This window comes from Scyliorhinus torazame, chromosome 17 (assembly GCF_047496885.1).
Source record: "Scyliorhinus torazame isolate Kashiwa2021f chromosome 17, sScyTor2.1, whole genome shotgun sequence".
Classification (NCBI taxonomy): domain Eukaryota; kingdom Metazoa; phylum Chordata; class Chondrichthyes; order Carcharhiniformes; family Scyliorhinidae; genus Scyliorhinus; species Scyliorhinus torazame.
In genome coordinates, this window is record NC_092723.1 from 170,176,657 (window position 1) to 170,248,745 (window position 72,089).

The window sequence follows — 72,089 nt, forward strand, 5'->3', positions numbered from 1 at the left end:
TAACCTTTTTAAAACATAGTGAACATCTTAGCAACCATTAATTCAAATACAACCCCCAAAGAATTACACTAAGTAATCCTTTAAGCTTTCCTTTTAACATCCATAAGACTTAAAATACTTTTTACCAGAAGCACATCAGGTTAAAGTCACTACTGTTATTGGTTTTAAATCACCAGGATCGATTTACAGTCTTTAGATTACAGAGAGAGATTCATACACCTCTTCTGGCTGTGACTGCAGCTCTGAAAATGAAACTAAAACACGCCCTGCAGCAAACAGCCCAAAACTACCAAAAAGCTGACAGACAGCCCAGCTCCACCCTCACTCTGACATCACTGATAAACACCCATTTCTTAAAGGTACTCTCACATGACACTATGATCCCAACATTCACATGTACTCCTGGGTTATTGTTAATCTGCCTGGAAATTTACAGAATATCCATTCAGTCATTTTTTTAAAAAACCAGATACGATAGATCAAACTAAAACCTTCAGTCAATTGTGTAGAGGTGCTGTTCTCTCTGCTATAAAAGGGTACAAACAATCTCTAACACTAATGTTGAACTGTTACACTTCCAATCTACACCTGACATGTACAAGGTACATCTGACAATTTAATTCAAATATTGTTATTGAAAAGCATATATAAGTAGGAGATGCTGGAACGAGAGGTATCACTGGCAAATTAACTAACATTTTCAAATAGTACGACCACTGCAAAGCTACTAAAGGATAAAGCAAAGTGCAGTATTCCTTAACATTTAATTATTGAATTATATTTTATGTTTTAAGCACAAGTAATCTGATTGCATTGGAACCATAACTGTACTAAGTCAGCTTCCAACAGATAAGTGGCAAAAATCCGAAAATAGGAAAACAGGCAGCACATAATTGTGCTAATTAATCATCTCAAACAATCTAGAAACGGCACAGTAAGTGATAGGTTGGACATTGCAGCAAATGGCACTTGTATGGCATCTTGAACCAAATGAAACATCACACGGTGCTCCACATCTGTGTTATCCAGTGGAACAGTGAACTGGACAAGGAGGCATTAAGCCGGATGACCAAATGGTTGGTACATGAGGTAGGTTTTAAGGAGAGTCCATAAGGCGGCAACGTGAGGTAAAGAGGGAAGGAATTCCAGAGTTTGGGTGGTTTTAGGCAGCTGAGGCCATGGCCACCAATGGAGGCCCAAATTAAAAGAGCGCAGATCTCTCGGCGGCTTGTTTGGTGAAAGGAAATTGGGCAAAACCAGCTTAAGACACGTCGCCCCACCAAAGGTGTCAATTTTTGAAATGGAGTTACCTTTAATTACACTATGAGTTGGTAATCAATGAGTTGCGGTTACATTTCAAACATTTCACTTTCTTTAGAGAGAGGTATATGCACTTACACTGCTTTGTGACTGGGAATCACATCCTTTTTGCCAAAATTCTAGCCATGCCACTTTCTGGGAGAGTAGCAGTCAAAGGGAGCGTAGGTGAAAAATGGAAACAATCATCTCCCCACCCCACCCATTAAAGAAAGTCAGCCGTGCCCAGGTGACCGCAGCCATCTTGTTGTCAACATCTGTCACCCCAACTGTCACCAACCGTCACTCGGCCGTGCGCGCATGCGCCCGGCTCAGCATCCTGCCTTCCGCTTGCCGCCCGCGCGCACGTGCTGGGCACGTGGCCAGGCCTGGGGAGGCCAATCTCGAACCACTCGCAACAATACCACTGAGGGTGAGCAACATTTGTAGCCAGACTCGGCGGATCCCCCGGGCCCGCAGCCTGCATCGGAATGGGAGCCAGCCTTAAAGCTCCTTATGTTGGCCCCACGCAGCTGATGCTATTGTCATTTGTGGGACCACTTATTATTAAAGTCTTGTTTTTATATGATGAAAGATTAAAGTGTGTGTGTCACAATCACCCCTGCCGTGTCGGCACCGCTCCGGCTGGGTTGGATACACATTGTTGGGAGTAAACAAGTCCACCGCTGCGGGTTTAAAGTGTCGGTGCCAAGTGCGTCGCCCTCCTCGTTTTGCACGTGTCTGTGTTGGTCTTTCCAATTTTAGCGGTGGAAAAGTGAAACGAATATTTTGGTCTCCATATACGAAATGGTGAATTTTGAATGCAGGATGTTCGGGCTGCACATTACAAAGTCAGCATGAACTGCGAGGCAAGTACTGTGATGTATGTTTGTGCTTGGGGGGGGGGGGGGGGGGAGAACTTTTGTTTCTTTGGCCAGCAGCTGTTGGTGAAGAATCTGCTACCACCTTCTTCGTACACATATTTTATTTCATTCTCACTCCCATCCCCCCCCCTTTTTTTTGGCCTTGCACCATCGTCCCACCTGCCTTCCACCCCCTATCACATACCTTCCTTCCCCTCTTGGTCTTTCTTCCCCTGTCTCACCCTCCCTCCTTCCTTCTGGCTTGCTTAGTAAAAAACTTCCAACTCGAAGTGCTTGCACCCAGTTCTGACGGAAGCGCCAGAAACGAACCGTTAACTCTGTCCCTCTCGCCACACTGCCAGAGCTGCTGAACTTGTTCACAGCCTTGACCGATAGTTGTAACATATCAATTCAGATTTGCGGCACCCGCAGTACTTTGCTGTTGGAGAACTGTTTGTCAGAAACGACATGCCCCGTTTTGAATGTTTGTCGACCGGTCTCAACCCTGAAAACTAACGACTGACAAAGGTTGCTTGATGCAAGTTGCAATCTCAAAAGGCAGGCCATAAATCCTCATGAACGCCAGCCAGGACATACACTGCTAGCTTGTCAGCCACCCACCAAATATTAGTACATTTGGAAGGGAAAAGACTGAAAAATAGACGCCAACATGTATGAGGCGCAACCCATACGAGAGTTTGGCCAGTTTATAGAAAAATGACATGCCTTTAGCCCACGTCACACATCTTACTCCCAAGTGCCTATAGAATACAACAGTGCTCAAAATGCAACCAGATATAAATCGAGAAGTCCTCTTGTGAGAAGATGAGAAGGGATAATGAAAACTTCAGGTAAAATATTAAGCAGATTATTTTTCCAAATCTGGAGATTTTTTTTTTTAAACTCTAAATGAATTTAAAGTTGTCAAACAACCTTGAAACCGACTCTGGCTCTTCGAAGTTCACATTGGAGAGGGAGGGGGGGAGAAAAGGATATGGGTTACAAACCACTTTGAGGCACCAACTCCGCGGTCGCGTTGTCTGCTTGAGGCAGAAGAAGACGGCGGGCGCTAGGGCCGGGTATGGGAGCTGCTCAGTGGCGGCTTCTGACGCTGTCTCCACTACTCCGAGCTCCTGAGCCGAGAAGCTGCTGCCGCTCGATGGTCCCACGCTTCCCATTGCGACATTCCCACCGCCGCCGTCAGCCTCGGCGTCCGTCGGGAATCTGCCGGCCACCGGGACCCGGACATCCTCGTTCCCCAGAGGGTGAGCCGGTTGCCTCCTCTCACCATCGGTCATGGTAGCTTGGAAATGGGAAATCTGATCAGGCGAGAGTCACCCGAGACATTGATGAGTAACAAAGTATTTATTCTCTGAGACATCACACGAACAAACGAATCGCTAATAACAGAGAGGAGGGGCGGGGGGAATAAAGATTCAGAAGTTTCTCTTGTCTTCCCAAGACTGGAAAGCCAGACTAATCTAGACTGGGCTTCCTTAAACAGGCAATGCCCGGGCTCTTTGTTGCTTTTCAAATTCCAAACCATTTGAATTGTGCCACTTGGCCAGAAGCACAGGCTAGCTCGGCAGATCCCACCTCTAAAGGGTTCTGCATTGTTTTGTAATGTGTTACCACAAGTGGTGGGCCCCACTAAAAAAAAAACACTTGGATTGCAAATTGTACCCGGGTGAAACATTCTGTTCTATCTGTCAATTCAGCAAAGCGATGCTGTTGAATTATAACGTGCGTTTGATGATTGTTTTCAACTTGCAAAGGGACCTTGACAAATATTTTTTCAAACGCGCATCGAATCACTTGACAGGCGTTGAACGCTTGCTTTATTTCTTACCTTAATATCGGTGAGTGATGTGTTCCCATAAGTATATCCTTTTGTCTTTCGATGGTATTAAATAAATGCTATTCCCCCGGTCACATTGGGTTCATCACACTGCCATCTCATATTGGATGTGCGTCTGAAGTGTGTGGATGTGTAGGTTAAACACCCAACAGCGGAAAAAAATAAAAGCAGCGAGGAAAGCGCCACTGATGAGACTCCCACGCGGCTGAGCCGCCCCAGATCCGGCTGCGATCTGGAGTTTGGGTCCAGTGTCAGAAGAGCAGCAGATTTGTGATGACTGTGCAGGAGCGGGCTTCTTGCGGTCCTTGCTGGCACCTCACCTCCCAACACCAGGAAAGTTCCTGCTCCAGCCACAGGAGCAAACAGGAGACACGTGATTCTGGGGGGGGGGGGGGGTGAAATCAGCAACGGATCCCAGATCAATGGGGAATCCATAGGTTTAGGAAGTCCATTGCAGAGTCACGCCTCCGCACGTTTGCTATGTTATCCGTAGAGAGGTATTCGTATTTTGTTTTGTCAATTGCACATTTTCCATCCGCCTTTTCCCTTTCCGAGGATGTTCCTTGACTGTGTGTGTCTAATGTTGCGGGCGCTCGTTGTTTTGAGGGTTGTCTCCAGGTGCGGGGTGATGGGTGCACTGGAGATTCAGCTGCTTTTTGTTGTCATGCACTTCGGGGGGGGGGGGGGGGGTGCAATGTCCTCGGTTCCCCAGCTGTTAATTTCGCACCCTGGAAGGTGGCTTGAAAAATAAATGGAATGTGTGTTCACGTGGCCTTTTTTTAAATCTCCTCAAATCGCCACTTTTCCAGACTCCCCCCCCCCCCCCCCCCCCCCAAACAAACTCCAACCGTGCCACAATAAATCATTGAGCAAGTGCGCGATGTTCTTGTCATCAGTTTTCACTGTCTATACGAGTTAGTGGGTCTGGAAAGTGGTGAGTTGCATTGCATCACAGTTAGACTCCAGTGGTGTTTTTGTGTGTGTTATTTGCAAATAGTGGTCTGGAGACCCGAATCGAGCGGGTTCCTGTGACAAATCAATTCGCATTTAATAACTCGTGCGATGTTCTTCCTCTCACATGTATGAGGAGGGAGTTTCAAACCAATGACTGGACGTTCTCACTATCTGGACACCTTACAAAGAAACGTTTTTCTTCCCTCTGTGTTGGTCAGTGTAAAACTTCGGCTGCATAACAGTGCGAAAATAAATGAGTGTCAGCGTGGTGGTCTCCTTTGTTGTGTAAATGATCGTGTCCGCTTCTGAAACCTTCCCAGCGACCGCGCCTCTCCACCTCTTATTGGCTTTACTGCTATTATTGAAGTGCAAGGGAGTGGCCGAAGAAGGGTCACTTTTTTTGTTAATCTGCAATTAGAAGTAACGGGAGCTGGTACCCAGTGAAGGTGCGGCATTTCTGACAGGCTAAGGTAGATCAGTGGAAAGACTTTTAAAAAACCAATGCGACGCTGCCCAATAAAATCATAAAATGGTTAAAGCACAGAAGGCCGGCCATTCGGCCCGTCGTCTCCGTGATGGCTCTGTAAAATCAGACAAGGATGCACCAATAACGTTGCAAGATTGTTACAGCAGAGCTGTGAGAGGATACAGAAAGTTCGAAATTTGCAAGTCGTGTAAACTGCGTGCCTTTTGCTTACTCACCTCCAGTAAACATCATGCACATTGTTAAATTGGGCCATGTTGCGAGATCACGGACGTGTGAGTATGTTTACATATTACAATAGGCTGCTCGCTGCCCCTGTTGTCCTGTGGTGACCACTGCATGAGTTTTATGTTTTTTGCCATTCGATCGGTATTGGATTCATTAGACTGAGTCAACCTCAGCAAGGCACCAGGACAGACTTTTAGCCCAAAACACGACGAATATTCATTGTGAAACGCGCAGGGGTATTTGTGTGGGTGCACCGTTGCGCGTTGCTGAGATAGCGTGGGCAGTTCATTGGAAGGAATGCTGCTGCAACCATTTGAATCGACATGAGCATGGCATAAATATGATTAACAGCATAAATAGCATTATCACATAAATGCTACTTTCGAGGTAAACGCTGAAATAAATCCCCAAATCAAAAAGAATAAATAAAAACAGGAATTGCTGGAAATACTCAGCAAGTCTGGCAGCAACTGTGGAGAGAGAAACTGAGTTAATGTGCCGGGTCGATGATCTTCCCTTTCTATTACTGTTTCCAGTCTCCTAATTAACAGTTGTATGGTCCAGGACTCCCCTATTTAAAATGCATTTGAAGACCGGTGCGTTGTAAATCTCCTGCGCCATTCATTTCCAGGACCCAAATGTAAAAGCACTCCCATGTTATGAATGTATAGAGTGAGGGTACAGTCCCTACAAAAGGCACAGGTGGCTACAGTCCCTGATAAAAGTGGGGTAAGCGGGAAAGGAAATAACATTTCCAATTGTTCTGTGAAGTCAGTAATCCGATCTGTGTTTTTTCCCCCAACAGAAAGTTCCCACTTAGGTTTTGCATATTAAATGTATTTTATATCTGATTCACATTCGCCACCATAACGACACCCATTCGGTACTTGTGCTCTGATGCTGCGGAGCAACGGCCACTTGTCTTACTGGAGCGTCTGTAACGCAGTAGAAGTGCCAAGGCGCTTCACAGGAGGGCTCTCAAACAAACATTGACACTGAGTCACATGAGGAGGTATCACGGCAGATGATCTAAAACTTGGTTACGGGGGAGGGAGCAAAGAGCGCCTTGAAGCTTTAAGAGAGGCGGAGAGATTTCAAGAGGGAGTTCCACAATTTGTTGTGCACAGTAAGAAGTCTTACAACACCAGGTTAAAGTCCAACAGGTTTATTTCAAACACTAGCTTTCGGAGCACTGCTCCTTCCTCAGGTGAATGAAAGCATGGAAGGATTTGAAAACGAGGATGAGAATCCTGAAAAATGAGGCACTGTTTGACTGGGAGACAATGTGGGTCAGAGAGCACAGAGATTATGGCTGAACGGGACATGGTGCAAGTTAGGATACAATCAGCAGAGCTTGTGGGATGACCTCAAGTTTACAAAGGGTAGAACATGATCGGTGAACTTGGAGTGCATTGGAATAGTCAGGTTGAGAGGCAACAAAGACAAGAATGAAGGATTCAGCAGCAGGTCTGCTGAGGTATGGTGGAACCTGGAGGTAGAAATAGACGGTCTTCCTGGTGTCATGGGTGTGTGGTCAGAAGCTGATCTCGAGGTCAATAGTGACACCAAACTTTCGAACAGTCGACTTCACCCTCAGGCAGGAAGAAGGACAAAGTTGGTAACGAGGGAACAGAGGTTGTGGTGGGAACCAAAGACCGCCTTCCTGATATGTAGTTGAGGAAATTTCCATAAGACCATAAGAAATTTGAACAGGAGTAGGCCATTCAGCCCTTGAGACTGTTGCATCATTTAATACAATCACGGCTGGCCTACCACTCACTAGTTCACTTTCCTGCCTTAGCCCTGTAACCTTTAATTTCCCCGCTGATTAAATCTCAGCCTTAAAAATATTCAAGGACTCAGCATCCACAGCTTCCTTGGGTAAAGAAGATTGAAGATTCATCAGTCTTTGAGAGAAGAAATTCTTCCTCAAATCCATCTTTTTTTTAAATTTTCCAATTAAGGGACAATTTAGCGACGCCAATCCACCTACCCTCCACATCTTTGGATTGTGGGGGTGAGACTCACGCAGACATGGGAAGGATGTGCAAACTCCACATGGACAGGGGCCGGGATCGAACCCAGATCCTTGGCGCTGTGAGGCGGCAGTACTAACCACTGTGTCACCACACCGCCCCTTCAAATCTATCTTAAATGAGCACCCCCATTCCTGCGAATGTGCCCTCTGGTCCTACACTCTCCGATGAGCGGAAATATCCTCCCAACATTTACCCTGTCTAACCCCCTAAGAATCTTCTTTTTTCAATCATATCATCTCTTATTCTTCTGAACTCCAAGGAGTACAGATGCAAACTGATCAATTTTTCCTCATTTGGCAGTCTCTCCGTAACCACTAATTCAGTATTGTATATTGGTCAAGCAGTCAGACCAATAAGTGACTGGCAGGGTCGAGAGAGATGGTGGTGAAGTAAGTGTGTTGTCGGTGTGCAGGTGGAAATTAATACTCTCTTCAGATGATGTTGCAGAGAGACAGCTTGTAGATTAGACATTGGAGGGGGTAAAGGGTAGATAATTGGGGAATGCCAGAGGTAAGAGTGCAGGATCAGGAAAAGAAGCCGTTGCAGGTGATTTTCTCACCATGACCTGGTGGGTCAGTGTTGAACCACGTGAGTGCAGTTCAACCAACTGGATTGCAGTGGAGAGACTGTTAGTGAAGAATGGTGTGATCAGTCATGTCAAAGGCTGCAGACAGGTCAGGGAGGGATAGTTTACCTTTGTTACATAGGATGTACTTTATGACCTTGATGAGAGCTGTTTCAATACTGTGACCGAGATGGAAATAGGATTGAGCTCTTTGAAAGATTACAAAAACGTTATTAATGTTGCACAAGATGATACATAAGGCTGTCTTTGAGAACCCTTTAGTACCCATTCTTGAAGCAGCTTTTGTTGCCAGCTTCCAGCTCTTTAAAAGGGGAAGAAATGGATGGTTAACACTGAATACTGCCTTTTCTGATAAAACCTATCACAGTCAACTGGCCAATTCATCTATATCTGCAAAATGTAACCTGGCCTATTGGTTTTCCAGGAAAAGGGTTAACCATGGTGAAGATTGTTGTTACTAATAAAGAGAACATCACTCAAGATAGAAAATAGAGATCAAATCTATTTAATTCCAAAGAGATGCCTGCATGGGGATTGTGATAAGAACAAATGCCAAATGATCATGACCAAAAGTTTATGCCTTTTTCAGGAAATAATATCCATTTTAGGGGCTCAGCGAATATGAATTTTCAGTGAGTCCATTTATATGTGAAATAAGTATCAACGGATACCGATCTACCTTCACACTGAGCATTAAGTGAATTTGCTAGCATGTGCCACAAACTGAAGATGCAAGAGCAGACTGTAGTGTTTGTGTACTGCAATACATTGTCATTTCACATCATTTTCACATGTTTCAATATAATTGACAGCAGTCTTGTGGTAGGTTTGTGGTTCTTTTCTAAAATCATGGTTTGTTGCCAGGACAGTTGTAGTAGTGTCTGCGTGGGTCTCCTCAGGGTGCTCCGGTTTTCTCCCACAAGTCCCAAAAGACGGGCTGTTCAGTGAATTGGACATTCTAAATTCTCCCTCAGCCCAAACAGGCGCTGGAGTGTGGTGACTAGGGGATTTTTACAATAACTTCATTGCAGTGTTAATGTCAGCCCACTTGTGACAATAATAAAGATTATTATTAGTAGTAGTAGACGAGGGAAAGAGGTAGTAACTAATTAAGTAGATAGAATTTTCCATAGCGGAACACATTTACCATCATCAGTTGTGTGTTAAAAATAATACGACTTTTGTTTATTGAAGGCGAAGCTCTCACTGGGTACTAAGGAGGCAAGCAGTGTTCAGGACTAAAGCCTGTGTCAACTTATTTTTCTCCAAATGAACTTTGACAAGATGAGGATATCACCTTCCACAATCTCTGCTTCCTTGCCACTGTCACTATGACCATCCCCATAAACTCTTACAAACTGAACTAAACTCTGAAAAGGTTTGGTATTCCATTAGTCCCAAAGCTCAGCATCAAATTCCATATCTGATTTGTCACCAAGACCTCTACTTTATCTCCATACAACACTCATCTCTTCCACTGCTGCTGAAACCTTCATCATCCTGTTATTAACTTTGGACTGAGCGCCCTTAGTACCTTTGTTTGCCTCCCATCATTCACCTTCGATAACTTCCAATTTGATCAAAAATCAAAGACCCATGCTCTGTCCCGCACCAAATCCTCCTCGCTCATCAATTCATATTTTCAGTGTCCTATGCTGATTCTCTCTCCACCCCTTACTCCCAACCCCACGTGTTGAATTTAAAATCTTTGTCCCCATCTTCAAATCCATTAAAAGGCATTGCCCCATTTTATCTCTGATGATTTTTTTGTGCCAGTTCTCTGTTGCACTATTGGTGTCAGAGCTTTCAGTGGACACTGAAATCTTTATCACACTGTTGACAGATTTAGACCAAATTCTTCCAATGCCCTCTTCTGTGACCTCAGATCCTTCATCTTCCATAAACTTAGCAGACCAATTCTGTGCTATTCACAAATTTCACCTCTTCTGTTTGTTTAATCATCTGAAAACCAACACTTCCAGAAGCTTTTCTTCAAGGAAAATCACTCACGGGATGTGGTTGCTGCTGGCTAGGCCAGCTTTTATTTCCCATCCCTCATTACCTTTGAGAAGGTGACGTTGAGCTGCCTTCTTGAACCGTTACAGTGCCTAAGGTGTAGTAGGTACATCCACAGTGCTGCTAGAGTTGGCTGGATGGGTGGTTCTTGATGTGGAGGCACCAACAGCACGGGTTCAATTCTCCTACCAGCTAAGGTTATTCATGAAGGCTCTGCCCGGCCTTCTCAATCTTGCCCCTCCCTGAGGTCTGGCTAAATCACTACCGGTCAGCTCTCTTTCAAAAGGTGAGAGTAATATGGTCCTCGGAGACTGTGGCGACTCTCATTCAGAATTCCAGGATTTTGACGCAGCGACTGCTTATCCAGGAGGCATGTAGGATTCAAGTCTGTCGATGTTAATTTTATCCAAGTGAACTTTGGGAGAACTGAGGTTTTTGGCCCACTCCTCTACTTCTCCCAACACGATGAATTTCGCTTATTTTATCAACTTTTAGTGTAAAACCCACACCCCCTCCCGCCGTCCTATTTTTATAAAGGCCCTTGGGACATGTTTGCGTTTAAGGGGCTACATGAAATCCAAATTGTTCCTGTTGCGAGCAGCAAGGAGAAAGGTTGGCGAAAAGTGAGTTTTCTTTCAAAGGTAAAAACAAACCATTGGAGACTCGATACATTGAATAGATGCACATTAAACAATTTAACATTCAAACAGGTGCCTATCATAAAAGATGCAACTGAATTGTCATTTAGTAACACAATTAGTTTTTTTTAAAGCATGATTGCAGTGAAAGGAGGGGGGCCTCAATATGCAATCCTTCCTTGTAGACAAGCACACTGAGCAACAGGCCAAGAAGTCTCCGATGACCAACCAACTTAAGGACGTAAGATAGCCACAGGGGAACCGGAAAACACAAATCACAGACAGCAGCGTAAGCCTTAACTGGTTTGCCCATGTCGTGGTGTGTTGGTGTCCGACTGCATTGTGACTGGGACATGGTTGCGAAGAATGATTTGCCAAAATGGGTGAAGCAACTTGACGCCACCAGCAAAAGAAAAATGCAGGAAATTTAGAAAAAAATAGAAACCTGAGCACCATCCTTGGGATGGAACATTTGGTGTTCAAGACTTAAAAGAAAAGTAACTGGAAAGAGAAGTGAACGGATAGTCAGAACGGAGTGGCGCTGTCACTCCTGCTGCAAGCGGCGTCCATCCATCACGCATAATAAAATTATAGTCAAATATTGTTTTGAATATGAATTGGAAACTCGATGTGTAACCAATAACAAATATTTGCAAATAGCTTGATGTGAACAACCTTTGCTCAGCGGCAACCCTCTCGCCTTTGAATCCATATGGTCTGGGTTTAGTTCCATACTAGGGAGTAGAGTACATAATCGTACTGACATATAATCATAGGCCTTTACAGCACAGAAATAAGCTCTTCGGCCCATCTTGTCTGCGCTGGCGCCATCAACGACCTCTCTATTCTAATCCCATTTTCCAAACCTTGGTCGGTAGCCTGGAAGCTGTGGCGTTTCAACTGCTCATCTAAATGCTTCTTAAATTTTGTGAGGATTCTCGCCTCAACCACTCTTTCAGGCAGTGAGTTCCAGATTCCCACCACCCTCTGGGTGAAAGAGTGTTTCCTCAAATCCCCTCTAGATCTCCTGCCCCCTACTTTAAATCTATGCCCCATGTTATTGACCTCTTTACTAAGGGGAAAAGGTTCTTCCTATCTACCTTATTTATGCCCCTCATAATTTTGTACACCTCATTCAGCACCCCCCCCCCCCCCCCCCAGTCTTCTCTGCTCCAAGGAAAACAACCCCAGCCAAACTAGGCTCCCTTCACAGCTGAAATGCTCCAGCCCAGACAGCATCCTGGTGAATCTCCTCTGCACCCTTTTAACTGTAATCACACCCTTCCTATAGTGTGACTCTCTCAAATCGATATAAACGATCCCATGGCATTGTTGGAAGAAGAATATGGGAGTTCTATTTGATGTCCCTCAACACATATTACAGAAGCATATAGGTCACTATCGCATTGCTTTGTGAGAGGGAGCTTGTGTACACACTGACTGCAGCCTTCCCTGCATTATAATACTGTCCACACTATTTAAAGATCCTTATTTGGACTTGAAAGGCACCGTTTCATTGGTTCTGCTAATGTTCTTAAACACTTCGAATCCCAGGTTTGCAGCAGACGAACTCGGGACTTCCGACTTGTTTTATGTAACTCTAACCAGTCTGGACACAGCAGTTTAAAGTTCCTGTTTTTATCATGTTTTTATATTCCACCGAGAAAATAATCAGGATCTTAATTCTGGTCTCCATCTGAACTTGGATTAACTTGACAATTAACCATCAATACATAAGGAATATATTCAGGAACTTTAAACTGCTGTGTCCTGACTGGTTAGAATTCCAGAATCAGTATTTGCCAACGCGCCACACCCTTCAAGCCACACTTGGATTACACTTGGTTTATTTTAACCGTTACGCATTAATATATAAACATATTTTTACTCAGCAGATACACTTCAGTTAATGTTTTGACGACTTTGATACAGCGACAAAATATTAGATCGGTAATCGTAACAGAGGCATTAAAGTAAAGACGGAATAGCGCCCTTTTTAGAAGTGATACATTTAGGATGATACAGAAACATGTCCCCATCGGCATATCACAGGATAGACAGGCAGAGAAGGCAGCCGTGTGGCGTGTATTTGAACTTTTGCGGAATTGCACCACTTTTGCAATTAACTTTGGTGGTTTTAATACCACAAAATTCAAAGTACTTACAAGACCGTTCGTGTAAATACACAAGAGTTATGGAATGATGCCTCGTGATATCTTATAGTATATACATTTGGCCGTGGGAACTATTCAGGAGACAAAGTGGAGATTTTCAGCATTGCTATCTTTCGGATGAAACTGTAGATAATTTAATGCTCAAAAGAAATCTTCACGCGTGCGTCCCTCTAACACGTTGTTTAATGTCAGCGGGGATTAGCAGGCTTTTAAACAGATGTGTTTTTTTCTAACAGGCTAAAACATAACATTTTTTGTAAACCGAAGTATGACACATCGCAGCTCCGGAATCACTATTATGGAAGTATTTCATACGAAGCGCCTTGACAGGGGAAATTCCTGGCGTGTTCGCAAACATCTTTATTGAGAAATGAAAGTTTAGAAGGCGTATTTTAGAAGCCGCAACTGAAATTGGATCTTTTTTTAATGCTGTCAACCTTTAGACTTGCAGAGATTTCTTGGGAGAATTAATTCACGATTCCTTGAAGGTATTTGCATTGTAATGTACTTGATGCCCTTTACTATTCAAAGCTTTATTTCCGTTCTTTCGAATCCCCGATATCAAATCATTATTATAATAAAACAATGACTCTGTAACTCGCCTCTTGGGAGCAGTTTGATTCCACGCTGAACCCATTTACAACTCACTTCCAGAGGGACAAACATCCGGCTATTTAAAACTGCCGATGGCATTTCTCTCCTGTTCTTCTGGATGGGTGAGAGCGGGAAACGCCAACAATACCTGGCCAGCTCCTTCACTCAATAAAACACGATCGCTCCCAAAAAAAACACCAGCGGCATCGGTCCAATTTATTAACCGACCTAAGTTGGGGTGGGGAATGGGAGCCAAAATCAACGGCCAAGTTGCTCACCGTGCTATTATTTGCTACTCCCTGTTCGGCAACAACTACTTTGTGGGATATGCAACGTGACGCTGGAGTGAGGGAAAGACACGCTTGCTCCACGATAGTTAAGATCCAATCAACACACGACACTCCTCAGAATGTGATACCCGATGTGACGGGATGACGCTGTAATATCATTGAAGATATCTTTTTGGGTTATGATGTTTGCCCAATCTAAAATCCTTCGGGAAACCCTAAGATTGCTTTAAAATTGATTTCGCAATTTCACCTTATGGGCTGAAATGATTTCGCAAGTTCGCGTGCATCTTTCGTGATACCCTAGATTGCATTTTTAAAAATGAAATGACGTGCTAAATTTAAGACACATTAAGTGATGGGGACTGGAAATATATCCCAAAAGGGGGTTGGGGAGAGAGGAGAGAGATGATCTTCTTTCAGACAGATGCAGGAAGATCGAGTCTGTGTATTTTAAAGACAGTATTTGCCCCTCTCTATTGTGTCATTCTAGGGGTTTCCGCGCTGAATCTAGCGTTGTAATGGAGAAAGGTTGTTCCAGAGCTCCCTTTTCCTTTACAGTCACAATACATTATTAAATACTCGGCTTGAGGGTGTACATTTATAGAGAATATACAAAATTGCTTAGAATATGAAGCACAGTTTGACCCAACTAGTCGGTGCTGGCTGGTGTCAAATCTGTAGACCAAGTACATCCACTTCATTTAAATCTTACAACATATCTTTCTATTCCCTTTTCACAGACTTCAAGGTTCCTCACGTCCTCTGTTGCTGTGGAGTTCTTCATATTTCAAGTTTTTCCTTAAACAGATCTGTGGAGAGAAAAGATATGAAAGGTCTCTTACTCCAGAGGTGTTGAAATTACTTCCTCTGGGTTCTTTGAGATTTTTCATACTTGTGCCTGAATTGTGCCCCTAGAATGTATGAAAGTCAGTTTTCAGAGAGGAAAAAATGCCCATATGTCTCCAGCCTCACCTGTGCTCTGAATCCCAGGGTATATTCCTGCTGATTTAGACTAGAAACGTACGGATCCAGAAAAGACCATTGCAGTCTATTTAGGTCCTGACAGTATTCAGCAACCACACATCTGTCAAATATTTCTCCAAGCGGGGGCGGCATGTGGCACAGTGGTTAGCATGGTGACTGTGGCGCTGAGGACCCGGGTTCAAGTCCCGGGCCTGGGTCACTGTCCGTGTGAAGTTTGCACATTCTCCCCATGTCTGTGTGGGTTTCATCCCCACAACCCAAAGATGTGTAGGGTAGGTGGATCGGCAACGCTAATTTGCCCCTTAATTGGAAAAAAAATAATTGGGTACTCTAAATTTATTTTAAAAATACATTTCTCCAGGCATTTATCCAAACCCTTCATTTGCTGATAAAATACTATCTCTCCTCCCTCCCTTGTCAGACCCTTTCACTAAATTACATCGACCGCTCATCAACCAAGCTCCCCAATCTAGACTGGCACTTTTGCATTTGATTAACCTGTCCCTTCTTTTGTGTTGTTTCTACCAGTTTGCTATCATTTGCAAACTTAGATGGGGTTTATCTGTGTCTTCACTTTCAAGTCATCTTGTAAGTGAAAGTCATCGTTCACTTTCAAGTGAAGATAACAACGGCTTCAACCTCTGAGGCATTGCACGAGTTACCCTCCCCCATGCTCATGCAGTTCCACATACAGCCACTCTGTGTTTCTCTGCTTCAACCAACTGTCAATCCATTTATTTAGCATTTCAGCCATGAAATGAAAATAAACATTTACTAAGTTTCTGCTGTTATCTCCTTAAAGAACACCAAGCGATTCATCAGTATGATCTCCCTTCCATGAAACCAATCTGGTATTATTTTTTAAATAGGTCTGTAGGTTTTCAATTGTTCATCATTTGTTCCATCAAACTGCCCTCCAATATTTTCATGATAATGGATGTCAGGATAATTGCTGTGTAATCATACCGTTGTTCATAATAAGAAAGCACCATGTTTTCTTTTCTCCAATCCTCAGACATAAGCATCATTTCTAATGATTACTTAATGATGCTCCCTTTAACTTGTTGAATTTGCTATTTACTTGGTACCGTAGGGGACAATACACCAGGTCCCATTGTTGTTTATTCTTCAACGTCTTACATTTGCCCACCACCTCATTCTTGGTTACATTAATTTTCTTAGAATCTTGGCATCCTGTCCTGGAAATTTAACCCCAACAACCAGAAGGATGTATGTGGTTTTCTTCATGAAGAAACAGAGTTAATTTAGAATATTTTCCATTTCCTGATCATTTAAATCCAATTTTAAGCTGGCATGCCAACTGAACAGACAGATACTGTGTGTGTGTGGTTGGGAGGGGGGAGGAGGAGAGAATGGGGGGTGTGGGGGGGTGACACAAGGCCTAACTATTAGGCCTCATCAGTTTCCCACTTAAATTCATCAGATGTTTCAGGCAGCAGGAGACCCACTGGCTAGGACTGAACAAATGGTCACTGCTACTCAGGTAAGCCATGAGGCAAGGGCTTCAGAAAGGTTTCACAATCAAAAAGGTTGGCACCCATGACAGACAAGGCCTGAACATTCCTTTTGGAACTTGGAGAAGCATATTTGCTTCTCCTGATCCCACCAAATAAGCAAAGAGGATGAAAATGTTAATGTCAGCCTACTTGTGACACTAATAAAGATTATTAATAAAGATTATTAAATCACAACTTCATTGCTGCTCAAGCCATGAGTCAAAATAGCACCAGGCCCTAATCACAAAATCACACCTGTATCTTCATATTTCAAGACGACCCTGCTTGTTTCAGGTACTGCCTGCTCAGAAAAATAGTTAAAGTAGGTGACAGAGAACAGAGAGGGGAGTTGGTGAGTAAGTCTATCTGATTTTAACATCCTGCCTGCTTAGTTTTAGTGTGAAGGATTAAAAGCAGTTAGGATTAAAATTCCTTGATTCAATATAATATTTCCAATTTGGACACCATTGTTTCCCATCGTTCATTACAAAAAATATATATAAAAAACCTTTACGTTAAACCTGATCTTGTTGTTTGTTTTGGCTCTATTAGTTTCACCACTTTCCTAATTTTAGTATCCTAATTTCTGTTCTCTGGCCTACATGTGGCTTTGTATCCAAGGAATGTTCTTTTCTTTTCTTGTTGTGCTTAACCCCTGGTTGCATTTCCCTTTTTGCCCATGCCAGCCTCCTTTTTACTCTACTGCACCTCTTTTTAAGTGATATATGTGGTTATTTTGAATTGTCCCCTTCATGCCGTCCCATGCTAAAAGCTTCTCCAATCTATCACCTTCAGATTGCGCCTTATTCCTTTAAAACTGCTTCTTAAAAATTGAGTTTGTGTGGTCATGCTTTTCTTTTTTTTAAAATATGGTTATATTAGCGTTTTTCCATTTTTACAAACAATACAACACACCCTCAAAACTGGTACAGTGCAACATGATCAATGTCAGGAGGAAACCATCTCAGTCGGTTCAGTAAACCTGGCGCTTGCACAAATACAGAAGGTAGGGAGGACAAATAATAGGGTGGGTGGGAAAAGGATAAAGCCATGAAAACATGGCAAGTGGTATCTGGTATATTGGAGCCAGAACTACATAACCTACAGAAAACCTTGTTGGAGTAAGTCTGACGCTACGGAGCCTGAGTATTTGAGATAGGGGCCCCACACTTTTTGGAATGCATCAAATTTGGGTCAGAGTATACAAGTTAGAAATCCATTAGGATGCAATCCACAATAATTTTATGACAATTCTGAACAGAAGGAGGCTTATCGCTAATCCAGGAACAAAGGACATTCTTCCGCGCCACAAGTGTTAGGATAATGTACAGCTTTTTCTCATTGCGTCAATTATCTTTTTGTCAGACCCAAGAACAAAGGATCAAACTCTAAGGCCGTATCAAATATCTTCTCAAGCTCTTTAATTTTGCCCAAACAGTAGGATTTAATTTTGACACAGGACCAGAGACGAGTTTCCATGTTTGGCACCGTGAAGCTACAGCAGGGTCTGTACTGTGTTTTAATCTTGATGTAACATTCAGATGGTGCAATAGTGTAAGTTGGAACTCCTTCGTTCCATTACAGTCCGAGGTTCTATTGCCATTTTCCTAGATAATGCCCCAGGTCTCCTGGTCAATATTCACTGCAAAATCTTTTTCCCAAGGCCGCAGAGTCTCTAGCATATTTGTACAGGATCTACAACATATTGTGTCATAACAGTTGCTAATTAATTGCTTTGGTTCCATAAAATCTCGAAGTTGTAGATATCTGAAAAAGGAGTATCTAGAAGGGACATCATATTGTTGACACAATTGCTCAAAAGATAACAAGGAAGCACCCCTAAGCATGTCCCCTAGTCTAATAATAGTCCCCTATCTTTCCAAATATCAAAACCATGATTTATAAGGCCTGTTGGACAATTGAGTTAGCCTGAATGGGAGAGAGAGTGGAAGTCAAATTAAATCTACCTTCCAACTCACAAATCATCCTGCACACTCTCAGAATGTTGATGATTATTAGATTTTCACACTTGTTCAGCACAATCCTAAAATCACTAAGAAACAACAAAACTTGTAAGGCGTATTCAGATTGGTCAGCTTCAATATCAAGCTGAATGGAGATGTAGTTCCATCTAACCCATTCTTGTATAAATCTGAGATGTGAGGCTCATTGATACATCTTAATATTCAGCACCCCAGACCTCCCTTTGAACTAGGAAGCTGCAATCTGGCCAATTTTAAGTGAGGTCTCTTTTTACTCCAACCATTAACAGAAAGCAACATTTATAGCATCTGTAAAGGAAAAAACAACTTAGACAACACATTCAACTTTTAATCAGTGCTATCCTACCCAGCCACGATATCAAAAGGAGGACCAATGATGCAGGTTCCAATTCATAGATGCGGATAAGGGAGGGAAGTTTGCCTTTTTAATTGCCAAAATGAAGGGGTAATAGAAATACCCAAATAAGTAAATCCTGAGGGAGACCATCTAAAGGGGAAGGGAGCAAGGAGGGGAGGCCTTCCCCTGTGCCTCACATTTCGCAAAGTTGATTTTGTAGCCCAAAAAGGAGCCAAACCTACCCATACTGACAGTAAAAGCAGGAACAGAGACGTCCGGCTTAGACACGAATAGCAACACATCATCCGCCTATAACATTGCTTCCCACCACGAAACAACCCACACACCAAAAAATTCTGTCTAATGGCTTCCACTAGGGGTTAAATAGTTATTGCAAACAACAAAGGGAAAACCCTGCCTAGTCCCTTGCTGAAGACTAAATTATCAGATCTATAGCAGTTAGTAAGAACTACCACCAGTGGATTTTTATAAAGCACTTGTATCCACTTAACAAACTCCCATCCCACCCCAAACGTCTGCAACATGTAGAATAAATAATTCCACTCCAACCAATCAAAATATTTCTCTGCATCTAATGAGATCACTAGGCTGTCGATCACCTGCTTTTGGAAGACCTGAATAATATTTAATAATCTCCTTACAGTGTTCCATGAATTTTGGCCCTTTATGAACCCAGTCTGATCACCCCAGATAATCAGGGGAGGACTTTTTCTAGGTGCAATGGCAGTATTTTAGAGAACAATTTCAAGTCCATATTCAAGAGTGAAATTGGCCTATAGGATGCACATTCCTCAGGGTTCTTGCCTGCCTTAGCAATTAAGGAGATATTCGCTTCTTAAAGCAACTGAGGCAGCAGACCTGATTCGAATAAATGATTATACATACCAATCAGAGGATCTATTAGCAAGTCTTTCAATTCCTTACAAATTCACTCCCAAAATCATCAGGCCCCGGAGCCTTACCAGGCAAATCCCTCAAGGCAAATACAACTTCCTCCTTAGAAATGGAAGCATTTATGGTCGACCTTTAGCCCTCAGAAATTGTTGGCAGGTTAAAGGAAGAGGAAAAAATGCTCCAAATGTGCTACTAGTGCATTCCCTGATTGACCTGCTTTATGAAAAGGAAATCATCATAGAAGATTTTAAACAGGGCAGCACGGTAGAGCAGTGGTTATATTGCTGCCTCACAGCGCCAAGGTCCCAGGTTCGATCCCGGCTCTGGGTCACTGTCTGTGTGGAGTTTGCACATTCTCCCCGTGTTTGCGTGGGTTTAGCCCCCACAACCCAAAGATGTGCTGGGTAAGTGGTTAGCCACGCTAAACTGCCCCTTAATTGGAAAAAATGAAATGCGTAATCTAAACTTTTTTTTAAAATAGAAGATTTTAAATGCCCCAGTAATATCCTCAGTCTTAATCTTCCCATTACCCTTGAAATCTACCACAGAGGAAATAGTCCAAGTGTCCATCTTTTTCTTGGTAAGGAAAGCCAAATACCTACTCGATTTGTCACCAAACTCATATAGCTTTTGTTTGGCAAACCCTATATCACCTCTCAGCATGTCGAGTCAGCCGGTGATATTCATATATCTTTCAGCATTAAATGGCTAGGATTCCTACCATACTCCCTCTGTTTTGGCCAAAGTTTGTCCATCAAAGGATTAAAATGGCAGTTGAAGTCCTCACCTATGAAGGAATTTGTTGAAGCTAATTCATAAATGAAGCAAAATCCATAAAGACTTTAATAAGAAAATCAGGAGAGTAGTTCGGAGAGCTGTAGACATTTATTATCGAAATACTTCCCCACGCAGCATCCCCTTAACAATTACATACCTTCCCCCCTTGTCCTTCACACAGTTCTTCAATCTAAAAGACACATCTTTATTTACTAAAATCGCAACCCTGGCTACTAATCAAGAATGAAGCAAAAATAACCTGCCCCACCCGCTTCAATTTCTGGTGCTCCTTGTCATCTAAATTAGTTTCCTGCAACAAAGCCATGTCAACTTTCTCCTTTTTAAGGAAAGATGGAATCTTTTTTCTTTTAATGGGATAATGTATCCCCCGTACACTCCAGGAGCAGAGTACACAGTAGCTACTGCCATTGCTTATTTAGCCAAAGAGAGTATAGCATTTGACAAAGAAAATAACTTACCAGCCAAGGATTTTCCCGCCCCTCAGGCATGCAACAAAACTTACATCCCTCATCTCCAACCACACCGGAAGCACCAGTGACACATGATAAATTATTTTTCTAAGACATGAGACTTAACTGCACTTTTACAGGAACAATTAACGATTTATTAATCCCCAAATAATTTTTTTTTAAACCCAATACCAATAAGATCCAAGGGGGTTATCCTCACCAAATGTGAGGCCCTTTTGGGCTATATCTACAAACCTTCCATAATTACACCAAGTTTGGACTTCCGGTGGGTCACGTAGGTGGGAGTTTGCGTTTTGGGAACTCCATTCGGGACCCAATTTAAAAAACAAATGTTCCTGTTTTTCGGATGTTACTCACCAGAGAATTGCAGAGATCAGCAGAATAGGCTCCCCCTGCTCCGATCCCATGCTCAAGCACAAAGGAAGAGAGTCCAGGAAGGCTGAAATTGACCTGATCTCGATGGACTCGGGAGCCTCGTGGAATGCCTCGGCATTACACCAAGGAGTCTTTCTCCTTAAGAGAGGCATCACGGTAGCATAGTGGTTAGCACAATTCCTTTACAGCTCCAGGGTCCCAGGTTCGATTCCCGGCTTGGGCTACTGGCTGTGCGGAGTGTGCACGTTCTCCCCGTGTGGGCGTGGGTTTCCTCCGGGTGCTCCGGTTTTCTCCTTCAGTCCAAAGATGTGCTAAATTGCCCTTAGTGTCCAAAATTGCCCTCAGTGTTGGGTCGGGTTACTGGGTTATGGGGATAGGTTAGAGGTGTGGGCTTGAGTAGGCTGCTCTTTCCAAGAGCCGGTGCAGACCCGATGGGCCGAATGGCCTCCTTCTGCACTGTAAATTCTATGATCAACTATGGTTCTATGAGACAAAATATTCCACAAAAAGGATGAGCATAGAATGCCCTCTCTGGATTCTAACATTTTCTATTGAGACTTAATCCACACACCCATCTCCCAGCAGTGGTAGTACACATATTCATCATGATCAGAGCAAAGGAGATCACAAAATATAAACCTCCATTGTAAGCTTACGGATGAAAAGAAAGGAAGAAGGATATTCTTCACACAGCCCTAGTGTCATACAACCAGCACAGCATATTCCTTAACTTGAAGGAGCACGCTGAGGAGTAATTTTCATTGAAAACAGATGGAAGTCCTGGCCATTCTTAAGGATAAAAACTCACTGTAATGCTCAATTGTTAAATCATCCCTGACAGAGTGAAAAATACCAACACAGAATCAAGAAGAAATTATAATGACAAGGGATGGAGTCCAGATTGTACAGTGGATAGTCTGTTACTCCAAATTATTGCTTTCAATGGAGTTCACAAAAGCCAAGGCTTTAGCTGGATTGTTGAAAATCTTCATAGAGTTGTGGGATGTCACCCTCAGTGTAGCAGGATGCAGTAGAGCATATTCCACTCAAATGGCCTTCAGGCATCTTCTACCTTCATCAAACCCCATGCGTCTTCGATGTATCATCGCTGAGAAATCTTGAAAAAAAGAGACCGTTGCTCCACAATACAGCAAGACCCCATTCAGGTCTTGGATTTGGGATTGAGGGATTTGGATAGGTGAATGGGCTAGAGTCTGGCAGATGGAATACAATGTTGACAAATGTGAGGTTATCCATTTTGGTAGGAATAACAGCAAAAGGGATTATTATTTAAATGATAAAATATTAAAACGTGCTGCTGTGCAGCGAGACCTGGGTGTGCTAGTGCATGAGTTGCAAAAAGTTGGTTTACAGGTGCAACAGGTGATTAAGAAGACAAATGGAATTTTGTCCTTCATTGCTAGAGGGATGGAATTTAAGACTAGGGCGGTTATGCTGCAATTGTATAAGGTGTTAGTGAGGCCACACCTGGAGCATTGTGTTCAGTTTTGGCCTTCTTACCTGAGAAAGGACGTACTGGCGTGGAGGGTGTGCAGAGGAGATTCACTAGATTAATCCCAGAGCTGAAGGGGTTGAATTACGAGGAGAGGTTGAGTAGACTGGGACTGTACTTGTTGGAATTTAGAAGGATGAGGGGGAATCTTATAGAAACATATAAAATTATGAAGGGAATAGATAGGATAGATGCGGGCAGGTTGTTTCCACTGGTGGGTGAAAGCAGAACTAGGGGGCATAGCCTCAAAATAAGGGGAAGTAGATTTAGGACTGAGTTTAGGAGGAACTTCTTCACCCAAAGGGTTGTGAATCTATGGAATTCCTTGCCCATGAAGCAGTTGAGGCTCCTTCATTAAATGTTTTTAAGATAAAGATAGATAGTTTTTTGAAGAATAAAGGGATTAACGGGTGATGGTGTTCGGGCCGGAAAGTGGAGCTGAGTCCACAAAAGATCAGCCATGATCTCATTCAATGGCGGAGCAGGCTCGAGGGGCCAGATGGCCTACTCCTGCTCCTAGTTCTTATGTTCTTTTGTCTAGTTGCCTCCAGTACTCCTTGGTGATTCTTGAATAATAATAATCACTTATTGTCACAAGTAGGCTTCAATGAAGTTACTGTGAAAAGCCCCTAGTCATCACATTCCAGTGCCTGTTCAGGAAGGCTGGCACGGGAATTGAAACCGCGCAGCTGGCATTGTTCTGCATTACAAGCCAGATGTTTAGCCCATTGTGCTAAACCAGCCCCTGAAGTTATGAAATAAGATACAGGCTAGGGTCGTTGGTTGTCCCGAGGCCTCAGAGACAGAATACTAAGTGCCCTTTCTAATTTAATGTTCCCACCTTTTGTTTCTAAATTAAGAAGATGCAGTAGCCAGCTCTCAAAGAATTTAATGGGATCTTACCCTCAGCACTTTCAGGCAAATCGACAATCCAGACATTCTTTCTCCAGCCTCGGTTTTCCAGGTCGGCAAGGAATTCTGACATAACAGCTGTTTTTCCAAGGATTGGAAGTAAGCCTCTACCAAGGAAGTTGCATTTTCAACAGTACTAATTCTCTCCTGCGCTTTGAAAAGCCTTTTACCCATATTCAGCTGTATGGTATGAGCACTGATATTTTGTGCTAAAGGAATGGGTTTCTCATCAATGACATCAATAATATCAGCAGTCATCAGTTGTCATGCCTTTGAGAGTGTTGGATCGGGAGCCTAAGTCACCCTGCTCACTAAGTCGCCCTGTTGAGGAGTCAGCTCCACAGTCGCTTCTGACTGCTCTTTTTTTGTCGATGATTTTTTTAGTATTTCTCAGCATTTTGTCACCAACGTTTAGCCAGAAATCTTCCAGGGACATAATTTGGAGTGTTCACTCCCGGATTAGTTAAGCACAAGTTGTGTGAGCATGATAAATAAAAAAATTATATGCTGAGCAATGCCAGAGCTCACAGAAACTCAGCTGTTCCGACGCTCACATCACGTGACCCCTCCCATTCTAACCTTTTCTGTCGCATGCCTGGAATCAAACACCATGGGCAGGATTCTCCGTCGGCCGACTCCGAAATCAGGAAACTCGATTGGGCGGAGAATCAGTTCTGATGGCAAAATCGCAGGGGGCGCCGATTTGACACCAAATCGCAATTCTCCGTTGCCTCAACAGCAGCGCCAATGCATTCCGGAATGCACATACATCAAAACACCATTTGCATATAATTAGCAGGCCCAACCCAATATTCTCCAGGGCCTCTGCAATTCTCCACCTCCGATGGGCTGAATTCCCGACGACACGGTTCACTTGTGCTTTTAAAAATTGTGAAACCGGCATTGTGGCTGATGAGGGAGAGAGAAGAGGTAGGACACGTAGAGGCACGACCATGGGCTGCCAAGCCAGACACTGGCTGGGATGGTGGATGCCCTTCCAGGGCCGAGGCGGGGGAGGGGTTGATGGGGGAAATGGGCCATGTGACCCCCACAGGACTGGGGCAGTGTCCAGGCACTGAGAATCATTGCTGCAAGGTGGCCCTCTTGCGTCACACCCCACTGACCATCCACCTTGGCCCCTGGTCCTGCAGTGACAGCAGCCATATGGGTGCCCCCACCCCGCAACCCAGCTCCCATCCCGTAGCCTACGCTCCGCCATCCCCCTTACCACCCAACTGGCAGCCATCTGCTGACAGGACCCACTCAAGGACAATGCCCAATGTAGTCCCTACGGAGTGCCAGGCAAGGGCAGTGCCAGCTGATGGTACCCCTGGCAGCAGGGACGGGTGCCAGGGCCAGAGGCCCTCACAGTGCCGGCCGGGCACATGGAGATGGGGTGCGGCATGAGGGGGACAGAGCCTGCAGTGCCAACCGTGCAGCCCAGTGGGCATGGTTGGGCATGGGGATACGCACTATGCTAACATGTCAGTCTTTCATCCCCTGCAGACAATGAATATTGGAATTCAACCAGCAATGGTGGCCTTCCTGCTAGTCGCCGCAGCCCTGGTAGATACCATGGGGCTGTACGAACTGGCGCTGCTCGAGGAGGAGGAAGCTGCAGCAGTGGAGCATGCAGCAGCGGGACAGGAGGCAGCTGCCAAGGAGGAGGAGCTGCAAAGGAGGCGCCTCATGATGCCTTGTGTGTACAGGCAGTGCCTGTCATTCGAGGACCTGCCGGATAGGGCATGATGTCGAAGATTCCAGCTGAGCAGGGAGACATATTTGCCAGATCATCAGATGGGTATCTTGAACATCTGTGCCCAATACCCGGGCAGTGTGTACGACACCTTCAGCTTTGCACACTCGACGATTCCTGACATGATCGAGACGATCCCTGGCTAAGTGCTTGGCTCCTGAGCGACAGGGGTTATTCACTACAGATGATGCCTATCCATAAGTCACAGACTGACACAGGGATCCGCTACAACGATGCCGATGCAGTGCCCAGGAGCGTGATCGAGTGGTGCTTCGGCATCTTGAAGACGCGGTTCAGATGCCTGGACCGCTCTGGAAGGATCCTCCAGCATGACATTGAGAGGGCTGACGCGTCGTAGCGGCCTGTTGCTTCCTCCACAACATTATGCTGCAGAGGGTCGACGTGCTGGAGGAGGAGGATGAACACCAGTCATCGTCCGACGAGGAAGATGAGGGAGAGGGCAGGGATGGGCAGGATATGGGGCTCAGACAGGCACGGCAGGCCACACAATGTGTGCAACAGGGCCTACGTGCACAGAACCCTCTGATTGCCTCCAGGTTTAATGACTGGAGGTGGGGGGAACTGGCCAGGAACACAGACACTGCATCCCACCCCCACACTCGCCCCCCGCCCCCCCGCCTGCAACCCGCTCCGTGATACATACCTGTTGCATGACAGGGTACGGGCCCTGGGTTGGCTGTACCACCGACTCTGGTCCATGGGATGGAGAATGATGCCAACCCGCTTTGCGATGAGCTCTGGTGCTCCGCATCATTTGACAATGTCTGACTCCTGCCCACAGCAGCACATTCCACTGTCCACCTGGGTGATCCCTGCATGTGAGCTGGTCGCTCAATCACGTGGTCCCACCCAATCCCTGGGGTGACGGTGGGGACGGTTGGGGGAGAGGGTGGATGCCCAGCCCACCTTTGGGTGCCCAGCCCACCAACAATGTCCAGCCATTTCCCCCGCACCCCCTCTCTGGCCAGCCCGACCCAGCCCACCCATCCGACAGAACATCAAGGCAGGTTGTAACAATGTGAACAGGTGTTTAATATGCACAAATATGCTAGCCCCTAGCACTAAACTGTGACCTGCACTCATGCCAACTTAATTGTTGTCTAACTTTCTGGCCTTATGTATCCTGACGCAATGTCTAGGTGGATCCCCAGATGGTACATCAGGAGATCCCACTCTGCGACCTGCATCCCCATTGGCAGCCATCTTCTGGGGCGACTGGACCTAGGTGGGCCCGGTTGCTGCTCGGCTGTCCCAGGTAGCATGGTGCTGCCCTGTTCTGCCCGCTGCCCATTGCCCACCAGGTGCGCCAGGGACAGGGGTGGGGGAGCCTGAGGGGCTGAGGTGTTCCATCTCCTCCCCTGTGGGAGTCACTGGCATAGGCCCCATCACCTTGTCCTCCAGCGGGGTGCCCGACGGCCCCTGGGCTACTCTATGGGACAGGGGCTGTGAGGCTGCGCCGCCACCTGGCGCTGGCATTCCTGGGGCCTGCTCTGGTCTCAAACAGAGTCTTAATGCTGATGGTCATGGAGCACATGGAGTGGACCATCACCGTCTGGGACTGCGCCACATCACCCATTGACTATGCCACCAACTTCTGGATCTGTGTCGAATCAGCCAGTGACTGTGCCATCTCCCTCTGGGACTGGGTCACCTCCCTCTGTATCGGCTCCACGTCGGTCAGAGCTTGGGCAATGCTGCCAACGTTCTCCACCATGGCCCGCTGTGACTGAGCCACGCTCAGAAGCGCTGCTGCAATTTCCAGGTGGCTCTTGCACATGGTTGCCTGTGAGGCGGGAATCTTGTCCTGGGCCTCGGTCAGCGCTCGCACAAAGTGCCCCAGGCCTTGCACATGCTGATCCACAGCTGCAACCCTCACCGTCAATGCCTCCACAGCGGATGCCACCCGTACAGTGTTGGCCTGGATAGCTGACATGGCCGGTACCACCTCCTGCTCCTGCATGCAGTTGGACTCTCCCGATCCATCATCAGCAGGTCCTGCAAGACACAAAACAAGATTCATGATTAGACTTGAGGGGGTGGGGGGTGAGGGTGAGGCTGGGGGTGAGGGTGGCGGTGGGGGTGAGGGCAGGGCTGAGGGTGAGGGTGGTGTGACTGTGAGGGTGGGGATGAGGGTGAGGGTGGGGGTCAGGTTGGCATGATGGTGAAGGTGGGGGTGAGGGTGAGGGTGCTGGTGGGGATGAGGGCGGGGCTGAGGGTGGTGTGACAGTGGGGGTGAGGGTGAGGGTGGTGTGACGGTGAGGGTGAAGGTGAGGGTGAGAGTAAGGGCGGGCCTGAGGTTGAGGGTGGTGTGACGGTGAGGGTGGGGGTGTGGGTGAGCGTGGTGTTCCAGTGAGGGTGGGTGTGAGGGTGCTGGTGGGGGTGAGGGTGAGGGTGGGGTAAGGGTGAGGGTTGTGTGGGGGTGATGGTGAGGGTGAGGATAGTGTGGGGGTAATGTTGGGGGATGAGGGAGTTGGCCTATGCATCATGGGGAACCGCAACTCAGCAAGGCCTCACTTTCTCGCCTACGGCCGATCTCTGTCAGCGACCTCCTTTCATCTGGGCCTCTGACCACGTCCATGGCCCTCTGCTCAGCCACGGTCAGGGGCAGCAGGTCTGGCGGTTGCCTTCCAATTTTCTTCCACTCCTGGCGGTTATAAGCGGCCTTTTCCTGTAGGGGGGAATAGAAAATGACAGTGTTAGACAGTCCAACGGATGCAGCTCAGTGGGTGAGTAGCTGGTGGCCTCAGTGGCCAGGGCATTCAGCCATGGCAGCCGGTATCAGTACTGCCACGTGGTGCAGGGTGGGGGTTTGGCCGCCCACCGGGTTGCGGGGAGTGGGGTAGGGCTACGGGTGTGTGGGACGGGGGTTGGCTCCAGGGGCACGGTGCTGCCTACTCACCCTGGCCGCCCTGAGCAAGTTGCGCAGTTTTTTACAACACCGCTGGCCGGTCCGGATGGTGTCATTGGTGACGCTCACTGCTTCTGCCACCTGTGCCCAGGCACAGTGGATGACATTGGGGGCAGGCCCCTTCCCGGGCTGCCATACAGGATGGCCTGCCTCTTCTCCATCGCGTCCAGTCGGGTCTCCAGCTTGGCATCCGTAGATCGTGGGGCCGCGCACCATGCTGCCCTCTTGTTGGCTGGGATGGTGTGTGTGGGGAGTAGTGTGTGTATATGTGGCTGCAGCTTGTCAGCCTCCTGGGTGTCAATCATAAATCTGACGAATCCGACATCGTGTCTCATTAGAATCGGTTGTGTTTACCCAGCGCCGGTGCTAGCCCCTCCACAGTCGTTGAATCAGTCCAGGTACGACGCCAGTTTTGCTGTCGTGGAACTCCACAAATCCTGCGCCGGTGTCAACACTTAGTCTCGGGATCGGAGAATCCAGCCCCATATTGTGGAAATTGTTTGCAAGAGTGTTCTGTTGGTTTAATTATCTCCAGCCTGGTTGCCCGTTGCATAATACAAAGCCCAAAGTCATTTCATCCTTGTAGATTTGTTGGATAAATCTTCAAACAAAACTAGTGCCTTCTGATGCCTGTGACAGACACATTTACAAGTTATTTTCTTTATGATATTAATTGGATTCTAAATTTGCAATAACTGAAGAAAACCTGAGGTGTTGGTTTCAAAACGCCCTAAAGTAATGAAGCTCCCACAACTTTGAAGAAGAAAGGAAAATACTAAATAATGGAAAATTATCACTGATCAAAGAAATTCATGCATGCATAGCTAACAAACATAATATGATTTTAAAATTCCATCTAGCTTTAGGTTTTTGATGATGGTGGAGCTTATAGGAAGTTCACAGGTAGATGAAAAAACCTCCCTGTTGTGCAGAAAATATCCATTGGGAGAAGATGGAATGTGGGTGCATGTAACACGGAAACAATCTACTGTCTGATACCTACTGAATCATACAGCAGCGAAGGAAACCATTGAACCTATTGTGCCTGCACTGGAGGGAAAGTTGCAGTGATTTCATACTTGCTGGGATATTTCAAGAAGATTACTATTCCACACATTTTGGTAGTTCCGTCATTACAACAGCGACTATTCTTCAAATGCACTTCATTGGTTGCAAAGCACTTTGGGATGGCCTGAGGCCATGAAAGGCTCTCTGTAAATGCAAGTTGTTTTTATTTAGTTAAATCTATTGTATTGCATACAATATGCAGTAAAGAAACAAACCATTCAGCCCATGTTTATACTCCTAGCTCTTCTCATCTCTCCCAATCAGCATGGCCTCCTATTCCTTTCACCCTTCATTAAACAAAAACTATGAATTCATGGGATGTGGGCGCTGTTGCTAAGGCCACCATTTGGTGCCCATCCCTAAGAGCCCTTGAACCAAGAAGCTTGCTAGGCTAATGCTGAGGGTAATTAAGACTCAGCCACATTGCCAAGGATCTGGAGCCACGTGTGTATCAGAGCAATTGAGGACAGCAGATTTGCTTCTCCAAAGTGCATCGGTGAAGCAGGTGGGTTTTTACAACAAGCAATGATAGTTTCATGGTCACTATTACTGGGAGTAGCTTCTTTAGGCTAGAATCCATGTCTGCAGAGCATCAGCCTGGCCCTCTGGATTACTAGTCCAGTGACCTTACCATGACACCACCATCTTTCCCATGTGTTTTTCTAGCTTCCATCCTAAACACTATTCACTTCAACTGCTTCTTGTGGGCCCAAGTTCCAGCTTCAAAAAACCCTACTTTTACATAATTTTAAGGAAAGATGTATATCAAAGAGACAACTAACCTTTTCTCTGCCATATGAATAGTACATTGGAAAAAAAGCTGGTTTTGAAGGGCTGGGAATAGAACTTGGGAAAATAAAATGGGTGGCAATATTGAAAAACAGTGATGTAGGAAACAATGGGATGCATTGTTCGACAGAGTGCAGGAAAGATTCCGCTGAAAGATAAAAACGCTCTATGAAAATCCATGGATGGATGAAGGCAATGCGAACAAGTGAGAATTAAGAAAGAGCCATTCATTACGTACATAGATAGCAGAGTGCATGATAAGAGAGAACGTGGAAGATTAGGGGAAGTCAAGAAAACAATTAGGATAGCAAAGAGGAACTATGAAATGACATTATCAATGAACATAAAACAAAATAATAAAATATTTTACAGGCTTATCAATAAAAGAGGAAGGCTGTTATGGGGATAGGACCATAAAATAATAGATAGGGGAATACCACAGGTAACAATAGAGAGATAACAGAAATATTTAATAATTTCACTTCAGCATTTCCAGGGACCTAGATCAGGTGGGCATGCCATTGAATGTCAACATGAGCAATGAGATAAGTGCATTTAAAATTAAAAAGGGCATGTATTGAACAAACTAAACAAACTCAAAGAGGATAAAACCCCTTGTCCAGATGGATTCCATCACATATTTTAAAATAATCCAGGACAGAGTGACTAGAGGCAATTTTACACATATGTAAAGCTAGAGGACTGGTGGAAAGCTAACATAAACCAAAATTCAGGAGGGGATAAAACATGTCTGGGGAATGATCAATCAGCCAACTCAACGTGACTGACAGGAAAAATAATGGAATCTTTACCAAAAGAGAGAAAAGAAGAAAATATCGAAATGAGAAACATGATCATGAACAATCAGCGTGGATTTCAAAAGGAAAATCTTGTTTTACAAATCTTACTGAATTTTTTGAGAGGTCAGCAGAGAGAGTATATGGTGGTAATGCAATAGGTGTGGTTTATCTGAATTTTCAAAGCCCTATGATAAGTTGCACCATAATGGTCTAATGAATAAGGGCAGAGACTGTGTCGTCAGGGGACAAAAGTGGCAAAATGGATTGACTTCAAGACTGAAATTAGAGAGTGGGAGTACAGAGTGGATATTCAGAATGACAGAAGCTGGAACGTTGTGTTCCATAAGGATCGGTGCTGGGACCACTGCTCTGTTCACAATTTGCATGAACAATTTGGACTTGTGTAGCAAAAACACAATTTCTAAATTTGCAGATGGCACCAAATTGGGGAGGATTACTAATACTGAGGCAGACTGCAACAAATTACAAGAAGACATGAATAAAATTATAGAATGGACAAATAAAAAATTAAGTTCAACACAGACTAATGTGAGGTTTTACATTTGGTAGGAAGGTTAGGGAGGGCACTTATTATTTTTGGATAGGTGCAAGTTTAGATGGATGAGGGAACAAAAGATATCTAAGAGTACAGATATATCAGTCACAAAAAGTTATGCCGCTGGTTAGCAAGGCTACATAACAACAAACTAACCACAAGACTTTGGGTGGAATTCAAACAAAACATTCCTAAGGGCGGGATCCAATGGCCGCGCTGCACCCGAAAAGGATGTTGCTGTGGCGCAGCATGTCTGATAAAAGCCGGGAGACCCACTCCCGGGATCTACCCGGCTCGCAACGCCTCGCTATATCCACTGTGGGCAGGATCACCTTTTGGCAAATTGGCACATTTTGGAGGGGTCGGGGATCGTTTTGGGGGCCTCAGAAATCTGGACACCATTTTTATACTTCCCAATCTGTCGCTACACTGGGGAGTTTCAGCAAGCGGAGGTCCCCAGTGTAAAACACGGGGCTATGCGCGGCCTCCGCTCGTGGAGCTCCTCAGTGCAGGAAATGATGCTAAGTGCAGCCTCAGGGGTGCTTCTTGCTAGGGCCCAAAATAGCAACAGAGTGCCATTAGATATCCTGCCCAGAAATTACTTTTGTTTTTGGTTCAATTGCGCCCTAAAGTTATTTTTTTGGGCCTTGGAAAGTTTCTCCCTGATCAAGCCCACACTTAGAAATGTTTTCAAGGGCAGCACAGTGGGGCAGTGGTTAGCACTGGACCGAGGTCCCAGGTTCGATCCCGGCTCTGGGTCATGGTCCATGTGGAGTTTGCACATTCTCACCGTGTTTACGTGGGTTTCACCCCCACGACCCAAAGATGTGCAGGGTAGGTGGAATGGCCACGCTAAATTGCCCCTTAATTGGAAAAATGAATTAATAGGATACTCTAAATTTATTAGAAAAAAAGAAATGTTTTCATCATTGGGGAGCTGAACTTGCCGGCAAGACCAGCTCCTCAGAGATTGGGCAGCAATTTTGAAAGGGTGCTCAGATCTATAAGTGAGCTTCAGGGACCCAGACATCCCCTACCTATGGACAATGTCAACCCCGCACACCTGGGCATTACCCCACATCTCCCCAAGTGAGGAAACCCTCCTATGGTGTTGCTGAGAATCCCCCCTTTTCAGGCCTCCCCAACCCCCCCCCTTTCATGAGCAGGGTGCCCCCCCTTTCAGAACCTCCACCCATAGCCCCCTCCAACCTTTATGAGACCCCTTCGTACCCACCCTTCACCCCCCCACCCTTCATAACCCCCCTCATTCTCCTTTACATGGGCAGAGCCCCCTCTGGCCCAGGCCCTTGGCAGTGCCACCCTGGAACCTGGGCACTGCCACCCAGGCACCCTGGCAGTGCCATTTCCAGCCTGGAAGTGCACCTGGGCACCATGGCAGTACCAGGGTGGCAGTGAAAAGGCGTCTGGGTGCCAGAGGGAGAGCCAGAGTGCCACCCTGCCCTGTCTCCGACCATCCAGGGTCTCCAGTGGCCTGGAAAAACCCCCAGGAGCCATTGCGGGAGAATCTGGCACGTGAGATGCCACGATCTGGGTCTTGTCCCGTGCGGAACAGATCCAAATTGCGATGTCTCGCAAGGTTTGGTTGAATGACGCGAGACGTCTTCAGCGTTGCAAATCTCGCAAGAGGCCTCTGGCAAGATTTAATGGCATCATCACGTCACCAAGCCAGGCGTGACGAGGCCGGTAAAACTCGCCCTTTATTTCTAGAAAAATACAATTGAAACATCAGGATGTTAGGTGATTGAACCTTGTTGAGACCACACTTAGAGTACTGCATGCAGTTCTGGTCACCAAATTATGCAACAGATATAGAGGCACTGGAGAGGGTGCAGAGAAGATTTACAAGGAGAATGCATACATATCAGGAAGGATTAATAGACTGCGTATATTTTCTTTGGAAATATGAAAGGCTGCAGTGTGACCTAATAGGGATCTTTAAAATTATACAAGGATTCAATGGAATGGATGAGGTGAGAATGTTTCCTCTTGTGGGGAAGAGCTGAATTAGAGGACATCAATATAAAATAGTCTCCAAGAAATGTGGAACTCGCTACCACAGGAAGTGGTTGTGATGAATACTAAAAATGGATAGCAGGGGGAGCTAGGCAAGCATTTATGGGTGAAAGGAACAGATGGTTACAATGGTAGATTTAGAAGAAGAAAGATGAGGCTCGAGTGGAACATAAATGTCAGAATTACAGTGTTCGATAGGGTAGGCTCCTTAGCTCCGGCATCTAGAGCCAGGGGACACTGTCTCAGAATAAGGGGCAAGCTATTTATATATAGAATTTTTAAAAAAAACATTTTTTTAAATATAGAATTTGCAGTGCAGAAGGAGGCCATTCGGCCCATCGAGTCTGCACCAGATCTTGGAAAGAGCACCCTTCCCAACCACACATCTTCACCCTATCCCCATAACCCAGTTACCCCACCCAATACTAAGGGCAATTTTGGACACTAAGGGCAATTTCGCATGGTCAATCCACCTAATCTGCACATCTTTGGACTGGGAGGAAACCAGAGCACCCGGTGGAAACGCACGCATACACGGGGAGAACATGCAGACTCCGCACAGTCAGTGACCCAAGCCGGGAATCGAACCTGGGACCCTGGAGCTGTGAAGCAATTGTGCTAATCACTATGCTACCGTGCTGCCCATTTAGGACGATGATGAGGAGGAATTTCTTCACTCAGAGGGTGGTGAATCTTTAGAATTCTCTGCCTTAGAAGACTGCGGAGGCTCATTCATTGAATATGTTTAAGACTGATTGAAAGATTGATAAATTTCTAAATATTCAAGGGATAGGGGGATCGTGCAGGAAAGTGGTGTTGAAGTAGAAGATCAGCCATGATCTCATCGAATTCTGAAGTCGGTTTAAAGGTCTGAATGGCCGACTCCTGCTCCTATTTCTTATGTTCTTATGGATTAGTTTGGCTGAATGGCCTGTTTCCATGCTGTTTATCCTATGGAATGTTAAATGTAAGATGTTGATGAAGATGCCGTGTATTTTCACCATTTGTAAACCCATAATGTAATTTCATTAAAAAAACACAGATTTGTGGCCCTCTTGTATTTAAGAATATAATTTTACTCATATATTAAGGCATATGGCTTCAGCCTTGTGTTTTTCTGCATTAGAAAATAGACTAAGAGTTCCGTTTGTTCCAGGAATTTAATCCAGCAGTCTGTGGGAGCAGATGGGCGATTTATCTATGTATGTGTTGTTCACACTAAGGTACCAAATATACCTGATGGAAGTTGAAAGATGTGAGGAACTACTTTGGCATTCGTTATCAAAGGATTTTATGTACATTGTCAGATAAACTATCTACAACCCAACAAATCATGTTCAAACACAATGGGATTTATTTGTGTGTAACGTAAACCAATGGACAATGGAAGCCCTTGGCATTGGTGCTGGGGTTTCACACCAGGGTGATTAAAGCAAGAAGTTCTATAAGGCTGTAAAATGATCATCCTTTTTGAAATCTTTGCATATATTCAATGTTTCTGCTTTTTGCTGGTGACCATAGAATGTTAGCTGACATGAACATCAATGTTGGTCTTTGGGCAGATGCAGTTTCCCACATGCCCTAAAGAGGGCAATGCGCCATTTCCCACTCACACCTCCTTGCAATGCAAAATAGAGTCAACACTAAAGGGCAAAGCCAAGTCTGATTAACAGTGGATGGAGCTTGTTGCCCTGTCATATCAAATCTTGGGTTATGAATATTTTAGCATTTAAAATATTACTGATATTTTTAATTAACGAATATAATGCATGGTATAGATAAAAGAATTAACAGTGGGAGAGTGTATTGGGTAATTTGGGCATGACATATATGCACATGTTCCTGCCATTAGTTAATTATTTAATATCCTCAAATGATTAGAGTAACTAATATGGTGGAAGCAATTCTAAAACTGATTGGAAAGTTAAACTAGATTTGGGAAAACGAAGAATTAACCGGATTGATAAATATAGGGGCAGACTTCATAGTTATGTTGCAAAAGATGAACGACTGTCTCCCTATTTTAATCACCAGGACCTTTTTAAATAAAATAGATAGGAGCATTACGAGCTTTGTGTGGGCAGGGAAAGTTCCGAGAGTAAGGAGGGGGTTCCTGCAGTGCAGCAGGGACAGAGGAGGACTGGCACTACCGAACTTGGGAGATTATTATTGGGCCGCCAATGTGGCAATGATACGTAGATGGATGATGGAGGGTGAGGGAGCGGCGTGGAAAAGGCTGGAGAGAAGGTCCTGTAAAGGGACGAGTCTAGAGGCGCTGGTGACGGCGCCGCTACCGTTCTCACCGAAAAAGTACACCACGAACCCGGTAGTGGCGGCAACACTGAACATATGGGGACAGTGGAGGCGACAGAGAGGGGTGCGGGGAGCCCTGGTGGGGTCCCCTATCAGGAACAACCATAGGTTCGCCCCAGGAAGAATGGATGGAGGATTTCAGAGCTGGTACCAGTTGGGAATTAGGAAGGTGGGAGATTTATTCATAGATGGGACTTTTGGGAGCACTGGAGGAAAAGTATAAGTTACCCCGGGGGAATTTCTTGAGATATATGCAGGTGAGGGCGTTTACTAGACAACAGGTGAGGGAATTTCCGCGGCTCCCGACACAGGGGATACAGGACAGGGTGCTTTCAGGGGTGTGGGTCGGAGAGGGCAAGGTGTCAGAGATTTATAGAGAGATGAGGGAAGAGGGGGAGGAGTCGGTGGGCAAACTAAAAAGAAAGTGGGAAGAAGAATTAGGGGAGGAGATAGAGGAGGGTATGTGGGCTGATGCCCTAAGCAGGGTAAATTCCTCTTCCTCATGCGCCAGGCTTAGCCTGATTCAATTTAAGGTGCTACATAGAGTACACATAACGGGGGCAAGATTGAGCAGGTTCTTTGGAGTGGAGGACAAATGTGGGAGGTGTGGCGGGAGCCCGGCAAACCATGCACATATGTTTTGGGCGTGCCCGGCACTGGAAGGGTATTGGAAGGGAGTGACGGGAGTGATTTCGCAGGTGGTGAAGGCCCGGGTCAAACCAGGCTGGGGGTTAGCTCTATTTGGAGTTGCGGAAGAGCCGGGAGTGCAGGAGGCGAAAGAGGCCGATGTCGTGGCCTTTGCGTCCCTCGTAGCCCGGCACAGGATCCTACTCATGTGGAAGGAGGCGAAACCCCCCGGACTGGAGGCCTGGGTAAACGATATGGCGGGGTTTATTAAACTGGAGCAGATAAAGTTTGCCCTGAGAGGATCGGCTCAAGGGTTCACCAGGCGGTGGCAGCCATTTCTACCTAGGGGAACGTTAGAGGGAAGACGGATGACCAGCAGCAGCAACCCAGGGGGGAGGGGGGGAGGCAGTTGAGTATAGGTCAATAGAGTACGAGGTTTTGTTACTTGTATATTATTACTACTATTATTACTATTGTTAAAAAGTTAAAAAATTTCTGTTTTGTTACTGTTATCGTTTTCGCTTGTTTTGTAAGCGGGAAAAATATTGCTCAGGGAAAAAAATTTCAATAAAATATATTTTTTTTAAAAAAGATGAACGACACAGAAAGCAGAATACAAAAATCGAGAAATAACTATTGCCAGCAAGGACCGCTATAAATATGCAAGGTAGTGCTTCGTCCTAAAACCAAGGGCACAAGGAGCGGTATCGATGGTTAAAAGTTGTGATTTTGCATGTAGATGATGGATAAAGCCAGGCAGAAGCTATGGTTACTGATAGTTATGACTATCCAGTAGCGGAGTTCAACAAAAGAAGGGAAATATATTTTAAAGAAGGATGTTGAAGATTCAAAGATACACGACTAACAGTGTTATCTGTGTGGAATAAGTGTATTGGACAAATAAGTCATAACAGGAATTGGAGAAAACAGAAATAGATCTTTCAGATCTGTTTATATTGACTAATGTATTGAACCTAAGGCTGAAAGAGATAAAGTAACAAATAATATAACTGAAGATCTGAACTGATTCCTGAATGCATCATTCTGTCTACTACAAAAAGAAAAAAGACTGATTGAGCAAGCAACTTTAACCCAATGGGCCAGATATTTGATTTCAGCAGAATTGGTGCTATTCTTGGTGATATGTTTGAAGTTTTGCCTTGCACATAAACATATGGTCCTCACCTTGTTGGCTATTGGTGGACTGACTAACCTCTGCCGCAGATCTGCTAAAAGTGGGTGCAGGCATCTTTTTTTGCTTTCTATCCCCAAACTGTCAGTAAAGCTTTCAGAACATTTATCAAAATAAAGCTTTGGAATTTGGTGCTTCAGCCTATGCAATCAGTCCTTAGTTATTCTGGATTTTAAAACCTAAAAGACCCTTTATATTGGGGCAGAAGGTTGTCCAGGTCTTCCTGGATATGGGCACAGACTGCTTCACTATCTGAGGAGTTACAAATGGTGCTGAAAATTGTGCAGTAATCAACAAACATTCCTACTTCTGACCTTACGATGGAGGGAAGGTCATTGCTGAAGCAGCTGAAGATGGTTGAACTTCAGACAGTATCCTGAGGAACTACTGCACTGATGATCCAAGCTGAGAGTCCACGAGCAGGTTATTGCTGTGTAAGTGCCGCTTGATAGCATTGTCGATGGCCCCTCCATCACTTTGCTGATGGAGAGTAGGCTGATGGGCCAGTAATTGGCCTGGTTAGATTTGTTCTGTTTTTTTGTGGACAGGGCATACCTGGGCAATTTCTCACATTAGCAGACAGTTGTAGCTTGGCTAAGGGCGCAGCCAGTTCCGAAGCAGAGGTCTTCAGTCACATTACTGGAATGTTAGCAGGGCCCATATCCTTTGCAGTGTCCAGTGCCTTCGGACATTTATTGGTTACACATGGAGTGAATTGAATTGGTTGAAGACTGGCTGGGGACCTCAGGAGGAGGCCGAGGTGGAGCATCCACTCGGCACTTCTGGCAGAAGATTGTTGCAAATGCTTCAGCCTTGTCTTTTGAACTGATGTTCTGGACTCCTCCATCATTGAAGATGGGGATGTTTGTGAGTTGTTTAATTTTTCAGCACCATTGACAACTGGATGTGAAAAGACAGCAGAGCTTAGATCTGATCTGTTGGTTGTGGGATTGCTTAGCTCTGTGTATTGTATTGCAGTTTTTGTTGTTTGACATGCATGTAATTCTGTGTCATCTCTTCACAGGTTGACACCTTATTTATAGGTATTCCTGGTGTTACTCCTGGCGTGCCCTACTGCACTCTTCATTGAACCAGTGCTGAACCCCCGGTTTGATCGTAATGATAGAGTGGGTGATATGCCGGGCCATGAGATTACAGATTGTCAGTGAAGACAATTCTTCTGCTGATGACCCCGATGCCTCATGGATGCCCAGTCTTTGGTTTGCCAGATCTGATCGAAATCTATCCCATTTAGCATGGTGCCACATAACAAGGTGGAGGGTATCCTCAATGTGAAAATGGGACTTAACCACAAGGACTATGCAGTGGTCACTCCCTGTATCAATGATCTGCCTCCAACCCTGTCTCAGAAGTTCATTTCTGCCAACGATATCTGCTGCGCCTACCAGGTTTTGACGTTTTCTAAACCAGAGGCAGTACTAAACACTGATGTTGCAAAGCTGGCCAACTGTGTAAGACTTGGCGCCTTCAGCCAAGCAGAAACAAATCAGTCTCAAGTATATTCCACCTCCATAATGCCAGTGCCAAGGGAGAACTCAACATCTCCTTGAATGGCAAGAGACTGAACCATGAACATCATCCTGTTTATTTTGACGTTACTCTGGACTGAATACTGACATACAAAAAACATTTGAGCAAGACAGCAGCAAAAATCCAAATGTGAAACAACCTCCTCAGCAAACTTCATGTGGTGCAGATGCTCAAACCTTAAGGGCCTCAGCTGTTGCCACCATCTGTTTGACTGCAGAGTACTGTGCGCCAGTATGGTCCAACTTATCCCATACCAGTCTTGTAGCTATCCTTTACACAACAATGCATCTCATCTTGGGTACCATCAACTCTACTCCCCTGACTCTCAGTCCTGAGCAACATTCTACCCCTCAAAAAAGGAGGGAGATTGCAACATGAAAGGTCCTGGAAAAGGTTTATATCAAACCAAGTCTGCCACAAGGACCGTACCAATCCACCTACTGTTCGCCTCCCATCATGCCAGCCTGGATGGCTAAGACCACCATGACAAGGAACAACAGGGGAGGCCCCATGGCATCAGCAATGGAACCAACATGCCACAATTAAAAGTCACTTCCTCATCACAGATCCCACAACCCGCCCCCCAGCTTCAAACTGCCACGCCAACATTGGACACCCCTCAATCGTTTCCTCACTGGCCAAGGCCGTTGTGCAGCAAATCGGCAGAAGTGGTGACTTACGGGGAACCAGGACTGCAGCTGTGGTGCACCCCAAGCAATGACTCACACCATTGAACACAGCCACTGACAAAATCCAGCAGAGGGCTCAGAGAGCTCCATTTAACCACTGCGGAAGCTATTACCAGGCTTGGTGGTCACTGCACACACTGAAAACAAACCTCCCACAAATACTGTCATGGACAGATGTATCTACAATAAACAGATCGTTGAGAACAAGGTCAAGCACGTTTTTTCCTCTTGCCGGTTGCCTCATCACCTGCCACTGACCCAGTCTAACAGCTATGTCCTTTAGGATTCAACCAATAGTGGAGCTACCAAGCTGTTCTTCATGATGGACATTGAAGTCTCCCACCCAGTGTACATACTGTGCCTTTTGCCATCCTTAGTGCTTTTTCCAACTGCAATCAAAATGGAATAGTACTGATTTATTAGCTGAATGGAGGTGGAGGATGATGGGGGCTCAGTAGATGGTATTGGGCAGTTGGTTTATTTGCTCATGTTTGACCTGGTGCCATGAGACGTCATGGGGTCCAGATTCATAGATTCATAGAATCACTACAATGCAGAAGAAGGCCATTCAACCAGTTGAGTCTGCACCACCCTCTGAAAGAGTCCCCGACCTAGGCCCACTCCCTCGCCTCATGCTGTTAACCCCACCTAACCTTTAGACACTAAGGGGCAATTCAACATGGTCAATCCACCTAACCTGCACATCTGTGGAGTGTGTGAGGAAACTGGAGTACCCGGATGACACCCACTCAGAAATGTGGAGAAAGTGCAAACTCCACATGGATAGTCACCAAGGATCGGGATTGAACCCAGGTCCCTGGCGCTGAGAGGCAGCAATGCTAACCACTGTGCCACTGTCAGTAGGACAGGACATACCCAGCAATAGTAATGGTGGTGGTGTCTGGGATATTAATTGTGAGGTATGATTTTGTATGTATGGCTATGTCGGGCTTTTGCTCTCCAGATTTTGGCACATGCCCCCAAATGTCAGGGGCAAGGTTGAGAGTGCTGCGTTTGGTGTTGTCGTATCTGGTGCGTGGACCAATGCCAGGTGATCCATCTGGTTTCATTCCTTTTCGTAGATTTTGTAGCAATTTGATACAACTAAGTGACTGACTTAGTTGCATCAAATTGCAAGGGTTGTAAGGGGCGGCATGATAGCACAGTAGTTAGCACAGTTGCTTCATAGCTCCAGGATCCCACGTTCGATTCCAGGCTTGGGTCACTGTCTGTGCGGAGTTTGCACATTCTCCCCATATCTGCGTGGGTTTCCTCCGGGTACTCCAGATTCCTCCCACAGTCCAAAGATGTGCAGGTTAGGAGGATTGGCCATGGTCAATGGTTAGGTGGGGTTGCTGGGTTATGCGATAGGGTGGAGGTGTGGGCTTAAGTACGGTGCTCTTTCCAAGAGCCGGTGCAGACTCGATGGGCCCAATGGCCTCCTTCTGCACTGTAAATTCTATGATTGGGCAATTTCAGAAAGCATTTGAGAGTCAACTGCATTTCTGCGGGTCTGGGGTCACATGTAGGTCAGACCAGGTAAGGATGGCAGATTTCCTTATCTAAAAGGCATTAGTGGACCAGATGGGTTTTTATGTCAATTGACAATGGTTTCATGGTCACTGTTAGCAAGATTAGCTTTTCAATGCAAGATTTATTAATCAATTTGAAATTCCATCAGTTGCTTTAGTGGGATTCAAGCCTGTCTTCCTGTGCCTCTGAATTACAGTCCAGTGACACCAGCACTACACCACTGTCTCCCCTTAAAGGGGTAAGATGCCAAAATGTAGTTAGGATACAGCTCATCCATGATCTCAGTGAACTGATTCAAGGAGCACATTGCCTTAGCTTAGTTCCTGAGCAGCATTCTCTGCGCACCCACATCCGCTGGTTTCCCGACGGCGTGAGGTGTCCACAATGGGAAACCCCACTGGCCGGCTGCAGGAATGGAGACTGCCGGCGGGGCGTGTCGTGCCGGAAAACGCGACTGGCAGACCGGAGAGTCCTGTCCCCTTTGTTTCTAAGATATATACAGAATCAAATCCATTGTCAAATCAGGAAACAAAAGGAAGTAAGAATATTATATTGTGCTTTCACCACTGCACTCGCATCCAGACCCAAGGCAACTCCATGATTCATAGGACAACAAAGATGATTCTGGGTTGAAGATCATAGAACAAGGAAGAAAGATGAAGTTCAAAAAAAGGCTAGGACACAATTTAATTTACCATTGGGTTGAAAAGAGAGCAATTAATTCTGAGAAGCTTTTGCATGTCCAAGGGGATATTGATAAAATAGTGAAATGAGCAGAAAAGCAGCAATAAAAAATATTTTATTGAGGCATTTATATATTTACACATCCGACATAATCACAAAATAAAACAAGCCAACAGGGCTGCAAATAACCAAATCAACTGAATACCTAACACCCCACCATCCCGCCTCCCACTCCCCAGTTCCTCTTCCTCCCCATTTTATGCACCCCCTCCCCCCCACTGCTGACATCCTAACTGTTCTCAAAGACGTCGATGAACGGCTGCCATCTCTGGGCAAACACTCCACAAACCCTCTCAAGGCGAACTTTATCTTTTCCAGCCTAAGAAACTCTGTTAGGTCACTCACACACACCCCCGGTTTTGGGAGCCCCAAGTCCCTCCATTTTAATAAGATCCGTCTCCGGGCTACCAGGGAGGCAAAGGCCAAGACATCGGCTTCTCTCGCCTCCTGGACCCCTGAGTCTTCTGACGCTGCAAAGATCGCTACCTCTGGACTTGGGACCACCTTCACCCTCAATACCTCCGGCATAATGTCGGCAAACGCCTGCCAGAATCCCCCAAGTTTTGGACAAGCCCAAAATATGTGGACATGATTGGCGGGCCATCCCGCACATCGCCCACACCTATCTTCCACCCCTTCAAAAAAACTTGCTCATCCTGGCCACCGTCATGTGTGCCCTGTGGACCACCTTAAACTGAATAAGGCTAAGCCTAGCGCACAACAAGGATGCGTTCACCTTCCTCAAAGCCTCCTCCCACAGACCAGCCTCCACCTCCCTCCCCAAATCTTCCTCCCACTTACGCTTCACTACCCCTATTGGGGCTCCCTCCCAATCCATCAACTCCTTGTAAATCTCTGACACGTTACACTCCCCTACCCCTGTTCTTGACGCCACCTTGTTCCATAGCCCCTGGGGTGGCAGGTGAGGAAAGGACGGTACCTGCTTCCGGACAAAGTCCCTCACCTGCAAATACCGGAATCCATTTAAAAGCAGCATCTTAAGGCCATAAAAAAAAGGCAATGAAAGGCAATAGAAAAAGAAAGTTGATATGTAATGGGAAGTCGATACAGAACCTTAGGAAGCTGAAGTACCTCTGGCAGTTTTGGTGTCCAATAAGTGGCTAGAAGCCCCAAAGTTTGTAGATCCAATAGGTCACTACAATAAAATATCTGGGGAGGGATTCTCCATCCAGCGATGCTGGAATCGCGAAATGTGATTGGATGGAGAATCGCGCATGAGCCGAAAACCGTGACCAGCGCTGCACGCCCGCCAGAATGCCATACTCTGGTGCCTTGACAGCGGCGTCAATGGCAATCTATTCTATTACATACAGTAAAGCCATTGCCATATCATTAACCGGCCCGAGGCAGTATTCTCCAGTCCTCCGCCACGCTTTGTGATGGATATTGAAGGGCCCCAAGTACTTTCTGTGCCCTTGCCACCCTCGGTGTTTCTTCCAAGTGGTGTTGAACACAGTGCAATACTGATTCAACAAATGGGGGGGGAATACCTTTCACATATTTGACCTGATGCCATGAGACTTTATGGGATCCAGAGGCAATGTTGAGGATTTTCAGTGCAACTCCATCCCGACTGTATAGCACTGTGCCACCACTTCTGGTGGGTGTGTCCTGTTGGTGGGATAGGACACCGATGATAGTGTCTGGGAAATTGGATGGAATTCTCCAGCCCTTCCCGTAGAGAGGACCTTCAGGTCCCACCGAAATCGACTTCCCGTCGCGGGTCCCTTGAAGGCGGCACGGATGAGGAATGTAAATTGCCACCGACTTCGGCAGGACTTGAAGGCCCGGCTGGTGGCTGAAGGTGAGCCACGTCTGTGGTGGGGGGAGGGAGGAGAAGTCCGCCCATTATCTGCAAGGTACAATTTAGTGAGCATGACGTTGTCAGGCTGTTGCTTAACTAGTCTGTGAGACAGCTCTCCCAATTTTGGCACAAGTCCCCAGATGTTAGTAAGGGGGACTTTGCAGGCTCAACAGGGCTGGGATGCCATTGTTGATTCTGGTGTCTAGGTTGATGCTGGGCAGTCTGCCCAGTTTCATTCCTTTCATTGGATTATTAAAAGAACTGAAAACGATGGGTAGGATTTTCTGGTCCCTCTGGCGTGTTTTCTGGAAGGGGAGGCAGCGCGCCATTGGCTGCAACCAGGACCTTCCAATCCCACCTAAGTCCCCGGCATTTTGCGTTGCTCATCTGTCCTGCCGCCGGAGAAGCGGTCAAAGGGGGGTCACCTTATGCGGGTTCAGAAGATCCAACTGACGGGAAAAGCTGAAAACCCTGACCATGGTGACGGGTTGAAAACACTGCATGTTGGGGATTCTAAACAATGGACATTGAGTACTAGAGGTGTGGATTCAGTCATCTGATTGATCATTCAAGTAAATATCAAGTCATCCCATTCCCCTGACCCCAAGGGATCTGACAAATGCAACAGGCTTGGCACATCAGTTATTAATTAAAAATTTCAGTAAATATTTTATCTATCCAGGACTAAACATGTTTGTGGATTGTGGCAAATATGATTTTAAGATAAACATGACGATTTCTGGACTTTAACAGATGGCTCAGAATGAGGGGATTTTCAGTATATCTGATGAAACATTGAAGCAAGATGAACATATGGCATTGTCCAAAGCAGCTTAAACAAACAAAGTCATTATTCAGCATGTTGAAGATGTTTCTTGGCAACGTCCGTCAAACCCCAGTTCTAACAACATAAAGCTGCATAAGGATCTTACATGGAAATTTGCAAAAGAGACACATTTTTGTTCAATAAATCACCCACACTGACCATTGGCCACATTTTCGTGTCACCGTGTGCACTCTGTAAATTATTAAATCTTGCAAGAGGCAGTTTTAGTCTTGATGTGTGCACCAAAGGCGAACCTAATGTAGTTAAAAGTAGCCATGAAGCAATTTATAATTTATACAAGATGGGAGCAGGAGCAGGACATTCAGGTCCTTGAGTCTGCTCCTCAATTTAACGAGAACACAGGTCCACTGCAACACCATCTTCCCGCACTGTCCCCGAATCCCATATCATTGGGATCTAGAAATCTAACAATCTCTGCTTTGAAAATATTCACTGACTGAATCTGCACTGTCCTCTAGGTTGAGAATTCCAAAGATTTACCACCCTCAGACAGAAGAAATTCTTCTTCATCTCAGTTCTAAATGGCTGACCTCTTATTCTGAGACTGTGTCCTTTGGTTCTAGCCCCCACAATGGAAATATCCTTCCTGTCGAGCCCTGTAAGAATTTTGTGCACTTCAATGAGATCACCTCTCATTCTTCTAAACTCCAGACAATACAGACCCAATCTCCTCAATCTCTTCTCATCGGACAATCCCAGGGATTGGCGGCACGGTAGCACAGTAGTTAGCACTGTTGCTTCACAGCACCAGGGACCGGTGTTCGATTCACTGTCTGTGCGGAATCCGCACGTTCCCTCTATGCCTGCATGGGTTTCCTCCGGGTGCTCCGGTTTCCTCCCACAAGTCTCGAAAGACGTGCTTGTTAGGTGAATTGGACATTCTGAATTCTCCCTCAGTGTACCCGAACAGGTGCCGACTAGGGGATTTTCACAGTAACTGCATTGCAGTGTTAATGTAAGCCTACTTGACACAAATGAAGATTGTTATTATTGATTAGTCTGGTGAACCTTTGTTGCATTCCCTCCGTGGCAAATATATCCACCTTAGGTAAGGAGATCAAGCTGCACACAATACTCAGATATGGTCTCACCCAGGCTCTACACAAGTGCAACAAGCCTTCCTTATTCCTGTCCCCAAATCCCTTTGCAATGAAGGCTAACATACCATCTGTCTTTCTAATTGCTTGTTGCACTAGCATGTAAGAACACCCAGGTCTCTTTGGACTTCAACACTTCCCATTATCTCCCCATTTAAAAAATACTCTGAATTTCTGTTTTTCTACTAAAGTGGATAACTTCACATTTTTTCATTTTCAATATTATATCCCATCTGCCATGCTCTTGCCCACTCATTTAGTCTATTTAAATCTCCTTGAAGCCTCTTTGCATCCTCCTCACAACTCAATTCTACCAAACTGCTACAGGAAAGCTGCAAAGGAATAAAACTGGATGATGCACCCAGCATCGACCACCATAGCACTGGAAATGACAACAGCACACCCTTCCCAGCTGACCCTGTAAAATCCTCCTTGCTATCATATGGTGGCTTGTGCCAACATTTGGAAAGCTGTGCCACAGACTAATAAAGCAAAAATCTGACCTAGTCATACTCAGACATAGACATAGAACATTACAGCGCAGTACAGGCCCTTTGGCCCTCGATGTTGCGCCGACCTGTGAAACCACTCTAAAGCCCATCTACATGATTCCCTTATCATCCATATGTCTATCCAATGACCATTTGAATGCCCTTTGTGTTGGCGAGTCCACTACTGTTGCAGGCAGGGCATTCCACGCCCTTACTACTCTCTGAGTAAAGAACCTACCTCTGACATCTGTCCTATGTCTATCTCCCCTCAATTTAAAGCTATGTCCCCTCGTGCTAGACATCACCATCTGAGGAAAAAGGCTCTCACTGTCCACCCTATCGAATCCTCTGATCATCTTGTGTTCCTCAATTAAGTCACCTCTTAACCTTCTTCTCTCAAATGAAAACAGCCTCAAGTCCCTCAGCCTTTCCTTATAAGATCTTCCCTCCATACCAGGCAACATTCTGGTAAATCTCCTCTGCACCCTTTCCAATGCTTCCATATCCTTCCTATAATGCGGCGGCCAGAATTGCACACAATACTCCAAATGCGGCCGCACCAGAGTTTTGAACAGCTGCAACATGAACTCATGGCTCCGAAACTCAATCCCTCTGCCAATAAAAGCTAACACACCGTACGCCTTCTTAATAACCCTCTCAACCTGGGTGGCAACTTTCAGGGATCTATGTACATGGACACCGAGATCTCGCTGCTCATCCACACTGCCAAGAATCTTACCATTAGCCCAGTACTCTGTCTTCCTGTTATTCCTTCCAAAATAAATCACCTCACACTTTTCTGCATTAAACTCCATTTGCCACCTCTCAGCCCAGTGCTGCAGCTTATCTATGTCCTTCTGTAACTTGTAACATCCTTCCGCGCTGTCCACAACTCCACCGACTTTAGTGTCATCTGCAAATTTACTCACCCATCCTTCTATGCCCTCCTCCAGGTCATTTATAAATTTACAAACAGCAGTGGCCCCAAAACAGATCCTTGTGGTACACCACTAGAAACTGGACTCCAGTCTGAACATTTCCCATCAACCACCACCCTTTTTCTTCTTCCAGCTAGCCAATTTCTGATCCAAACTGCTAAATCACCCTGAATCCCATGCCTCTGTATTTTCTGCAGTAGCCTACCTTGGGGAACCTTATCAAATCCTTTACTGAAATCCATATACATCACATCAACTGCTTTACCCTCATCCACCTGTTTGGTCATCTTCTCAAAGAACTCAATAAGGTTTGAGATAGGATGATTATACATCCTATCTCTTATAAAACTTTCCAAGATTTTGCCCACAACAGAAGTAAGGCTCACTGGTCTATAGTTACCGGGGTTGTCTCTACTTCCCTTCTTGAACAAGGGGACAACATTTGCTATCCTCCAGTCTTCTGGCACTATTCCTGTAGACAAAGATGACTTAAAGATCAAAGCCAAAGGCTCAGCAATCTCCTCCCTAGCTTCCCAGAGAAGCCTAGGATAAATCCCATCCGGCCCAGGGGACTTATTTATTTTCACACTTATCAGAATTGCTAACACCTCCTCCTTATGAATCTCAAGCCCTTCTAGTCTAGTAGCCTGAATCTCAGTATTCTCCTCGACAACATTATCTTTTTCCTGTGTGAACACTGACGAAAAATATTCATTTAGCAGCTCTCCTATCTCCTCGGACTCCAAGCACAACTTCCCACTACTGTCCTTGACTGGCCCTACTCTTACCCTAGTCATTCTTTTATTCCTGACATATCTATAGAAAGCTTTAGGGTTATCCTTGATCCTACCTGCCAAAGACTTCTCATGTCCCCTCCTGGCTCTTCTTAGCTCTCTCTTTAGGTCCTTCCTAGCTAACTTGTAACTCTCGAGCGCCCTAACTGAACCTTCATGTCTCATCTTTACATAAGCCTTCTTCTTCCTCTTGACAAGTGTTTCGACTGCTTTAGTAAACCACGGTTCCCTTGCTCGATCACTTCCTCCCTGCCTGACAGGTACATACTTATCAAGGACACGCAGTAGCTGTTCCTTGAACAAGCTCCACATTTCCATTGTGCCCATCCCCTGCAGTTTTCCTCTCCATCCGATGCATCCTAAGTCTTGCCTCATCGCATCATAATTGCCTTTCCCCAAGATATAACTCTTGCCCATGGAATTATACAATGGGCCCAAGGGCCTCTTTGTGTGCTGTAAAACTCTATGATTCTACCATCCACCCAACCACCCATCAATGTCCCTGGGTATATCTCGGCAGAGGTGGCAGCACAGTAGAATCCAATTGGGAGAAAGTTGCCATGGGAGTCTTCAACATTGACTCTGGACCCCATGAGATCTCATGGCATCAAGTTAAAGATGGGCAAAGAAATCTTATGCTGACCACCTATTGCCCCCTTCTGGGCTTCCTTTTCCAGCAGCATGTTGGAGATACTCAATTTAGAATTGCTCCCATGGCCGCTGGTAGCCATATTTGGGGTTTTGGAATCACCAGCAATTCACTCTAGGGTCGAGGCGGACATTGTCGCCTTTGCCTCACTGATAGACCGGAGGCGATACTGCTTGGTTGGAAGTCTCCTGTTCTGCCCAGTGCCTCTGGCTTCTTAGGGGACTCAATGTCCTTCTTGCACTCAGAGAAATTTAAATGCACCATCAGGGGTTCAGTGGAGAGACTCTACCTGAAATGACAACCATTCATTTCCTTGGGGCGGAATTGAACGAGCAATAAAAACCTAGGGAGTATGATAATTTTTATTTGGATTTGGATTGTTTACTGTCATGTGTACTGAGATACATTGAAAAATATTTTTCTGCGTGCAGCTCAAACAGATCATTTAGTACATGAAAATAAAATAAAATACACAATAGGGCAACACAAGGTACACAATGTAAATACCTAGACACCGGCATCGGGTGAAGCATACAGGGTGTAGTGTGAATCAGGTCAGTCCATAAGAGGGTCGTTTAGGCGTCTGGTAACAGCAGGGAAGAAGCTATTTTTGAAGTTCTTCATGCGTGTTCTCAGACTTTTGTATCTCCTGCCCGATGGAAGAAGTTGGAAGAATGAGTAAGCCAGGTGGGAGGGGGTCTTTGATTATACTGCCCGCTTTCCCAAGGCAGCGGAAGTTGTAGATAGACTCAATAGATGGGAGGCGGGTTCGTGTGATGGACTGGGCGGTGTTCACGACTCTGACGTTTCTTGCGGTCTTGGGCTGAGCAGTTGCCATACAAGGGTGTGATGCAATGAGACAGATGCTTTCTATGGTGCACCTGTAAAAGTTGGTAAGAGTCAGTGTGGACATGCTGAATTTTCTTAGTTTCCTGAGGAGGTATAGGCGCTGTTGTGCTGGTGGACAGGGTGGTGAAGAAGGCTTTCAATATGCTAGGTTTTATTGGTCAGAATATTGAATACAGGAGTTGGGACATCTTGTTGAAGTTGTACAATACATTAGTAAGACCACACATGGAATACTGTGTTCTGTTCTGGTCACCCTATTATAGGATGGTTATTATTAAACTAGAAATAGTGCAGAAGTGATTTCAGAAGATGCTACCAGGACTTGATGGTCTGAGTTATAAGGATAGGCTGGGACTTTTTTCCCTGGAGCATAGAAGTGATCTTATAGAGGTCTATAAAATAATGAGGAGCATAGATAAGGTAGATAGTCAACATCTTTTCCCAAAGCTAGAGGGGTCTAGAACTAGAGAGCATAGGTTTACGGTGAGAGGGGAGAGATATAAAAGAGAGCAGAGGGGAAATTGTTTCACACCGAGGGTGGTGAACATCTGGAACGAGCTGCCAGAGGCAGTGGTAAAGGCGGGTACAATGTTTTCCTTTAAAAAACAGTTAGACAGTTACATGGGCAGTGTGGATATAGAGGGATATGGGCCAAATGTGGGCAAGTGGGACTAGCTTAGTGGTGGAGACTGGGTGGTATGGACAAGCTGTGCCGAAGGGCCTGCTTCCATGCTATAAACATCTATGACTATAAGTATGTAAAGCTCCCTCCCACCACCTTGAATGGCATCTCCCCCTTATCAAACCAAATCTATGAATTGCAATTCAAAGGAAGTATTGATTCATTGCTATAATTAGAATCATTGGCTTGTGAAAACAACAGCACATGCACAATTGAAGGGTGGTTCCTTTAAGGATGTAACAGTGTTAGGGCTGAAAGGGATGATAACTCTAGCCCCAAATATAGGCTGCCCTAGATTGGGAGCACTCCCTCAACAGTTCATCAGGTTTGTTTCGAATCACTAGCTTTCGGAGTGCAGCTCCTTCCTCAGGTGAATGAAGAGGTGGGTTCCACACATATATAGACAAATTCAAAGATGCAAGATGATACCTTGAATGCAAGTCTTTGCAGCTAATTAAGTCTTTACAGGTCCAGACGGTGCGACTGGAGAGAGGGATAATCACAGGTTAAAGAGGTGTGAATTGTCTCAAGCCAGGACAGTTCACAACATGAATTCAAGGTCCTGGTTGAGGCCGCACTCATGCGTGCGGAAATCGGCTATCAGTTTCTGCTCGGCGATTCTGCGTTGTCGCGCGTCCTGAAGGCCGCCCTGGAGAATGCTTACCCAAAGATCAGAGTCTGAATGCCCTTGACTGCTGAAGTGTTCCCCGACTGGAAGGGAACATTCCTGCCTGCCGATTGTTGCGCGATGTCCGTTCATCGTGTTGCGACAACGGATGAACGGACATTGCGGTGTTGTGCCGCTGACCCCCGCAGAGGAGGTGCCAGAACACCGCAGCACTTCAGGCACCTCCCCCCCACCTCCTGCCCCTGGTGCATCTGGTGGGCAGCGAACAGAACAGGGCGGCACAACATCACCTGGGATACCCAAGCAGCAGCCGGGCCCATCCAAGCCCGGTTGCCCCAAAAGACGCCAGCCAATGGGGTCCCAGGTCGCAGGGCGGGAATCACAGCAAGTCGCCTCCACTCCTGCTGTCCCATCTGGGGAACCACCAAGACATTGCGTTAGGGCCCCTAAGGCCAGAAAGTTAGACACCAGTTAAGTTGGAACGGGTGCAGGGCACAGTTTAGTTATAGGGGCTAAAGCAGAAATCTGTAGATATTTGTCACATCAAACACCTGTTCACACTGTTACAACCTGTCTCGGTGCTCTGTCAGATGGCTGTTAGGGGTGGGCTGTTCTGCGCTGGCTAGAGAGGGAGGAATTGGCGGACATTGTGGGTGGCCTGGTCTCCCCCCCGCACTGTCCCCGCCACCGTCACCCCAGGGATTCAATGGGATCGTGTGATGGAATGGCTGGCTCGCATGCAAGGGTCACCCGGTGGAAAGTGCTGCCATGGGCAAGAGTCAGACATTGTCAAACGATGCGGAGCACCAGAGCTCATCACAGAGCGGGTTGTCATCATTCTCCATCCCATGGACAAGACTCGCTGTTACTGCCAACCCAGGGCTTCCACCCCGTAGTGTGGCAGGTATGTATCTCAGGGAGGGTTGCAGGCGAGGGATTGGTGGGGGGGGGGGAAGGTATGTGGGGGCGGGATGCAGTGTTTGTGCCCCCCGCATGTCCCCTCCCCACCCCACCCCAGTTGGTGAATCTGGAGTCAATCAGAGCATCCCATGGACGTTGGCCCTGGTGCGCATGTTGTTTGGCCTCCCATGCCTGCCTTGGCTCCATGTTCTGCCCATCTTTCCCCCTCCCCTGCATCCACCTCGTCGGATGAGGACTGACGTCCCTTCTCCTCCTCCAGCACATCGCCCCTCTGCTGTGCGATGTTGTGGAGAACGCAACAGGCCGCCACGATGCGGGCAACCCTCTCAGTATCATACTGGAGGGTCCCTCCAGAGCGGTCCAGGCCACTAAACCGCATCTTCAGGTGGCCGAAGCACTGCTCGATCACTCTCCTGGTTGCTGTATGGATATCATTGTGGTGGTTCTCGACGTCGGTCTGTGGCCTCCGGATAGGTGTCATGAGCCACGACCACAGTGGATACCCCTATCAGCCAGGAGCCAACCGCCAGCCGGGGAGAGGAACGGGGGGGCAGGGGGTGGGGGAGGGCGGGGGGGGGGGGGGGGGTGGGCTTGAACATGTCAGGAATTGTTGAGTGTATCAGGATGAACGCGTTGTGCATACCACCCGGATATCGGGCACAGACATGCATGATGTGCATCTGATAGTCACGTATCAACTCCAAGTTCATCGAGTGGAACCCCTTTTGGTTTATGTAGAGCCGCCTGTCATCTGCAGGTGCTTGTAGGGGGACAGGCATCCTGTAGTCACCCTCTGGACCCGGGGCATCCTGTCGATGGCAGAATACCCGCTACTCCTGGTGGGCTCGGTCCACATTGGAGCCGCCTGGGCATACAGGGCCTCCGTGACGGCGCGGATGCACCTGTGCACCGAGGTCTGGGAGATTCCAGATAGGTCACCATTCGGCAACTGGAAGGACCCCGTCGCGTAAACGTTCAGTGCGATCGTCACCTTGACTGCCACCGGGTGTGGATGTCCTCCCCCATAACCCCATGGTGCCAGGTGTGCCATGAACTGGCAGATATGTCGTACTGTCTCCTGTGCAGCAGGAGTCTTCAACGGCACGCCCAGCCTGGTAGGTCCTCAAATGACAGGCGCTGCCTGTACACGCATGGCCTCATGCTGTGCCTCCTCCTCGCCCTATTGGGCAGCTCGCTCTCCATCCTGGCTGCTTCCTGTTCCTCTGTGGCACGCTCTACTGCGGCATGCTCCGCTGCTGCAGCTTTCTCCTCCTAGAGCAGTGCCCGCTCGAAAGCCGCACGGCATCCCCAAGGGCTGCAGCGACTAGCAGGAAGGCCAACATTGCTGGTTGAATTCCAATATCCATTGTCTGTAGGGGGTGAACAGTCGACATTTTAGCATGGTGCGTACCCCCCCCCCCTCCTCCTCCCGTGCCTAACCAGGTAACCATCGGGCTACGTGGTGGCCTCAGGTTGGTACTGCTGGCTCTGCCCCCGCATGCACCCCCCCTCCAATCTCCTTACCCCTAGCCCCGTCACTGCCTGGCACCATGGGGACTCTGGCACTGTGTCCAGCCCTGGGGTACCAGGGGTACTGTTGGCTGACACTGACTTTGCCAGCAGCACGCTCCACTCTGTGGCCCCCTCCTGGCACTCTTGGGAGGGCTACTGTGAGCAGTCTGATGCTCTGCCAGCAGTTGGCAGCCGGGTGGGGAGGTGGTATGGTGGTGGGTTGAGTGTGGGGGGGAGGGGGAGGGTGGGGGCACCCATACGACCAGTGTCACTCTGCAGAAGCAGGGACCAAGGTGGGTGGTCAGTGGGGTGTGCAGCAAGATGGTTGCCTTGCAGGCCGCGGCAATAGAAAACCGTGATAGGACACCGCCCTATTCCTGTGGGGGGTCACCCCGGTCTCTTGACCTGTTCCCCCGTCACCATCCCCCCCTCCCCCGGCCCTAGTAGCCCCCCCCCCCCCGGTGTTAAGAGAATATGGTGTTAATTTATGCATGGCACAGATTAGGTCTGTTTAACACCTTTGGAACAAAACTGTCGGCTAGTTTATCAACTTTCTCAATTCTAAAACATAATGTCCTAAGTACATATAAATTCTACCTATTTATTCATGTGTTTCCTTCACAGGACAACTGCTAACAAAGTACCTTACCAGGTGGTACCTCACTAATAGAAAAGGTTGGTTTGGTAACTGGATGTAATAGTTACATTATAGGAGAAAGGAATGAGATAACACAGTCATTAATCTAATCATCAAAGGAAACTGTTAAAAAATGAAATGCATGTTGAACTCAATGCAGAATGAATCACCAGAAGTTTTGTGCAGAACAAAATGACTTTAGTTAGACACTTTGGGTTCAGATAACAGAAGTTTTGTTGGAAAAAGCCAAATTAATTATATTCCAAAGCACTGGGATGTAACATCTTGACCTGGTTTTCTTCAAATTCTTTTCATGACTGTGAATGGTGAACAGGGTAGATCATGGCCAGGATTTATACATATATATTATATATAAGACAGTTAGAGTATGAAAAGGACTTAGCATGTAAATGTTGTATTGTTTTGTGGTTGTACGGGAATTATGACAATTTATTATAAAGGTCTTCAGCTGCTCTTACATTCGTGCTTACAGCCAGACAGGAGTAACCTCTGGTGCCCTTCCCCCATGCTGCATATCACCGCCGGTGCACAGGTTATTTGGCAATATGTGAATGAATGCACATACTACATCTTCCCCAGTTTCAGTTAGGACAGTGTGTAACTGCATGCAAAGAATAGTACCGAGATGGCAGTAAAAAACAATGGAGGATTTGAATACACAGAGCATGAACTTGAGTTAAAAACAGGCACAAAGCCCACCCGTTTTCAAAAAAAGGATATATATTTAAGTTGGTATATTTAAACTCGGCTTTTAGTCTGCTCTTCCGCCCCGGGCGTGTATTCACACAAGTTGCCCACCCCTGGGAGGCAGCCGAGTGATTGTCCGCATGGCAGATGGCACCAGGTGAGTCCAGGGTGGGCAAGGTGGCTGCAGGGCCTGTTCCATCAATGGTAGAAAGGGCTTCATTCTCATCTGGTCTATGAGGCACAGACTGCAGACTCAGTATGTCATCCTCTGGAACAGAAGGGAGGTTGTTTGAGGTACTTGAAGCAGCTGACCATACTTAGCGCCATCTGGGGCAAACATGTAGCTGTCATAAACAAAAACAGAAAATACTGGACAATCTCAGCAGGTCTGACAGCATCTGTGGAGGGAGAAGGGGGCTGACGTTCCGAGTCTGAGTGACTCTTTTTCAAAGCTGTCATGCAGCTGTCAGGTTGGGGAGCATGGCTGTGCACAGCAGCCAGTTTGTCAAAACTGTACGTAGTTTGCATTCTGACTGTCTAGCCTGGCTCCGTAGTCTGCAGTTTGCAAACGTTGCAGCCATAGTAGCTCTTTCCTCTTTGCTGTCATTACATAAGGGCTTCCTTCATATTTGTTTCCACTTTAAGCTGCAGCACGGTTTAGGTAACAGGGACCATGGTCCTACTGCATCTGGAGGACATTCCCTGTGCTGGTGAGGGCAGACTTTACCGTGGCAGGTTGAGCAGACTAAGCCATGCAGCATAAAAGTCTGAATTGTCGTAGAGGCATTTTTCGAGGAGGTGCTTTGCTGAATGTACTGCACACTCTGTCAAACCATTTAATTGTGGATAAAAGGGGTTGCTTGTAACATGTTCAAAGTCCCATGTGTGTGCCAAGTTCTTCAACTCCCTGCACACAAACTGGCTGGCATTGTTCATCATTAGCCGTTCTAGAATGCCATGTATGACAAAGTGTTTCTTCAGCTTCCAGATTGCTGTGGCGCTCTTCATGTCAGGTAAGTAATCAACTTCATACCAGCCTGGGAATGAATTGACAAGAACCAGATGCTGTTTCCATTCCAGTCAAATAGATCTGCTTTGGTGAATGATCATGGAAGGTCTGGAATCTCATGAAGATGCAATTTGTTCTTTGATTTGGTGAGCGCATTGTATGGTACACACCTCAACATCTCCCTCACTATGTTGCCATACATTGATGGGCAGTACATTGTTTCTTTCGCGTTGTCACTTCATAGTGCTTTTGGTGGAGTTGCTGGATGTAATATTTCTGCAGAGAGATTACAAACCTCTGACCACACAGCATCAGTCCATTCATATCAGTTCATAGGTTGGATGTGATGTTCATCCCAGTTATAATAAAACAAAAAGGCCCTCTAGCCCTCATCGCTCACACCCACCCACCACCTTTAAAAGCTGGCCTGACTCCATGAAAATTGCAGAGGACAACAATATATATATCTCCACAATGAAGCCGGACAGGTTGCAAGTGCAGGGTGTGGGCTGGTGACCCAAACCAGCCCGCACTCTTGAGTGACCCTGTTAAAAATTGGAAGCCCTGAGAATGATTAACAACTTACTTACCTTGCAGGTCAGCTGTGTAGTTCGGGAGTGAGAGCCGGGACCTTAGAAACAGCGCGGGAATTTGAAAAAGCGCGGGAGCTGCGAGGCAGAGGGGACCGTTTAAAAGGTCGCTGCCTGGGTGAGGTAAGTACTGATTAACAACTTACTTACCTTGCAGGTCAGCTGTGTAGTTCGGGAGTGAGAGCAGGGACCTTAGAAACAGCGCGGGAATTTGAAAAAGCGCGGGAGCTGCGAGGCAGAGGGGACCGTTTAAAAGGTCACTGCCTGGGTGAGGTAAGTACTGATTAACAACTTACTTACCTTGCAAGTCAGCTGTGTAGTTCGGGAGTGAGAGCCGGGACCTTAGAAACAGCGCGGGAATTTGAAAAAGCGCGGGAGCTGCGAGGCAGAGGGGACCGTTTAAAAGGTCGCTGCCTGGGTGAGGTAAGTACTGATTAACAACTTACTTACCTTGCAGGCCAAGTCGATTTCAGCAGGAGCGGAGCAGGCTAGTCCATTTCAGCGGGGGCAGTGCGGAAGTGATTTCTGGGAGGTAAGTCTCTCCTTTAAATTTTTTTTATTTTTTTTTAATTTTAGTGTTTAAGGTGGGAACAGGAAGTCGACCCGCGGACTTCTGGGAAGACCCTCACCAATAAATTCTGGTGGAGAGGAAACCCGAGACACTACACGTGTAGTGTCTCCCACCCGCCCTCCTCCTCTAACCTAATAATAAAACCCATTGGTGTGAGGTAAGTACCATATTTTATTATTGTAATTAATTTTTTTTTTATATAAAAAATTTAATTTAGTTGTTAGCCAGATCTTGGTAGAAAGTTAGAGGGATGGCAGGGAAGGGAGTGCAATGTTCCTCCTGCAGGATGTTTGAGGTGAGGGTTAGTGTCCCTGCTGATTTTACCTGCAGGAAGTGCTGCCATCTCCAGCTCCTCCAAGACCGAGTTAGGGAACTGGAGCTGGAGTTGGAAGAACTTCGGATCATTCGGGAGGCAGAGGGGGTCATAGATAGCAGCTTCAGGGAATTAGTTACACCAAAGACTGAAGATAGATGGGTAACTGTAAGAGGGACTGGGAAAAAGCAGTCAGTGCAGGGATCCCCTGCGGCCGTTCCCCTGAGAAACAAGTATACCGCTTTGGATACTTGTGGGGGGGGGGGGACTTACCAGGGGTAAGCCATGGGGTACGGGCCTCTGGCACGGAGTCTGTCCCTGTTGCTCAGAAGGGAAGGGGGGAGAGGAGCAGAGCATTAGTAATTGGGGACTCGATAGTCAGGGGCACAGATAGGAGATTTTGTGGGAGCGTGAGAGACTCACATTTGGTATGTTGCCTCCCAGGTGCAAGGGTACGTGATGTCTCGGATCGTGTTTTCCGGGTCCTTAAGGGGGAGGGGGAGCAGCCCCAAGTCGTGGTCCACATTGGCACTAACGACATAGGTAGGAAAGGGGATAAGGATGTCAGGCAGGCTTTCAGGGAGCTAGGATGGAAGCTCAGAACGAGAACAAACAGAGTTGTTATCTCTGGGTTGTTGCCCGTGCCACGTGATAGTGAGATGAGGAATAGGGAAAGAGAGCAATTAAACACGTGGCTACAGGGATGGTGCAGGCGGGAGGGTTTCAGATTTCTGGATAACTGGGGCTCTTTCTGGGAAAGGTGGGACCTCTACAGACAGGATGGTCTACATCTGAACCTGCGGGGCACAAATATCCTGGGGGGGAGATTTGTTAGTGCTCTTTGGGGGGGTTTAAACTAATTCAGCAGGGGCATGGGAACCTGGATTGTAGTTTTAGGGTAAGGGAGAATGAGAGTATAGAGGTCAGGAGCTCAGATTTGACGTCGCAGGAGGGGGCCAGTGTTCAGGTAGGTGGTTTGAAGTGTGTCTACTTCAATGCCAGGAGTATACGAAACAAGGTAGGGGAACTGGCAGCATGGGTTGGTACCTGGGACTTCGATGTTGTGGCCATTTCGGAGACATGGATAGAGCAGGGACAGGAATGGATGTTGCAGGTTCCGGGGTTTAGGTGTTTTAGTAAGCTCAGAGAAGGAGGCAAAAGAGGGGGAGGTGTGGCGCTGCTAGTCAAGAGCAGTATTACGGTGGCGGAGAGGATGCTAGATGGGGACTCATCTTCCGAGGTAGTATGGGCTGAGGTTAGAAACAGGAAAGGAGAGGTCACCCTGTTGGGAGTTTTCTATAGGCCTCCAAATAGTTCTAGGAATGTAGAGGAAAGGATGGCGAGGATTATCCTGGATAAGAGCGAAAGTAACAGGGTAGTTATTATGGGAGACTTTAACTTTCCAAATATTGACTGGAAAAGATATAGTTCGAGTACATTAGATGGGTCGTTTTTTGTACAGTGTGTGCAGGAGGGTTTCCTGACACAGTTTGTTGACAGGCCAACAAGAGGCGAGGCCACATTGGATTTGGTTTTGGGTAATGAACCAGGCCAGGTGTTGGATTTGGAGGTAGGTGAGCACTTTGGGGACAGTGACCACAATTCGGTGACGTTTACGTTAAGGATGGAAAGGGATAAGTATACACCGCAGGGCAAGAGTTATAGCTGGGGGAAGGGCAATTATGATGCCATTAGACGTGACTTGGGGGGGATAAGGTGGAGAAGTAGGCTGCAAGTGTTGGACACACTGGATAAGTGGAGCTTGTTCAAGGATCAGCTACTGCGTGTTCTTGATAAGTATGTACCGGTCAGGCAGGGAGGAAGGTGCCGAGCGAGGGAACCGTGGTTTACCAAAGAAGTGGAATCTCTTGTTAAGAGGAAGAAGGAGGCCTATGTGAAGATGAGGTGTGAAGTTTCAGTTGGGGCGATGGATAGTTATAAGGTAGCGAGGAAGGATCTAAAGAGAGAGCTAAGACGAGCAAGGAGGGGACATGAGAAGTATTTGGCAGGAAGGATCAAGGAAAATCCAAAAGCTTTCTATAGGTATGTCAGGAATAAGTGAATGACTAGGGAAAGAGTAGGACCAGTCAAGGACAGGGATGGGAAGTTGTGTGTAGAGTCTGAAGAGATAGGCGAGATACTAAATGAATATTTTTCGTCAGTATTCACTCAGGAAAAAGATAATGTTGTGGAGGAGAATGCTGAGCTCCAGGTAAATAGATTAGATGGCATTGAGGTACGTAGGGAAGAGGTGTTGGCAATTCTGGACAGGCTGAAAATAGATAAGTACCCGGGACCTGATGGGATTTATCCTAGGATTCTCTGGGAGGCCAGGGAAGAGATTGCTGGACCATTGGCTTTGATTTTTATGTCATCATTGGCTACAGGAATAGTGCCAGAGGACTGGAGGATAGCAAATGTGGTCCCTTTGTTCAAAAAGGGGAGCAGAGACAACCCCGGCAACTATAGACTGGTGAGCCTCACGTCTGTAGTGGGTAAAGTCTTGGAGGGGATTATAAGAGACAAGATTTATAATCATCTAGATAGGGATAATATGATCAGGGATAGTCAGCATGGCTTTGTGGAGGGTAGGTCATGCCTCACAAACCTTATCGAGTTCTTTGAGAAGGTGACTGAACAGGTAGACGAGGGTAGAGCAGTTGATGTGGTGTATATGGATTTCAGCAAAGCGTTTGATAAGGTTCCCCACGGTAGGCTATTGCAGAAAATACGGAGGCTGGGGATTGAGGGTGATTTAGAGATGTGGATCAGAAATTGGCTAGCTGAAAGAAGACAGAGGGTGGTGGTTGATGGGAAATGTTCAGAATGGAGTTCGGTCACAAGTGGAGTACCACAAGGATCTGTTCTGGGGCCGTTGCTGTTTGTCATTTTTATCAATGACCTAGAGGAAGGCGCAGAAGGGTGGGTGAGTAAATTTGCAGACGATACTAAAGTCGGTGGTGTTGTCGATAGTGTGGAAGGAAGTAGCAGGTTACAGAGGGATATAGATAAGCTGCAGAGCTGGGCTGAGAGGTGGCAAATGGAGTTTAATGCAGAGAAGTGTGAGGTGATTCACTTTGGAAGGAATAACAGGAATGCGGAATATTTGGCTAATGGTAAAGTTCTTGGAAGTGTGGATGAGCAGAGGGATCTAGGTGTCCATGTACATAGATCCCTGAAAGTTGCCACCCAGGTTGATAGGGTGGTGAAGAAGGCCTATGGAGTGTTGGCCTTTATTGGTAGAGGGATTGAGTTCCGGAGTCAGGAGGTCATGTTGCAGCTGTACAGAACTCTGGTACGGCCGCATTTGGAGTATTGCGTACAGTTCTGGTCACCGCATTATAGGAAGGACGTGGAGGCTTTGGAGCGGGTGCAGAGGAGATTTACCAGGATGTTGCCTGGTATGGAGGGAAAATCTTATGAGGAAAGGCTGATGGACTTGAGGTTGTTTTCGTTGGAGAGAAGAAGGTTAAAAGGAGACTTAATAGAGGCATACAAAATGATCAGGGGGTTGGATAGGGTGGACAGTGAGAGCCTTCTCCCGCGGATGGAAATGGCTGGCACGAGGGGACATAACTTTAAACTGAGGGGTAATAGATATAGGACAGAGGTCAGAGGTAGGTTCTTTACGCAAAGAGTAGTGAGGCCGTGGAATGCCCTACCTGCTACAGTAGTGAACTCGCCAACATTGAGGGCATTTAAAAGTTTATTGGATAAACATATGGATGATAATGGTATAGTATAGGTTAGATGGCTTTTGTTTCGGTGCAACATCGTGGGCCGAAGGGCCTGTACTGCGCTGTATTGTTCTATGTTCTATGTTCTAATGAGGTCGGGATTCCTGGAATCGGCCATTGCCGTTATTTTCACACCTCTATGGATTCCGTCCAACTCCATGCAAATTTAGGCCAACATTTCAGATCAGTTACCTTTCATCGGCAATTACACAGAGGATGGGGAAGGCATGTCTGTGAAATGTCACTGTCGCTGGGGAAAATTCCTGAAACTCCCTCCCTAGCAGCAGTGTGGGTGTTCCTTTTACTACGTGGACGACAGCGGTTCAAGGGCATGTAGGGTTGGGCAATAAATAGCCTAGCCAGAGAAGCTCCCATCCCTTGAATTAGTAAAAAAATGTGGAAGGTGTGAAAGATTAAATGACAAAATGGAAAATGATGCAAAGCAAAAGGATATATTAATGCTAATGATGGTAAAAAAACAAAAGGTGGATCTTGAGGGATGTAAATAGAACAAGCAGAATCAATACATGTGCGCAATACATGTCCAATATGCAGGCATACTTCGCATTCTGGGCAAAGGAGGCAGAAATGGTATAATTTTTGGGGAGTTGCTATCAGCCTGCTGGTTTCACCTACATTGATGTCAGAACAGATGAGAAATGGAGGGGAGAAGCATCAACTCACTGCCCATTGGGTTTTGTCATTGCTCGAAAATGAGTAGAGATCCAGTTGGAATGAACCTTGCCACACATTCCAACCCTGCCATCTTCTCCAGCGTATGTCCCCAGGAGTCTTGGTCCCTATTTTTTATTCTTTTACGGGATATGGGCACCACTGGCTAGGCCAGCATTCATTGTCCATCCCTAGTTGCACTTCAGAAGATGGTGGTGGATGTAAATGTAAATAAATGTAAACAAGGAAGTGGAGAGTGCCAGGAATGGAACCTGAGACAGACATTCTGGAGGAGATAATGTGGGCATTAGAGGAAAGGCCATTGCTGGAGACATTCCAGTTGGTTAGGGGCCACATGGCCACAGTCATAGAGAATGTCATTGTAGACAGAATCCATGGGTTGCCTCTAATGAATCAATCACCATGAGCCTTTGAAATTTCTGTGTAGTTCTTATATTGGTAACTATTCAGCATGTTAATCAAATACAATTTGAGCATCCCTTATTTGTAATGCTTGGGGCTGAGAGTGTCTTGGCTTCAGGAATGATTTGAATATTGGAATACATGTATAGGTATAGTTGTGAAACATCACATAGCTAGCAGATCTCAGGTGAACACAATGTTACTTTTTAATAGAAACATGATTTTGGCCCTCGAAAAAAAGTCTGCATTGCAGAGCTTTTCGAATTTAGAAATTTGGAATAATGGGTGCTCAACATGTAATGAATGAAATGATTCATAATGATTCCCACAAAGTTGCCGGATTATCAATTTTTGGGGGATTCTTTCCTGCCCTGCATTTATATATATCTGTATGAAGGACGGAAAGCAAAAACAAAGCCGTTCCCTCTATGCACCCTGACACAGTCTTAGAAATGTTATTAAAATATCCTAAAAGATTATTAATCATGTTTTGCTCTGATCGCCAAATCAGTGGAATAATCAATTTAATTCATTTATGTCGAAATGAGATTTTGTTTTTACAGGGAATTGTAGATTTATGAAGCTCAACCTTGGGTCTGTGGTTCAATCAGTAATTATAGCCCGAGGAAATATGACATCACCTACTTAAACAATGAAGATTCTGTGCTGCCTGTGGTTTGAGTTGTGGTAACATACATAGCCCTGACATATTGAACTGTGTACATCACACCAATGTACTTTGTATTAGAAAGCAAAGTTGACACAGAGGATCTCAAACTGTTTCTGGCTTGGTAATTATAAAGCAAATCACAGCATAAGTTCTTCATATTCCCACAGACACTCAGAGCCATCGTCAAAGTGATAGAACTACAATCAATCCTCAAAATGATGCGCTGATTTGCACTGAGCAGGTGGTAGATGACATAGATTACTGACAGGTTCCAGACATTGTTTTACTTTGACTATGTGGTGAGGAACCTGAGATCAAGGTGAGTGTTGACCTTTTGCCATTCAAAATGTGCTTGTCTACCTGTTAGCGACCAATTTTTAAAAATAAGTTAATTTCCAGGGTGTGAGCCTCAATGGCTCGGCCAGAATTTGTTTCCCATCCCTAGTTGCCCTTCGGAAGGTGGTGGTGAGTAACTTTCTTGAATCGCAGCAATCCCTGAGGTGTAGATGCACCCACAATGCTGATAGGGAGGGAATTCCATGATTTTGACCCAGCGACATTGAAGGAACGGCGATATATTTCCAAGTCAGGATGGTGAGTGACTTGAAGGGGAACCTCCAGGTGGTGGGGTGTAGCCATCTAAGATGGCCACCTGCAAAGGACCATGGGAATTATGGCCAACCCAGGACTCAGATACATACACAGCCAATGTGTATCTAAAACACAGGTAACCAGACGTGACCGAAACCCACACCCGTTTACATTTCAATGGCCCATTTTCCCAGGACAATAGAACTCCAATCAAGCAACCGGTACAGCCACAGACTGATCGGCACCACTCCCCTTACTCAGAAAGCACAACTGCCAATGTCAATGACCGCTAAGGACCCGCCCAGCTACCAAACTACCCACCCTTTTATTAGACAAAATCGAAGAGACTATTGGGTCCAAGGTTAAGGACCGCCCCAAAGAGCACAAAATCCCAGGGAGATAAAAGAGAGCGCAGCCATGTGTTCTGTCTCTCTTGGATCCAACCTGTGCATACCCAATTGTAGCAGGAACAGCCAGCTAAGTTCAAGAACAATGATCGCTACCTGATGGATGAGCCCAGCAGAGACAGAGCCACTTTCTTCGAATCAGTGAAATCCAGATAAAGGCCTTTATCCATTTACACAGTGCCGGTCACCCTGAAGTTAAGCATAGGTTACTGTAGCTGATAGGTGTAGTTTAGCTCGTAGTAGATATTGTGTTTGCATGTTGAGATAACTCTTGTGTATGTAAATAAACCATCTTCTGAACTAACTAACTGGTTGTGTGGTCATTTTATCGATATAAGGGAAAGGCTAATGGTTCACCGAGATAAATAAATAGAGCAACAGGGGTTCCCTTGTATCTGCTGCATTTGTTCTTCTAGATGGTAGTGGTTGTGGGTTTGGAAAGTGCTGTCTAAGGAACCTTGGTGAGTTACTGCAATGCATCTTGATGATGGTACACACAGTTGCCACTGTTCGTCGGCGATGCAGGGATTGAATGTTTGTGGAAAGGGTTGCAATCAAGTGGGCTGCTTTTATCCTGGATAGTATCAAGCTACTTGGGTGTTATTGGTGCTGCACTCATCCAGGCAAGTGGAGAGTATTCCATTACACTTCTATTTGTGCTTTGTAGATGGCAGACAGGTTTCGGGGAGACAGGAGGTGAGTTACTAGCTGCAGGATTCCTAGCTTTTGACTTGCTCTGGTAGCCTTAGTATTTATATGGCTGGTCCAATTCAGTTTATGGTGAATGGTAACCCCAGGATGTAGATGGTGGGGGATTCAGTGATGGTAATGCCATTGAATGGCAGGGGGCAATAGTTAAATCCTCTCTTGTTGGAGATGGTCATTGCCTGGCACTTATGTGGCTCTTGTGTGGCACTTGCCCAGGTCTTGCTCCATTTGGACATGGACTGCTTCAGTGTCAGAGGAACCGGAAATGGTGCTGAATATTGTGCAGTCATCAATGAACACCCCCACGTCTGATCTTATGTGGGAAGGAAGGTCACTGATGAAGCTGCTGAAGATGGTTGGGCCGAGGACACAACCTGAGGAACACCTGCAGTGGTGTTGTGGTCCTAAGATGATTGACCTCCAACTACCACAATCATCTTTTGTTGTGCGAGGCATGAATCCAATCAGTAGAGAGTTTCCCCCGATTCCCATTGACTCCAGTTTTGCTAGCACCCCTTGGTGCCACATTCAAATGCTGCCTTGATATCAAGGGCAGTCACTCTCACCTCATCTCTATAGTTCAGCTCTTTAGTCCATGTTTGAGCCAAGGCTGGAATAAGGTCAGGAGCTGAGTGACCCTGGTAGAACTCAAACTGAGCGTCCCTGAGCAGGCTGTTGAAGACATCACTTTATCGGGAGCAGACTGACGAGGTGATAGTTGGCCGGGTTAGATTTTTCCTGTTTCACGTGTACAGAACATACATGGGCAAATGTCCACATTGGCGGTTAGATGCCTATATTGTAGCTGTGCTGGAACAGCTTGGCTACGGGCAAGTTCTGGAGCACAAGTCCTTCAGTACTCTTGCTGGAACATTATCAGAGCCCATAGCCTTTGCAGTATCCAGCATCTTCAGCTGTTTCTTGATATCACGTGGAGTGAATCGTATTGGCTGAAGACTGACATCTGTGTTGCTGGGGACCTCTGGAGGAGACCGAGATGGATCATCCACTCGGCACATAAGGCTGAAGATTTTTGCGAATGCCTCAACCTTGTCTTTTGCACAGATGTGCTGGGCTCCTCCATCATTGAGGATGGGGATATTTGTGGAATCTCCTCTTCCTGTGTGTTGTTGAATTGTCCAACACCATTCACGGCTGGTCATGGCAGGACTGCAGAGCTTAGATCTGATCTGTTGGTTATGGAATCACTTAGCTCTGTCTACACCTGCTGCTTATGCTGTTTGGCAATCAAGTAGTCCTGTGTTGTAACTTTGCCAGGTTGGCACCTCAGTTTTAGGTATGCCTGGTGCTGCTCCTGACATGCCAACAAAACAATTGCAAATGGGAAAGTTCAGGGAATGTTCAAGATGGCTTTACAGCAAGGTTCTAGAGGAAGTAAAACTGTCTGTCATTGGACTCATCCAGCAGCAGCAGTTGGCCACAATCTTACAGAATGACAAAAGCCATTAGAGCAAAGTTGGGGAAAGTTAATGGACCCACCAGAAAATACGCCACTGCAAGCTGGGCCCCACCCCAGCCCACTCTGACTGGTTAAACGAGGATATCCTGGAATTTATCTTGGCCTTTTTTCATGAAACATCAATCAGGAACCTCCAGGGACCTAGCGCAAGACATATATCCCAAGAAAGGACAAATATGAAATGCTCACCAGGATAAATAATAATAATCGCTTATTGTCACAAGTAGGCTTCAATGAAATTACTGCGAAAAGCCCCTAGTCGCCACATTCCGGCACCTGTTCGGGGAGGCTGGTACGGGAATTGAATAAAATTAAGGATTACAAGATGAGCAGAACTCACAAAAACGCAGCTGCTCCCGAGCTCACACCACGTGACCACCTTTCCCATTTCTGATGAAAGGTTATTGACTTGAAAGGTTGGGCTGGACCTTTCCTGCAGGCTGCTGAACCCTGGCATCGGACTGAAACGGAGGTTAGAAATCCCACACTGTGCACGAAGCAGTTGCACATTGTGATTTTCCCTGAGGCAGCCCAATTAGTGGCCAGATTGCGGGCTCTCTATCCAATTAAAGATGGCGGGTCGGATCTCAAAGGTAAAGGGTAGTCAGAACCCTTACAGTTAAGAAGGAGCAGCAGCCTGTGATGGGAGGTAGGCGGGGGAGAGGGTGCTCCAAAATGGTCCCCGCTGCCTGCGGGAACATGGAGGCTTCCCCCATCTTGCTTCAACAAACACCGTCCTGGGATGGGGTGCAACTGGGGAATCAGCACACTGCCGACAGACGTATTTTCAGTTCCCGACCACCTCTCATCCCAGACCCAGCAGGGCCTCAAAATGAACCCCCTTTAATCAGTTCCTCTCTCCACAGATACTGTCTGACCTGCTGAGTATTTGCAGCATTTTCTGTTTTTACTTTAGAATCAAACTCGATTCACATAAGGTATAGTGAGTGAAAGTAGCAGTGTCATTGGGTTATATGCGGATAGATGTAGGTTAGGTTGCAACTAGATACAACATGGTGACTAAGCTGTTAAGTCTCCTGATATGGCCTTGTCCCTAGATCTACTCCTCCAACAATGAAAACAATTCACCTGGTCTTGCCTAATGGTACACTAGTAAGACATTGAGATGTTCTCATTGCCCACAGGGGCAATCGGTAAATGGTTGTAATATAGCAACTACAATGGACGTGGTAACCACTTGCAGGAGAATGGCATTGGGGTGGAAGTTTAACCATTATCTAATAGACTGGCAAGCAGGCTTAAGGGGCCCAGTACCCTACTTTTGCTCCTATTTCCGATGTTCCTATGTTCCATCCGGGAATGTGTTATGAAACCCAATTTACCTTAATCTTGCACTGAGGTGATATGCTACACGTGCAGTTCTACATCATTGGGCTAGCCAAGTGCGCTTGTGTAGAGTAAGAAATGGTATGAAAACCTGGGTCAGGTGATCAGGATGGGGACACCATGGAAGACTCGTGTCCTAGACAGGGGACAGAGAGACAGGACAGAAATAGATTTCAAAAGGTGGAGAGGACAGAGGGAGGGTATTGAAAAGGAAGTCCCAGCTAGGGGCAGAAACATGTCTGAGTTAGGTTCAGTTAAAAGCAGCGAAACAGACTCCAAGTTAGAGCAAACGCTGTGGAGTACAGACTTTAAGTGAAGAAGGTTCAGGTGAAGCCATGGTAATCGAAGAGCACCACTGGGGAAAAGGTACCCCTTTGCAGCAGTAGTGCCCTGATTGGCACGACTAAATATCTGAAGTTATGTCGGTAATTTGGTGCCTGAGTGTATAATCGGTAATCGTGGGGAGTGGAATCTCAGAAGATGAGATTAAAACCTTGCAAGGTAAATTGCTGTTGATGCTATCAGGGTTTGGTAATTGAAAAGGGTTTAAAAGAAACCCTGGAGATCTAAGAAGGCAGCCAAAGGTTAGTGACTCCATGCCTTTGGTGCAGTGGTGGTCTGCTTAAGCAACTGAAGAGCTATAATCATGCTTGCGAGTTGGTGCTTGATTGCAGATTCAAGAAGCCAAGGGCATAGAATCTTGGGAAACCAGTTTGAAACCTTCCGGTGTGGGCTGAAGTTGAAGCAGTCCAAGTTGCTATGACCTTTAGAGAGAATTCCAAGACAAGATCTTTGCAGGTGAAAATTGGAATCCCTCGTGAGAGAGACGGAGTGTCAGAAAGATTGGTTGACTCACAGTGTTTCTGATGTCTGGGTGGGTTGTTTGAAATCCGTGGACTCTGTTTTGGTTGCATCTGCCACTTATTGCGCTGTGTTCAACCACACGTTCCCTGTTAATTCACATGTGCATATTAACCATGAATGCTAAAAATTTATTTTTCTGACCTTGTATAGATTTTGGTTCGTTCAAAACCTATGGAATCTTGTGGTTTTATTCACTGAGCAAGCATCTTGAATCTCAAACTGTCATCCACTTTAAAGAAAATGTTATTTGTCCCTACCGGATCTTACCAACCACTTGGGTGTCACAGAATTTCATAGAATTTACAGTGCAGAAGGAGGCCAGCCGGCCCATCGAGTCTGCACCGGCCCTTGGAAAGAGCACCCTACTACTCTAAAGCCCACGCCATCACTCTAACCCCACCCAACCTTTTTGGACACTAAGGGCAATTTAGCATGGCCAATCCACCTAACCTGCACATCTTTGGACTGTGGGAGGAAACCGGAGCACCCGGAGGAAACCCACGCAGACACGGGGAGAATGTGCAGACTCTGCGCAGACAGTGACCCAAGCCGGGAATCAAACCTGGGACCATGGAGCTTCAAAGCAACTGTGCTAGCCACTATGTTACTGTGTCATGACCGAGGGTGATAACAAATACAACACACACAAGACACTGTGTTGTACCTTCTTCCCTGGGGACTAAAATATGAACTTATAGCTTGCCTGTTTATGTGCATTATTGCAAGTAGTTGCTTTATTGATATTCATAGGATTTTAAAAACATACCAGGGAAACCTTTCATTCCATTGTGTGTAGGAGAAATGTAAATAACACTCCAATCAAAATGGTTTTGGTCCTTTATTATCCAAGGAGTTATCATGACTCTGAAAATTGCATTTTATTGAACTGATTAAAAGTATACAGTGAAAGGAATTTCTCAACTTGCTATCTCTTTAGCAGCTTTGAAAATGCACTGCACAATTAGCAGGCTGAGAAATTGGCGTTTATTCAGCACACTCATGCAAGAATCTTTATCGGATATATTGTTATAAATCAATGGTATTACCTGTGGCTCAGGCATGCTCTTGCCTCTGAATCAGGAGGTTGTGGATGTTCCACACCAGAAACTTGAACCTCAAAATCTAGGCTGATGCAGTAGTGAGGGAGTGCTGTCTTTTGGATGAAATGTTAATCTGAGGGATGCCATGTCTGGTCTCTTAAGTGGGCATAACAAAATCCCATACGACTAGTTGGAAGAGAGCAGGGAATGTTGCCTGTGTTTCAACCAATATTTATTCCCTTGACGAAAATCACAAACTAAAAAGACTCTCTACTCATTGTTGTTTGTGGAAGTTGCCTATGTGCAAATCGGCTGATGTGCTTCCCACGTTACAGCAATGACTACACTTCAGAAGTACTCTCTTGGCTGAAAAGTGTTCTGGAGTATCTCGTAGTCATGAGAGGCGCTGTATAAATGCAAGTCTTTATTTCAATCAACTTACTTTTCATATTGTGTCACATCTAAAGTTAAGTAATCTATCAAATCAGTTACCTTCATGTGTTTTCCTTCCCTCCACAGAGACATACAGCTGACACCAGAGATGCAATGTGACATTTTGTGATGTGTATTGGAATGATACACAGAGGAATTCAAGTTACATTCTATCTGAATCACACACAGATCCAATCTTTTATTGAAAGGGCACAAAAAGATTTATGACATATAAGTGGCATACCTGTTTGGTTTCTCAATTCATTCAGCTTTATTGTGAGAGGATATTCTTACACATTTCACAGTTTCTGAACTATCCCTGCACAGTAGAGTTTTTATGGTATCATTGACATAGGCACTTATTTAGACTCTAGCTTAATCCAGTTAAGCTTCACGGTTTTAGGAACCAATTTCGCCATTTTCAAGAAGTATGACGTAGGTTAAGTTGAAGGATATAGTTATATAGTGGCATAACTTGCTGTGGTGCACTGCACAAGGTGTGAAGTCTGGGGAGCTGGGAGGAGAGGGGTGGGAAAGCAGGAAATTATGTTGCTGGATACCAGGGAACTAAATAAAGCACTCCTGACAAGAAGTGTGAAGTGAGAAGATTGAGATGATATCAAACCCGGACTGTGTCATTCCCATTGGCTGTGGGTAGGATGGAGGGGGAAAGAGTGCAGGATTGCATTATGATTTTAGGTTGTATCTGGGGAAAGGACTTATAGCCATAGAACTATAAAACAAAGTCTGGATGGATACCGGTGCAACACAGGAAGTGGAAACAATTTGAGGTGATTAGCATCATATCTGAAGTCCTGAAGCATATTGGTAGCAACGCACTAACTTTACTGAGCTACAAAATGTTGTTCATGCGTGCCAAACAACAACAACAACTTGCATTTATTTGACATCTCCAATATTGTAAAATGTTCCAAGGTGCTATCAATTAAAATTTTATAATATACCCTCTGACCAGTGGTCGGTTCGCCCAAGACACAAGTACCCTGCTGGATGTCAACCCAGTATTTGTTCTGCCAGTGGCATTCTTGTCTTTGATTCAGAAGGTTATAGCTTCAAGTTCCACTCCAAAGACTTATACTAGGGGAGTGCAGCAGTGTTGGAGGTGCCGGGTAAAATGTTAAATCAAGGCTCTATCTGACTCATCAGGTGGATGTAAAGGATCCACAGTTTTGAAAAAATGGTGTTTTCTCTGATGCCCTGGCCAATATTTACCCCCAATCAGCGTCATGAGAACAGATGATTTAATCATTATCACATTGCTGTTCGCGAGACCGAGCTGTGTGCAAATTGGGTTGTTGTGTTTTAAACTGCACTTCCAAAGCACTGACATATCTATAAAGTACTTTAAGACATGCTGAGATGGTGAAATGTGATACTTAAATTCATGTCTTTTCTTTCATAGTCTAGTCTGCACTAGCCAGTCTATACTTAACTGGAATGGGGTGCAAAGTTCACACCTTCTGGGTCAGAGGTAGGAATTGTACCACCAAGATAAAGGCTTGTTTCTCTATTCTAACATACATACAGATTTTTTTGTTAATTATAGTCTTCTATCCTCATATTACAGGCAAACAATTGGAAATGTTGCGAATGGCTAAGTGTGACAGTAAGAGCAGCTGATATTAGGGTTCCTGCATATAATGTTGAGGAACAGCCAACCCACATATCCTGGTGAACTGGTCATGAGGCAGTATACTTGTTGCTACGCCATACCACATCAATCTGAGTTTCCCTTTGCTAAATTAAACCCACAATGTTGTAATAACACAAACATGTTGTTCATCAATACAATGCATTGCATGGAATTTACAGATCAGAAACTGCTATTTAGCCCAACTAGTCTATGGCAGTGTTTTTGCTTCATTTGAACCTGTTCCCATCCTTCTTGATTTTACCCGTAAATTGTATTTTTCCATTTATATACCCTCACATACTCAGCTAGCTTTCCCTTTCATAGAGACATGTTTGGTCAGTTTGGGTAAAGACGATATAAAGAAAAAAGCACTAGTTACAGGAGTGAGACTTTGACTTGGCAAATGCATTCCCACCCCTGAGTTAGAGAGCTGCAAGACTTGAACCCCTGTCCAGACAGTGGAGACAGGAGTTCGGACTCTGAATTCTGGATTGACATGAAGCAGGATACTAGAATCAGGTGGCTGTGGATGCTTCCATGATCACCCTCCCACCGCCTCACCAATAGGTTACAGGAGC

The 72,089-nt window shown here is 45.9% G+C and overlaps 1 long non-coding RNA gene across 1 annotated transcript; it reads left to right on the plus strand.

Annotated features, from left to right (window-relative positions):
- Window positions 1-3,312: 3,312 nt before the first annotated feature.
- Window positions 3,313-40,355, plus strand: LOC140394395 (uncharacterized). The gene is made up of 2 exons (XR_011935870.1): window positions 3,313-3,424; window positions 38,933-40,355. It is a non-coding gene; the product is annotated as an uncharacterized lncRNA (long non-coding RNA).
- The last annotated feature ends 31,734 nt before the right edge of the window (window positions 40,356-72,089 follow it).